The sequence below is a fragment of the Phoenix dactylifera genome, chromosome 3 (assembly GCF_009389715.1).
Source record: "Phoenix dactylifera cultivar Barhee BC4 chromosome 3, palm_55x_up_171113_PBpolish2nd_filt_p, whole genome shotgun sequence".
Lineage (NCBI taxonomy): Eukaryota > Viridiplantae > Streptophyta > Magnoliopsida > Arecales > Arecaceae > Phoenix > Phoenix dactylifera.
This window is the reverse complement of record NC_052394.1, coordinates 4,680,357-4,751,958: the sequence shown is the minus strand read 5'-3', so window position 1 is coordinate 4,751,958 and position 71,602 is coordinate 4,680,357. Positions and strand designations below refer to the sequence as shown.

Below are 71,602 nucleotides of genomic sequence, written 5' to 3'. Positions count from 1 at the left end.
AGTTTCTATGCAGTGATCATCAAATCAGTCCTTAATTAGGTGATTTTCCCTCATTTGGCACGATTATGGCATGGTTTTTAGGTGCGTGTCAAGGTTAGAGACGACACGAGTAAGTTTCAGAGCCGGCTCCTGAGGGGGAGTCGACTCGCGCATATTCTGGAGTCGACTCGAGGTCGAGTCGACTCGCGACTCAGGGGAGTCGACTCGCAGTCGGGATCCGACTTTTTAACCCTAGGTTTGTCGTTTCGCAAACACTTTTCCTCAAGCCGCCACTGTTCACAAAGCCCTAGAGCCGACTCCTAGGTCATCCCCGATCGTCTCCAAGCCCTTTTCCCATCGATTTTTCGCCGGACATTGAGTTTTCGTCCGTTCCTAGGTCATTTCCGGTCCGTCCCGAGCTTCCTCTGTCGGTCCTTCACCGTCCTCTAGGTATTTTTCTTCCCGTTTAGGTCAAGATGCCTCGTAAGACCGTCGTTAGGAAGAGGTCCCGTCCCGAGGCCGGTCCCGAGCGGCGCTCCAAGGCGCGGCACGATCCCGCGAGGGAACCACCTCCGGATCGTTCCCCGCCTAGGGTGGTTCTCGTTAGGCCGTTGGCCGGGAAGGCCGTCACCTCCGGGAGGTTTGTCGATTTCTACTATCTCTCCCGGGAGGGGTTCACCATAGGCGATAGGCTTAGAGCCCAGGGCCTAGAGTACTTCCTCACCTTGGACCTTCCCACCTATCCTGGCCTAGTTCAAGAGTTTTACAGTACCGTCCATCAGGGAGATGGAGGTATCGAGGGCACGGTAGTAGGTGTCCCGTTGCGTGTCACAGAGGACCTCATTGCCCATATCCTTCACCTTCCATTAGTAGGGGTGGCTCCCGCACACCCTGAGGATAGAGTTGCGGCCCTTACGGTCGTCTTAGGGCATCCACCTCAGTCCCCCCTAGATGAGGTATCTGCTAGCTCACTTCCTATTGAAGTGAGAATCCTTTTGAGCATTCTGTCCAGGTCCATCTTTCCTAAGACAGGGAGATTTGATTTTGTGAATGAGAGGGACTTAGCTATTATGTCTTATATCCTTCAGGACACCCCGATCAACTTCCCAAAGCTCATTTATAGGTATATGTGTGAGCCCCTAGATAGACCTAGGCTCTCACTTCCGTACGGGATGTTATTCACTCTTCTTTTTAGGCAGTACGAGATTCCCATTCCTGAGAGGGAACCCTCTCGTGCCTTGCGATGGACTGATCGCTTATGTACGGGGACTATGCACAGGATGGGGTTTCGGAAGAGAGAAGGGATCTGGGTTAGGAAGTCCACTCTCACTGCTCAGACCACCAGACCATCACCCAGTCCTGAGCCAGATTCAGACTACCCAGACCTTCCAGACCATCCAGACCTCCCATCCACTCCTCCTGCTCCTACCACCTCTGCCAGACCTTCCTCCTCAGTTCCACCATCTATGGAGGTCCGTATTGATACAGAGCAGCTCCGGGAGCTGCGGCAGGAGATCGTCCGAGATCTAAGGGATGAGCTGCTTCGGGAGCTCCGAGGTGCGGTGCCTGCCCCCACTCCTGCACCCGTATCTTCTCAGTTGGTCCCTTCCTTGACAGCCGTGACTGACATGACGGCTCATGTACGGAAAGAGATCTACAATGTCCGGAGTTTGGTCCAGGCCCAGTTCCACAGCATGAGTGAGGTCACGAGCTTCACTCGGATGCGAGAGGAGATAGGTCGTGACATGCACACCACCACCGAGGGGGCCGAGCGCTTGGCGAATGTACTCATCGACAAGCTGGACGCACTTCAGACATCGGTGACTGGGCTTCAGGCGTCGGTGACAGAGCTCTCCACTACACACAGCAGAGCCACCACGTCTATTATCACGCAGCTCGGACATGTGACAGATGCAGTCACCCTCCTCATGGAGCAGAGCCGATTGAGAGGAGGAGCACCATCCTCGAGAGGAGGTGCCACATCCTCCAGAGGAGGAGATGCATCCTCGAGAGGAGGAGCCACACCCTCCAGAGGAGGAGATGCATCCTCGAGAGGGGGAGCTTCATCCTCGAGGAGGACATAGATGTGTTTGAGTTGTGTTTTGTCTTGCTTTGCTTTACTTATTGTATTCTCACATGTATTCACATTCATATCAATACAATGAGTAGACATTTTATCTTCAATTATGTGCCATTTGATGATTGGTTGTGCCATTGATTGTGTATGATTACCTCCTTTTTGGTATGATGACAAAAAGGGGGAGAAATATGTATAAAATATGTAAAAAGGGGAGAAATATGAAAAAAAAATATGTAAAAGAAATCAATGAAAATAAATAAAAAGATAAACTCTTAATAACACACACAAATTTGTTCTAAGTGGATTCGGTACCTCGAGGCTCATTATCTCTCTTTTGGGGCTCCTAATGGAGTAATCTCCAGAATCTATTCAAGGGATATTCGGAGATTAGCTGAATCCTACTCAAGAACAAATTGACAGATTTTCCCTCTAAAAAGATAAAATTCAGTTCAAAAACTTCAAAGCATTAAAAGGAAATTCAGAGAATCAAAACATAGTTGAATGCATATGTTGAGGGGGAGAATCTGAATTTTAATCAAGCTAAATCATTAATGACATATAAGCCAAATAATTGATTGCATAATATGAAGGCTTATATAATTCCAAATGAAAGGGAGAGCTTTAACTCCGAAATTTAATGTTTCACTCCTTTCAAACTTGGATAAATTAAATTATCAGACATTTGAATTCATTTATGGATTTTACTTCATTGTTTTATGAGCAATTCATTTTACATATACTCAAAGTTTTGTCATCATCAAAAAGGGGGAGATTGTGGAGTGATTGATTAAAACCCCATTTGATTTTGATGAGCTCAAAGCATTTGAGTATATCTTGTGATTACTAATGAATTCAATTGAGTGTTTCAGTAAAAATCCTGTCCAAGTGTTTCTAGACTTGGTTCATAGTATTTTGGATAAGTTAAGAAGTCTGCATGAACCAATGTCTGAGACTCGAGTCGACTTCCGAGTATCACGAGTCGACTCCAAGCGTATCAAGTTCACTGGCACGAGCTCGAGTCGACTCCAGATCAGTACGAGTCGACTCCGACTGAGAACAGACAGAAGGACAGAAAGCTTCAACTCAGAGACTGTCAACGAGTCGACTCCCGAAGTGCGTGAGTCGACTCCAATGTTCAACGAGTCGACTCCAGGGTAGTAAGAGTCGACTCCAAGAGAAACACAAAGAAAAGTCAGAAAGCAGTTTTCGGACTCTGAGATTCGAGTCGACTCCCGCATTGCACGAGTCGACTCCGAGACTCCGCGACCATCAACAGACAGAAGACCAAGTTACTGCCTCTGAGATTCGAGTCGACTCACAGACAGCTCGAGTCGACTCCGAGACAAGCTTCACGTCAAAAGGCAGAAGACCAACTTTCGGAAACTGAGAGCCGAGTCGACTCCAAGGAAGTTCGAGTCGACTCCAAGACTGGATGAGTCAAAAGACAGAGAAACGGGAGTTCGGGCTCTGAGATTCGAGTCGACTCCTAGGACAGTCGAGTCGACTCGAGTGGACAAAATTCAAAATTGGATCCACGGACTTCAGTGGATGAGCCGACTCCAAAATTGCCAGGTCAGCTCCAGAAGTTGGCGAATCGACTCCAGGTCAAGACGAGTCGACTCCCAGTCAAGACGGCAACTTTAATTCAAATTTGGAACAGTTGCCGAGTCGACTCCGGAAAAGCGTGAGTCGACTCCTGCTACAGCCGAGTCGACTCCTGATCGCGCGAGTCGACTCCAACCCACCAACGGTCATATTGTCAGGCTGCGCAGAGTGTGCAGAACGGCCAGAAAAAGCAGAGTAACGGCTAGTTTCCGTGGGGGTTGGCTTAAATAGCCACAGAGGACTGTAGCAAGAGGGAGAACAGATATTCCACTCCAAGCATTCAAGTTTTCAAGCTCTCCAAGTGCTCTTAAACGAAAAAGGGAAAATCTGCATTTACTGCTCCAACAACTTCTTCCCAACAATCAAAGCTTCCTCCTCCTGCATTCAAGTCGACCACTCTTTCGAGAGGAGACCGGAGTTCCAGAAGCCATACCTCTTCACCAGCTTAAAAGCGTTTGTGGGCTTCTAACTCCTTTACGATTATATTGTTTTAAATCTGCTTTTTGAGAAGCTATTTTCTGTTTTCTTCTATCTCTTGTATTTACTTGATTCAATCGGGGGATTGAATCAAGAGGTTTAAGGTTGGTTGGTGAGCCAAGTTAAAACCAACATGTGTAAGGGTTTGATTGTGAGCCCGGGAAAACAATCGAGGTTGGTTCTAGTCGGTGAGCCTGGGAAAACCGACCGAGTTCGTTGTGAGCTCGTAAAACAACAAGTTTGGTTGTGAGCTTGCAAAACAACCGGCTGTAATCCAAGGGGGTTATAGTGAAATTCCCAAGTGAGACTTGGGGAGTGGACGTAGGAGCAAGGGTTAGCTCCGAACCACTATAAAACTTTGTGTTTGTAGTGCATTGTATCTCATCTTCTTCCCCGCACATTACTCACAGCACTAGGCCTTAATTAAATAACTTGCTATAGTTTTTAATTAATCATCCACAAAGTTTTAATTAGTCAAATTATTTTAAAAACCCAATTCACCCCCCCCCCCCTCTTGGGTTGTCTATCTGGGCAACAATAGTAGAGTTAGAGATGAGTTGATCAAACCTTGTTTTTTATCCTTTCTTGTCTAAACTGCGTCAATAAAGATTTTGGAGGGTTGCTCTCTGGTCACTTAAACTTAACCAAGGCAATTAATGAAGGAGAGTTGATTTTAAAGTATGTCTTGTCTATAGTTGCTCAGGCAAGTACTCTGGAACCCATTTGAAAGGTTCAGCGTCAATTTGAGTGTCGACTGCACACAGTTCTTCAGCTTCCTTTCTTAGTTGTAACCAACATATGTATTTATAAGAAATAAAAATGTATTTTAAAGCTCGGAACATTTCTAGTCGTTGTAATTATGCTGAATAGAATAAGCTATTGCATCAAAGCTACATAGAATAGTCTATATTAGACACAAAGCAAATTTTTTTTATCAAATCTTCTAATTCTTCAGCCATCCAACAATATGATACCACACATAATTATACTGATACACGCGAAATGGCACCTTAATGTGACATGGTAAGCATATGAGCCGATAACTGACCAACACAGGCATAAAACATGATAATATAGTTCCTTGTGCATAGCATGACAATGCATTTTTACAAAGAAGTAATAAGTCAAACATGAACACATATGAAACTACATTGTTGCAGAGAGAGAAAAAGTTAGACATTTAGTAGCATATAATGACTATGATGGAAGTGAAGAACATAGTATGACAGATTTAGCTATGCAATAAAAAAATTAATGCTTTGGAGATGGGCTGCCGGATAATTCTGTTTCAGCATCTCCCGTCCAGCATAACAGAGATCATCGTTAGCTTAAGATGCAAGCAAGAACCTGGGTGTGAAACAGCATGGACCAAAAGGATACCAGTATACCTCTGTGTCAGGGTCTTTCAGTTTGGTAATAATTTCCACGACAGCATGATGGCAGATTGTACAGGCATCATCATGCTTTGGTAGAGGAACCAATACTATCTTCTCACAGAGATTCACCTTTTCACAAAATTGCTCTGGGCGTATTGTAGCAATTTCCATGAAGAAAAGAGGTGCATAATAGTCTACTAATAAAACACACTGCCAGGAAATTAAGTTTAAGGGCACAATATTAGCATGAAGTCATTTCAAAAAAAACAAATAAAGAAAGGTTCTTATACTTGGACTACAAACTTATATTGGCCAAATGAGACAAGCTTACCTGCTTCTCAAAAGAATGAAGCCGAGAACATGCTTGGTGAAGGGTATTGACAATCTCAATTTGGGTCTCATTCTCGCCAAGATAATATATAGCCTGGGAAGTAAACTCTTCACATAGTGTGCACGATTCCTCTTTCCTTGCAATTGATTCAGACATTCTATTTTCACTTTGTGTCTTGTAATCCATTGGCATAACTGGAAACACAGAAAATCACCCAACGTTACAAGATATCATGTTAATGGATTTTTCAAATCAATGTTCTAAAAACCAAACTGGACTAGCCAGTCGAACCACTTGAACCATCAACTAGTTAGGCCCCCCAAAACCAGATTGCAGAGAAAAAAGGCTTCTATCATTAAAACAGAATAAATTTTGGTTATAATGGAGATTTGTTTAAACCTTTCCAAGTTTGCACAAATCAAGAGGTTTTGTAATAGATAAAACTCGGCTTGTTGGTTTACAATTAGGAGTACGGTTTGGTTTTTGACTAAACTGCTCTCCCATTTGCATGAGAATGATTCCTTCTTCCTCTACAACATTGATGGAGGATGGAGGTGGAAGATAGCCAACACCACCAACGGCACCAGACATCAAGCACGCTTCCCCTATCTGTGTGTGTCTTTACCCCTCCTCCAGCCCCTCCCCACCCACCACCTAGTCCCCCTCTCGGGCCTCCCCCCCCACCTCCCCTCCCTCCCTCCCTCCCTCCCTCCAACCTCCTGACTGATGCCCCTCTCCCCCAACTTTTGGCCCTCTCAATAGCTAGAGCTTGGGAGTAGCATCACTTTCCTCTCTCTCTTTCTCTCTACCTCTTTGCTGTCAATCCACTTGGCAACCGTGGCCCACTGGTAGCCACACCAGGCCTCCTCGTCCTCTCCCTATCCCTCCCTCCCTCTTTGCACTCTCACTCATTCCCTCTCAGTCTCTATTACTCTTTTCATCCCCTTCCCACCCCTCATTGCATGAGACTATAACATCTTTAGCTTTTTACTCGATAAGCATCATTTACTGTGAATAGGTTCCTAACTGATAGTTTTGGCATATTGGAGGAAAAACCGACTCAATTTAATAGATTTGTTAAAATTAATAAAGTTAGGATTCTTTCTTCAAAGACACTTCATTCATGGATCCATAAAGAGTACTAAAAAATGTTAACAAAATGCTAACAAATCTTGGATTTTTATTTTTAAATTTTCTACATTTTTAATTTAATTAATTTTTTACATAAATAATGCACAATACATATATTTATCATGTCATCATAATATCATGGTTTGATTCCGGTTAACCCACTGAATGAGAGTAATTTATGATACAGTCACTTTTCAGATTTGATGAACGATCCAAGTTCTAAAATATTGCTTTAAATAAATAAAATGATTCGTATCACAAGCCCATACGAGAATAGTTTGGACCTTGGGATGTGTGTGTGCATGCACCAATGCATGTGTGTACACTCTCCATCCTTGATTCGATCGGGGAGAAGGAAGGAATTTCTTCAACCCACTCAACTTGAATCTCTCATGAAAACTATGGAAAAGTGGAAAAAGATTGACAAAAGTAGGGTTTACATCCCCTTTTCTTTTATTGATGATTTGTAAACTAGGACTCATAACATCTATTTATAATAATAAGATCCACCTTTGCACAATTTGGATCGGATTCCTCTCCTAGTTCTAGTGATCCTCTCGAATCAATCCTTTAACGCATTAATGTAATGAGATGTTTTATTTGTTTGTTCCAACATGAAATCTAACTATAAAAATTATTTGATAAACAAATAGATGCTTTAGCATTAAAAGACTTGCTAATTCATATCTTACTATAGACCAAAATAGATGCTTGGCTAAAACCTACAAAAATACTCATTTCAATTTAGTTGACAAATTGTATAATATTGAAGCAAAACAAAGCAGTTCCAAAAGCAGTTTTACACAAAAAAACATAGGATCAATATTCCTTAATTTTATCAATTCGATATTCAAAATTCTATAATAGAATAAAAAAGCTAGATTTTATTATGCGTTATGCTTCGTACCTACTTCATCGATCCCTGATATTGCAAGAAAGATAAGAGAAACATTGCTCTAAATTAGAAAAAGAAGTAAATTTTAAAGTATTTGCATTATGAAATTCTTCGCATTCCAACTTCCAAGCCAAAGGTGCCTATTGAGCTGAGTCAACTAAATCAATTGGAGTATGAAACATATAGTTCGTATCTTATGTCCATATTTCCAGATTGTTTGGTGTCTTAATATCTTTATCTTTGCTGAATGCAGTTCACATAAGATTGAATACACAAGGCCATTTTGTCACTGACAAATAAAATGATTATCTTTCTTAAGCCAACCTCTTCCATATCTAATACAAGCCTTCAAATAAGCTTCAAAATATGACCTTCAACATTTTATGTTAACTAAGTTCCTCTAGCAAGATGTATTTACTAAATCCAGTTTATCTGAATGAATTGCCTAGAAAATAAAGGCATTGACCAGGCCTAAAAACTAATACAGAACCATTTTTTAATATTGTAAACTTTAATATGAAAAGTTCATTAGTCAAACTAATTACCTATACGTGTAATTGTTTACAATACATTTTTAAAGACAAAATTTTGATGAATAGAAAACTTGATACTCAGCAAACTACAATGTACAAAAATAAGTAGAACTTCAAGGCACGCACACACACAAAAGAAAACAAGTTGCTTTTGGCACATGCCAATTTCTAATATTTTGATTAGTACTGAAAATATGTGAGTTTACAAGGTACCTCGATTGTATAGATTGTGTTATTATATAAAACCTTTTGATAATATTCTTCAATCTAAGGACAAAGTCGCATAAACCATATGTCCATATAAAATATTTTCCATTACATAGTAGATATACACATTGATAAAAGACATTCTCCACACAAATAAAATTTGAATGACTAAAAGCAGAAAAAGGAAAAAGGAAGAACCAAAAAGTAGTTTCAGTTAACTCACACTAACAAAACTGAAGCTGAAAGAGCTACCTCAATTATGCATATTGTATCTTGTTCTAATATTATTCATTCTAATCAAGATATCATTAATCATATTAGTTTTCTCAATTACTTAAATACTTGAACCACCTTTAGAATTTAATGTTAGATCAAAGATAAAAATGCTGATGAAAGGGGATGCCATAAATATAATACGAATGAAAAAGCTGTTAAAGAAAGATTACTCAGACTTACCCATGATATCCAAGGTTACCAAATTTCTAGCATTTGCACAGGTACAGCTGATGACCAGCATAAGAAGAAGCATGAACCTCATTCTCAAACACATTATACCTGTCAAATAAACTAATTGATGAATGCCATATTTACATGCATCAGATTATTTAAAAAATATATATTCCTACACCTAACACATAATTCATGGATATCACTCATTGGATTAGTGAACACAATTATTACAACTTATTTTGCCTTTAGGTAAACATGATAAAGTGGTCCTATATGCATACTTTTACATAAAATTGCGACAAAAAATGTACATGATTTAATTATCAATAAAAAAGAAATCAGTTCTGGTCCACATGAATAAGTATTTTAGTCACCAGAACAAAAGGTTTCAAAACATTAAGATGACAATCAAACCAGATATGTGCAGTGAACTTACATAAATTTGAACAACGATAGTTCTCCAAAGAAATAAATAAACAAAACCAAGAGGAGAAGATTTAGTCGATTATTAGAATGGACAACTAGTAAAGAAGCACCAAGTTAAGTCAACTGACAGATACAACTAAATCCCTTTTCAGGTTCCTACTGCATGGCATCAAAACATCAGATGTCCTGGTGACATCGGAATCATATAAGAGCAAACTCCCCAGACAAAGTTTTCATTAATTAATTTATTCAACCACAAACTTTAAGTTCCTTTCAAATATTACAAAAGATAAATTATAATCAATTCTTTTGATTTCTTTATCCCTTTCTCTTGCATAGTCTTCATGTTGCAGAGACATAAACTTAACCAATAGATGGTGTTAACTATGTGTCCTTCAATTGCAATCATTTCCAAAGGAAACATTAAACTTTTTCATTGTTATGTGATCATCAATTGCAAAGACAGAATTATCCAGCAGTTGCATGAAAACTGTCTTTTAAGATCATCAGAATACACACAACATTACTCTGCCATTGACACCAAAAAACTTTTGACTATTCCAAGCACCAAAGATCCAATTATATGACTTTTCAACAGAATAACAACGAAGTTCAGGTGGAGAATGAATCTAGAAGAAAACCTTTTCAAAATTTAGCCGATTTTACAAGTCACAAAAGGTCCCTCTATGGGAGTTGTATCCTGTTATTCCTTGAATGATTCTTCGAATCGATTCCCCAAAAAAAACAAAGGCCGCAGAATCTCTACAAATTGATCCTTTGGCAGCAATTTATACTATAATTCCAAAAGGGAATCAGATCAAACCTAACCATGAAAAACAGATGCCTACAAATACACCCCACACTAACTTAAGCATTTTGGATTGAAAATTTGAAATTGACAGAAATATATTCCAAGATCTGAAATTTCGTTGTTCCTCAGCCAATGCCCCAATTTTTTAAGACTTACAAACAAAAAACAGGTATACTTTTATGAGCTTAAAACCTAACCATCCTCACTCCAGCTGATATTCTAACTTCCAAGAATTTGTTCCAAACAGCAACTCCTTAAATAAAATGTTGACATATGTCAGTACCACATAAGAGAGCATCTGTTATGGTGTCACCGTAATCTGAATGCAAATAGCTCGTATAAGGGATGGTAAACCAAATCATGCAGACCAAGAGATGTAGCCTTCGCACTCACCCAGAATGTGAGTCACTCTGACACTAAGATCTACCCGGCATGTTGAGAATCTATTACAAAAATCAACCGCCTAACTTGAATCCTTCTAACACAAAGGCGCAATTACCATCCTTGACTCACACACTGACAGTTTTAACACTATTTGAAGAAGAAATTAGCAAAGTTGTAGCATCTTTCTCACTTAGAATGCTTAAAAGCAAAACTAGAAGCATATCCAGTATCCCTTGTCAGCCTCATTCCTAGTAGACCACACAAGGTATTGCTAAAAGCTCAATCAGCAAAAAGCCAAAGACCTTGACCCCCAAAGACTTTCTGTTTCACACAGGTAGATCAAATGAACATCTATCACAACATTACAGTTTGATACTAATGGAAGAAACTATAGAAAGAAATGCTCCACAGCACCTTAAGCATAACCAATCCAAAACATCACCACAAGAATAAGAGGTGCCAAAGTTCCCCTGCAGACACTACCATGAGGTGATAGCTTCTCTAACTGCCAAGGAATTAAAACATTGAACAGATGAAACACAATAAGGACAAAACTTCACTTTCCCGTTCAAAACACCTATAATCTACATCCAATTTTAACGAATTTCGTACGACGGACAAAGGAAAACTTAGAGGGAAGGAAAAAGCTCTGCGTGCAGTTTAGAAGAATGTCATATCTAGAAAGCAACAATCCAGACGATGAGCCATCCAGTCAAATCAATTTCTTTGCCCAAGTAAACTGTGACTCAGTATCGTCCACCCATTATTTTCTCTTCAAACTTGATCTTCTAAACCCAAAGCATAAATAAAAAAATCAATATAAAAGCAAAATAATCATTTCCACACGTCTCTATACTTAAATCAAGATAACATCGTGATATCAACAACTTAAACTCCAACTCAATCTCGACACAGTCACCAATTTGTCAAGACAAGACAAGCACCTAACACCCGATCTACAACAAATCCAAGCTACAAATATAGAAAGCAACATCTACAAACCATGGAAAGAACAATAATATCGCACCAAGATTTCAGCCACCGGTCATTCTCTCTATGTAGGTCATTACCGATAAAAAAAAAAGAAGACATCAGATCATTAAAACTACCAGCCACAACAAAATATTTTCAAAGAAATTGAGATCTTGAAACCCTAATTTGCAGATTGAGATGGACGAAAGATCGAGAAATTTATGGATGAAGAGAAAGCGATATAGATGGGAACCTTGACGGGAGAGGGGGGGGCGGGGGCTTCGGTATCTCCTCCTCTCGAAAGCCTCCGACGGGAGGGAAAGGGTTGACTTCTTATGATAGGGAGAGAGAGGGAGTGGAGAAAGCAGAGACGAGAGGCGGCTGCCGTCGCCATGGGGTAAAGATTGAATAAATTCCTCTACTTTCGCTGTCGTTAACCGGAACCCACGAGGAAGCGTGACGTTACTGGCTCTTAGTTAAATAGAAATTATTTAAAAAAAATAACATAAAAACAAGCCTTTTAACGTCGACAGCAGGGTTCGAACCTGCGCGGGCGAAGCCCAACAGATTTCAAGTCTGTCTCCTTAACCACTCGGACATATCGACATTTACTCTCAGCTTTATAGCATAATATATATGTAATAGTTTTAGGCCCTTCAACCACCCTTATCATTCATTCATGGTCCTAATGGAGAGAGATGAAAAGCTTTCCTACCCACTGATTGGCAAGTGTTTTTTTATGCTATCAGTTTAAATGTCTATATGTATCATCATGATCGCACTTCTTGTTTTCACAAATACAAATTTTGTATTTTAAAACATAATGTACTAAAAATGCAATGCAATATAATGTAATGCTGCATCAAAAATAATGTAATATAATACAATATATATATTCGTTTATACTTCAAGCCGATAACTAATTGATGATAGTCTTCGAATCTCCCTCAACAATAATATTGGAAGCAATGAAAACCATAGTTGCATAAACATGACCCTTCCAAATTCTCCTCACCTCCACTAGGGGGACAATGACATCATAAATTTGACATTACTCTATGGCTATGAGGGCAAATCTCTGACTTCGGATCATAAAGCCAACTCCATCTTTTGCGCCACTATCCAGAATGCTTTCATCAATATTGATCTTGAGAAAATTAGAAAATGAGAGCTCTCAGATAAAATATATCATCCTATAAGACACAAAGAGACGTACTGAAAGACTCAATTTCTCGGGTTGTCTCGATCAAGTGAGCAGTTTTGGCTTGGATGTATTGACCAGATGCTGGGGGCTTGAGTTTTCAGAAGAGCAGTAAAGGAACCCAGATCCTTATTTTCAAAAATACATGCATTCTTAAATAACCAAAAATGGTAAACGATGTAATAAGAGATAATCACTCCACAAGACTCGATGATTTTGATGCTTCTTCTTAAAGGACTCCAAAAGGGTGATCATGGACTGCTGGGGTGCTCAAGGCAATTTGCCACACTCTGCAGGCGTGTCCTCACAGTGCAATGCAGCGGGCACCATTGGCATGCCCCATCCCTGAATATAAATCCTTGGATATGAAGAGGAGGCTTTTGGTTCAGAGTTTTGCCCGTTAGCTTTCGCCTTGGTCTGTTTCTCCTTCTTTTTTCATATGAAATGAAAGGGGTTTCAATCTCTGGACAAATACAAGATGACAATGATGATCTCAGGTTATGTTATAATTATCCAAAAAAACTGCCGCTGAAACATAACGGGTCATGATGGAGTTGGGCCCATGGGCCTAACAGTCCACTGACCCGTTATAAAATATCAACGGCGCTTGCGGGAGATCATGGCAAGGCTGCCATGGTTGTAATTTTTCTTCGTTTTGGTAACTAGGAATGAGACGTAACGGTAAAGCCACTGTTTTATTATAGATTTTTTAGGTATATACTCTTCCAATTTTTAAATATTAGAATTTGCATGAATACTTTTCTAAAATTGATATTTTTATCTATATCCTTATCAAACACTTGTTTTTGCTTTGTATATATATTCTTCTTTTTTTTTTGCGTATCTACCTCTGCCATCTAACGTTGTTGTTAAGAAGTTAGTAGTTTAAATTTGAAATGATAAAAATATCCTAAGTGAGTAAACAAGCAAAAAGAAATGTTTATAAAGGTATACATGTAAATAGTAATTTTGGAGAGTATTCATGTAATATTATATATTTAGAAGGATATACACACAAAAAAAATCTTCAGATTTTTGCATAAATATCCTTCTAAATATTAAAATTTGTCATGAATACCCTCCAAATTGATATTTACGTGCATGCCTTCATAAAACACTATTTTTGTATGAATACTTTTGACATTGCGATTCAGCTAATGTGATTAGCTAAAATTATATTTATTTAAACTAAAAATTAAATAAAATTATGAAAGTATCTTTTTATTTCTGAAGCAGATGACAGGTTAGCGGGTCTAACTGAAAACTATTATTTCTACCTCCTTTGAAAATTTTTTGCTTCCGTAACTTCCCTCTCCACCATAGATAGCCCTTCATTATATCTTTTTTACATAAAGATGGTCATGTCCTGCTTTTAGCTTTATGAATTATTTAAAGAAAAGTTTTGTAAGAGATGTGCAATATTTATCTTTTAGTGTATGAGATTTGCAATGTTCATCTTTTAGAGTTGGAAAATTTCTTATATATAAATTGGTGGTTGATTTATAATTACTGCAACAAGATGGGCCCTACATACTACATTTTTTCTTCTTTTAAAAAATTGAAGCTCCAAAAAAAATAGTTTAAGGTACACAACGTAAAGAGTAGCTTTCTAGCACATGGCCGCGGAGGTTGTTAATAAGTCTGAAGGGTTTAAAGTCTTTCAATAATTTTAATTGGAGATGATTGATGTTGTCTTTCTACTCATGAGTATAGCAGTAGCAGGAAAACTCGATCATTGCAATCTATCGTGTGTTTTTAAGAGATTCTAATCATTTTTTATATTCTAATGCATGCCCTCATATATGCATCTATAACAATAAATATTATAAACTATATTTCAATGAAATAAAATATAGTGATTGTTATAAATGAAGAAGAATAAAGTAGAATAATCTTATGATTAGTGAAATAACTTTTATGACTCTTTTTGTTATCTAATTGTCGAATCGATCTTTTCCTTTAGCAATTTTTTTATGAAAACATTGAGGAGCAGGCATTAGACAAATCTGAGTGTTCAAACATGTTGAAATAGAAAAAAATAAAACTAGAGTTTTTTTGAATGTAAATCTTCCTAAATATGTGAAATTTTATGAATACCCTTACAAAGTATTATTTGCATATATACTCTTATAAATGTTTCGTTTTTGCATATCTACACATTAAGGATATTTTAGTTATTTTTAATTTTAAACTGCTAATTTCTTGATGGTGTTAGACGGTGTGGGCATAAATGCAAGAAAAAAGAAAAATGCAGGGTATATACACAAAATAAGTACTTATAAGGGTATATATGTAAATATTAATTTACGAGAATATTCATGTATTTTTTAATATTTAGGAGGATATGTATGTAATTTTTTAATTATTTATTTATGTAAATATTATTTTTTCAAAAGAAAAGCTAAATCTCAATGACAGTTTGAAAAATAAATTTTATTGCGAGGCTAAATTATGATCGACTCAAATAACAGTGCCGTTTTATTGCAAAACCTTTTCTATAGTAATAGCAAGTATTCTATGCCAAAACATAGTCAAATCCTCTGCTAGATGAGGGAATAGGAAGTGCTATTTTTTTACGGCCATCAATAACCGATATGGAATACGTTGAGACAAAGGCGAGATTGCAGATTGTCATCCATAAACTTGTTAAAAAAAAAATATGATACTAATCATTTCACACGAATGTAAAAGAATTATTTATACTCAATACTTCCAAAGGCACATGACAATCTTAGAACATAGAACCTCCTCGTACTGGAAGAAACATGGAACCACTGTATACTACCCTGTCTGCCATCCACGAGCACAATATATGCATTATTTTTTAACCTACTTTCCAAGCATTAGAACTCTCTCTTTCGCTCTCTCTCTCTCTCTCTCACACACACACACACTCCCTCTCTATGGTCACAACAAGAGTAATGAGCGTAAAATGATCTTCTTTGTTGTGCTTCCAGTCTTCATACTCTAATACATCTAACAAGTCTACCAAGGATCAGCCTTCTCTATTGAACAAAAAAGAGAAAATAACTTTTATTGCTATGTTGCAAGCAGAAGCTTTCCACATTAATTGCATTGTCGGATCTCAAAATCTTCAAATTTATACCACACTGAATTTTGATCATCTTATGAAATAACCGGAAAATCAAAGGAACTTCATTCGACGATTTCATAAGATAGATCCAAGTCACTCTAGAATAGTAATCAATGAAGGAGACAAAATACTTATAAGGAAAGGAATCGGAATTGACCGATAGCCAATGCTAACAATAGAAGAGAAATTTAATCTCATGATTTATATGCAGCAGGTTTTCTTGCCTGCTAGTTATTTTTCAATTTCCCTTAACATTATAGCACCAACAAGATGAATATATAAGTTTTCTTACATCCTTGGGCTATCCTATTTCTTGTTAGAAGAAGACTCTTTGAGTAATCAAGAATTTTTATCGTATGTAAAGTTGGGCTCAACTTCTCTTTATAAGATCTTACATCAAAATCTGATTTGTAAAGGAGAATGTTTGTAGATTCTGTCACAGTTTGCAGCCTATCTCTCCATCCATGTTTTGGAACAACTCTTTATGCATAATACACCTTCTTTTTATCCTTGTTTAGTGATGTTAGTGGGCTGGGCCAACTGGGCCAAAGTTGATAGCACATACATTTGGCTAACGGCTGCTAACGAGCTCTCTTGGCCTCCAAACTTCCTGTAGTTGTCAATTAACCTTCTACACTGCCTTAGAGGCCACTCCAAGTGCCTCTAAATCGGCCTATCCTTTGTGGCGAAGTATATAATTTCTTGCTCTGTGCCTATATTTTGTTCATGAGATGTTCTGATTTCCTTTGTGCTTGCATAGTTTAATATCTGAGTCAACCAAATCATGCGCAGGCACCGCAATCTTTTATTAATCTCATGAAAGGTAACTTTCAAATTTCAGTCTTTGATCGGCAGAAGCCATGAATCATGGCTTCAAAGAGGATCCCTTAAGATGATTGCATCGCAACAAAGTCTACCTTCATTGCATGTTGACTACAATGTCCGTTACTTATCGTGTCAAACTCTTCGCAAAATTAATTGTATTCTATATATTGATTTTTTTTTTTTCTGTCTAGATGAGATTACATCACCTTTAGCAAAGACTTAAGATGATAATTCAGACCCAAATTAGGGATTCTGATGAAGCTCTTGTTAATTTAAAGTGCTGCCGTCCAAAGATTAGATGGACCGATTCTATGTGATATCTTATTGGATTTTTCAGTCAGCAGATGAGGGAATGACATCAAAGCTGATGTCTTTCAGAAGTTGCATTGGCCTTCAGTTCTCCTAGCGGCTCAAGCTTGCCCTACCATTTTAGAACCTCAGTTGATGACATCAAAGTTCTGACTATGGCTTTTCTAAAATCCACGATTTAGCCCTTGGAACATTGATATAATGTATCGAGATGCAAATCCGTTCCAAAAGCGAAAAGAATAAAAAATGTACTACGACACAAATGGTCCTATCTATATCCAAATTGAGATTGAATTGCTGATGCTTAAAACCTTTTCAGCATTTGGTTTTGTTGGTAAATGAAATAAAATACGTGACCATTTGCATGATGACTCTGTAACAAATCATATTCTAAACATTTTTTGCCTAAAAGTAATGAGTCTAAATGTCTGTTTTTATTGACTTCAATTGTTGGATTACTTAAATAAAACCACCAAGCAACAGGGTTACATGCAGCTCACATTGCATGTAAGTAGCTTAACATGGGCGGATATGTTGGTTTAATAAACCCCAACTTCAAAAATAATAAATTAAAACATAAAAAAACACGATGCATGAATGCAAATATCTGCCATTCTCAGCTTATTGTACAAGGGTTTTGTCTATTGGACATGGGTCCATTTAAGAGAGAGGCGTGCGGCTCTTTTGGCATAGAGATCTACTATTTCTCAAATGGTGATACAAGCAACTAAAGTTCACATATGATTTTTAATACCCTTTGATGCCAAGTTTGCCAAAAAAACATCATGATGTTGTCATTTATGACAAAGCAATATCATCATCATCATATTAAAATATCTTGTGATGCTATGACAATATTGTCACGTACAATAATGGATCTCTTGTAGTTTTTTTTTTGTTGCTAAATTTGACGAAAGGTAAAGAGATTAGTGGTGAAGCTAGTCAAAGAGATGTAACTATCATCAAGATGATATAGAGTCTCAATCAGACCGTGATACTTCCAATATTATTCAAAAAGAAAAAAGAAAAAAAAAAGTGGATAGAGCTTAGTGGTCATACCTCTTTGTTTAGTAACCAAAAGTTAATATTTTTATTTTTGGATTATGTATTTTAAATGATTATAGCGTGATTAGATCTCCATCCCTCCTCTCAAAGAAGACGGTTTTCTCAGGAGGTTGGTAACATCTTCAAGCATGGTAAATATATTTATTAAAACAAGATAAGATAATTAGTCATTACTAATTTGAACATATTCTATCGTAAATATTGATGAATGAGGATTCTTAATACATACTCCTAATTCAACATCTACAAATTTTTAACATATATTCCCCAACTGCTCTATTAAACTAATTTGGTGGGCTAATCTCATTGACCCTGGACTTTAAATCAGAAGATGCACAAATAAATCCACCACTTTCATCTTTAGCCTTTAAAAAGGTATCGTAATCCATGATACATAAAAAATTCTCTGTTTCACTTTCACACTATATAATAACCTACCACTTGAAATCTGTAGGCTTCAACAAACTAGACTTCGGACTCTTTTGATATGGTGAGAAGACTTGAATTATATTTATTGTGCCCTCGGGACTTGAAAAAAACTTCTGGCACCGAATCAAAATTTATTTATTTATGTAGCTGTGACAATTAATAAGGTATACTTCGTTATGGCCTATTCCATGAGAAAGAAAAAAGAAGAATAATTTGTTACGGCCTAGATCTGCTATCTCCTTGTAAAGGGAATAGAAGAGGGGCTGGAAGCCCGCACACACATGGCCCCAGGCCAAGTTCACGTGCTCCAACTCCTTCAGCGCCCGGGAACCCGCATTAAGAGGCTCGAACTTCCCCCCATCGACCCAACCATAGCCCGGTCAACCTGGTGTATGCCCACCGTTCACGGCCCGGCAATTTCCAGTGTCTAAGCTGTGTAATATAAAACTTCTCTCTCCCCCTCTCTTTCAAAAATTATAATGTACATTATGCACACCTATCGTGATATACCATACCAATCATCTCGTCTCGTTTCTATTGATCTCAATTCAAGACACCACTGCAACGTGCTGTGTGTGGTGTAGGATGTAATTTTTTTTTTCTCTCTCTCTCTCTCATATGAGGTAATTATTTGAATGATCCCAGAATCTCTAACCTTATAAACAATGTTGAAGTTACTGCTTTATTTTTTGGATGCCTCAGTAATTTTAAATTTGGATGGTTTGAATCTTAGCTATCTCTGTACTTGATCATTAGGTGTCACATGTAACGTACCTGACACGAAGTCCTGTTCTCTCCTCAATCAGTAATGTTCATTTATAAGCCAGGCCATTCGTATATTTAATGGCAGAAGAGGCGGAACCAAAACTTTTTCCGAGTTTTTCCGAGTTTTTCGGCTAGAATTATTAGAGTGTCAAGAATGGAAACGCACCCACTTTGGTTAGCGAATTTAACACGATTGTCGGTGGAAAGGCATTTGCACAAAATCGGGCCATGGGGTAGCCATCTATTCTAAGCTGGTTTGGAGTGCAAGGCTCTCCATGTTTGCCATTTTGGACGTCACATTTAGATCCAAAGCGGGACGCCAAACAGCGAAACTGGGACATGTTCTCCAAGTTGAGGTCCACATGAAATCAATCAAATCATTATAGGCTAAGGTGGTTGTCCTGAACAGATGTGATGCCCTGCTTTCCAAGCCTTAAATAAGCTTCAAATCCGTGCTCTTTATTCATGAACCCAGCGTGATGCATGGCCCAACTTAAGTAAAGGTACGTGATTTAAAACCTAGCACTAGGACTCAGTACGATCATATTCTTTTCAGTTTTCTAAGATGGGGGTTACTTATTGTATGAGAAGCAGCGTGACTTCTACAATTTGGACATTCTTAAAAACCAAAAGACCATTTGAACCGTATTGAGGTCAAGATGAGGTCGGGCTCCGGCCTACGCATCCAGCGTTATGGAAAAATTTTCCACCCTCCGACCTCACCATTGATGAGGTCAAGTGAGGTCACGCTCCGACCCGCGCGTCCAGCGCTACAGAGGGATCTCTCGCCCTCCAACCTCACCATTAATGAGGTCAAGGAAGGTCGGCCTCTGGCCCGCACGTCCAGCGGAATCTGCCGCCCTCCGACCTCGTCCCCACCGGTCTCAGACAGCGGAGGCGACTGCTCCTCCTCAGAGATATTGTCCGCTTTGAAGGAGGTTTCATAGTTTCTTCCCGACGCACGGTTTTGCCCCATAAAAGACGTCTCTGAAGAGAAAGTGGTTGCCCTATATCATTTAAGAAACATGCTTCTCCGCTATCTAGTCGATATGGGATTAAGTCCGAGCTCTAAGCATTTGGGCCAACAATCTTTCCTCAACTTCTCTCCACCTACAGCTTGTGTTTATCACTCCACATCCCAGCGAGTGCGATGCCAACCCTTAAAACACCTTGAAGGCTCCTTCCATAATGATAAGAGCAACAACCAAATCAATCACAGCGACCCCCTTTCTCCATCCCCCCGTCCCATTAGGGCTCGTTTGGTTCGCGGAAAGTATTTTTCCTCATAGGAATATGATTCCTGGGAATCAGATTCCTAGAAAGAGGATACCTAGGAAAGTACTTTTGGCATGTTTGGTTAACCATGGGAAAGTGACAAATTTCCAAAGTGCTTATGTTTGGTTGACCATCCACTTTCCTAGGAAAGTTATGTATAATTCCTATTATGCCCTTAATAAAAATTAGGTTTTTAATGCCTCTTTAATGCTTCTTTAATGCTGAAGGGTCTTTTGGGGAAAAAATAAAAAAGGAGTGATTCCCACCTCATGGGAAAGTAACTTTCCCATGTTTCTCATGGGAAAGACTTTCCCATGAAATGTGGGAATCATATTCCCATGGGAATACAACTTTCCCATCTCTCTCCTTTGAAAACTCCAACCAAACAAGAGGCATTTCATTACTTTCCCGTTGACCACACTTTCCCCCCTCCTTTTCCTGCGAACCAAACGAGCCCTTAATTCCATCCAATACCACCCTCTAAAATTCCACATCCATCCCCCGGCCTGCTGGGCCCACCACCTAGACGGCTCGACACCTTTGATAATCCGGACCCGCCATCCGGTGAACAGGGATTGTATCTTTAATGTAAAAAAAGAATTTATTTTTCTTCGTATGACTCCATCATTGGATCGTACCTATGCATAATATAACCTAATGACCAATGTTGCAAAATAAGATCAATCATCCTCTCTCTCACATGAAAGACACAACCCGTACCCCGACTCGATCTTCTTAACCTCAGCCATGCATCATATTGCATGATGTTGATAGGCTTGAATTTAGTTCGTGAGTCAATTACCATCCTAACTAAACCAAGGATAGGCTCCAGCACAGCTCATTAAGAAATCTTTGCCCCTTTGCTCACGTCATTATCTTATAAGGTTGGGATAAAATTTTAACCCAGGGGTGCGTCTTTTCACCATTCGTAAAGTCAGAAGCCAATCCTTCGATCGTGTGCTGAGTCCATAACTGTATTTCACGGCTAAGGGTCCATGACCTTTCTTTATAGCTTATTAATTCCAGAAACACAAACCAAAAGCCCTGTAACAAATCCAGCTAGCATTCATTTGCCTGATGTGCTAGCTCCCTCCAAGGCTTCAAGTCCACACCTCCTCCTGCTCCTGCTCCCCCTCCTCCTCCTCCTCCTCCTCCTCCTCTCCTCTCTCTCTCTCTCTCTTTCTGAGACAAAGATGCTCTCCAAAAGCTCAGATATCGCGCAGGAGTCCCTTCAAATAAGGCAGGATGACAAGTTCTACACCAGGCTCCTCTCCAAGGAGAGCTCTCCGGCTAACTCTTCCCTCAGGGTCTACTATGGGGTGGCCACTGGGTCTGTGCCTTTCTTGTGGGAGTCACGACCTGGGACACCAAAGAACACCATCCCCACCACCGCCCTCCCTCCCCTCACCCCTCCACCATCATACTACTCCAGCCCCAAGATCAAGAGCTCCAAGAAGTCCTCCAAGTCCAACCTCATTCATACCATCCTCCCCAGGCTCACTCTGAGCAAGACCCATGCACCGCCTTCGCCGTCTGTCTCGCTGTCATCCTCGTCGGTGTCATCCTCCTCCTCCTTGTTCTCTCCAGTAGGCTCCACAGGGACTCACCAGCGTCGGCGGTCCTCAAGCACGAGGTTTTCCTTCTCCTCCCAGGGCGATGACGAGGAGTCCGACGATGGGTCCCCAACCTCCACTTTGTGCTTCAGGATGCGGCATGGGGGCAAGCTCAGGGGGTGCCACTCAGTCGCCAACATGAAAAAAGCATTGCTGTCCATCGTCGGTCATGGATCCAGCCAAGGTACACCCGCCTAGAGGCCTAAATCAATACTTTGAGGTCTGGTTGGAAGTGTAACATTTGTGGTAGTGTTTCTCATCTACCAAAGAAGAGCAAAAACGAAAATTGAGAATGTAATAGCTAGATATCAAATCTTGTCTATGCTAAGAATAACGTGGCTCAGTTTGTATCAGCATAGCTCATGCTCTCCCTTCCTTATTCTTTCTTCTTCTTGATCTTCTTGCTTCTTTTTTCATTTTAATATTTTTTTTTATCATTTATAAGTCGAGATGCTGAAAATAGAGTTTTGTTTGATGGTTGTGCAAAGATGGTTCCTTGTGTGACGTGACATGGGTAGCATGAGAAGAAAGCAGAGATAGTTGTGTCCTACCCCCTTGTCAGTGATAAGCACTGAGTTGTGTTAGTGTAACCAACTATTAATAGAGTTATTATATACCATTCTCGAAGCCCGTTATAGCTAGGCTTTTATATACGTCCTGTACGTACTATTGCAAATAAAAATTCAGTTGCAATTCGATATACAGAGACCTTCTTCGATCTTCTCCTCTTGTTTTAACAAGGTATCAGAGTTGAGCTTGGATCTGTTGGTGGATTGATGTGGGATGTGGTAAGTGTTCTTATTATTATTGTTCAGTTCACATATATTATTATTGGGCTTGTGCATAAGCTGGCTCATATATCAACATCAAGTGAGGAAAGATGGGTTTCAGCTTCCTTCTCAGCAGTTGATTTGATTTGAAGGGCATTGGAATCTCTCTCTCGTGAGGAAGGAGAATAGGGAGCAGGGCTAGAAAAAGAAAGAGAGCTGTCTTGCAGTAATTAAGTTACAATGAATCGAGGACTAACTCATTTAATGAGGCTGACCTCCTCCTGTTTCATTTTTTTAAGTGTAAATTGATGGGTTATTCTGTTCAGTAAAAAGTGACTAAATTTCTATCAAGAAGAAAAGAGGCTCACTTTTTTTTTCTTTTCTTTATCCTGACCAAAAATCCGCAGGATTTCTACTACACAATAAACAAAGTGAAACACTTTCGATGGCATCCTTGCCGAATTTGGCAATATTAAAAGAAGGATAATTTGATAAGAGTATAGGTTTAATTAGAGCGAGAAGGGTATAATTTTCTTTCTTCTAAATGAAGATTGAATTTTTTTCGACTTAACTTATATAATTTTAGTATAGGCAGAAATTTGGTTAGCATTAGTACATTCAAATTCATGCACTATTTTGTGTGAAGTGATATTTAGCTCTCTAGTAAATGATTTTTCGTATTTTGCGAATCGAAAAAGTTGGATGACTTGTTTGGAGGGGTTGGGTAAAGGGATTCACAATTGTGTAAAATTTGTGCTCTTTCTGTATTGCTAAGTAAGAACTCCGGCGATTTTTTTTTTTTTTTTTTTGAGAAAAAGGGAGGCCCTGCCACCCAAATTTATTAATGATAATTATTTACAAGAGCAGAGAAAAGTAAGTTGGGAATGATGTACAATGAGGGTAGTCAGCTTCAGAAGGTGTTTATCTCAGGAGTTGGATTTCTGTAGCAAAATTGAAAGGTGACAGAATTAAAAGGCTTTTTCTGTAGTACAGTATATAGCACGTCCAATAAATTATTTTGTCTTGTTTGTTGGTAATCCTTATCAAATGAAATGGGTATATTGAAGAAGATAACAGAAGGGTGCTAAATAGTCAGATGGTATGTTTTTTGGTGGCGAATCAAAAGACTTGTCAGTGCTTCTTCCTTTGAAAGACGGCAGGAGAGTTTCGTGGGAGCTTTACCTTCGGTTTGTGGTCCATCAGTACATCAACAGTAAATTTTTTATTAAAAAAAATCGAAGGAAGCAACGTCTTCTAGAAAGGAACATATACTCTTGAAAGATGTTAACTGCATCTCTCTAATTAGTGGACTGTTTCATTGTTCATGAAAGCTTGATACAATCTAAGTGCAAGTAAGACCTTCAGAAATTAACCGTAAACACACTCAAATTCACTCAGTTGAAGTGGAACTTTCCACCATCTTCTTTTCCTCTCAACTAGAAGAAAGAATCAACCAGGAAATGTCACTTCATTTTAGTGAACTTTCTTATTAGCACTGCCTAAAATCTCACACATTGCATGGACACTATCTTTCTCTCCCAGAAAAGTCATCAAGAAATCTCTTATAGACCTCTAAGCTGTCTTGGGTTCAAGTCATAAATTAACTTGAAATCATTCATGCAGCAGTTCTTTTAAGCTTCACCCAGGGATCCTGTGGATATTAAATAGGCAAAAAAGAATCATCAAATTCGACAAGCTTGGGGTTAAGGTTCATTGATTGGGGCAGCCTGGATCAGAGGGCCAACCCACCGACTTCTTTGGCAGACATGGAGCTACTGAAGGGAGTTGGTAGGAAGGCTACCCACCATTTAATTCACCACCATATATCTTAAAGACCAGATGGCTAGCAAAAAGGGTTAAAAAAAAAGACGACCTGACCAATTAGTTAGAGAGGACCTGTAGCCACTGCAATCAGACAAACTTAATTAATATTTAGGACAAATATAAAGATACAAGATAGATATTAGAAAGAGAAATGCAAATGATTCAATCTTCTTCCTAATTGATGATGCTAGCAAGCCCACATGGAAGGCCAACATCAGCCACAATATGTATACTGTTTTGAAATCCAACCAAGAGAAATAATCTCAGTTCTGCAGCAGATAGGGTGTCATGTGTCATCTGAAGGGAAGTGATCAGAACAACAAGGATACTTTTTTTTTTAAAAAAAAGCCCTGTAGTATTGTAGTTGGCCGTTGGGTAGACTATACATGTTGGTGTAGCTCTATCATCAATTGGTATATTAAATGTAGGCCCACAGGTTAACTAGGGGTGTAAGTGGTGTATTGATCGATGTAGGTCCAAGAGAGGGAGTATTTTTATCCTTCCATTGATGGTGATTTTGGATCCCATCAAGTATAAGTTTTGGACAGTATCATCTGAAGGACACAAGTTCGATTTAGTATGATTTCAGGGCAGATATCTGGTGGAAGGCATAATCTCTCCTTTTTGAAAATTTCTCTCTTCTATTTAGTTAATTTTCAAGATTCCCCATCTAATGATCTAAATCATAAAAATGATACTGTGACACGGTTTATTCTCCAGCTAGGACCACAGGATCGCGGTCACGAGCAAATGTTTTAAGGTTGAAAAGCCAATTAAAATAATTAAAATCTTTGCCACAGGTATCAGATCGGAGATAAAGGTTGAAATCTAGGATCAACTCAGCTTAGATAATGGTGTAGAAAGCAGACTCAGCAGGAACAACATGTATGAGAATACATAAGCACCCAGGAGAAAAAAAAAAAAAAAACAGACTCACAAATATGGGGATGATTCTATGTTTACATATAGAAGCAATCATAATCCAAACTATACAAAGTAGAAATGATTTGATATGATATTCTCAAAACTGAAAGGTATCTCACTGTGACATTCGAACAGCACAAGGATCTAGAGCACAATGCCAGGTAGCTTTTCCAAGGGCTTACTCAAGGTGAAATTTTAAGATTATAGTTAAATTCCAACAGTATTCTTGTGTAGAAATTCTTGCAATGGACGGTATAATACACTCACCTATGTACTTACCTTGCTATGCCTCCTTTTAGGTATGATTTATTAAATAATCATCTCCTGCTTCAATTGTCACATTCTATAAGGAAGGCAGCTCACAAATGTGTATCACATGTACCTATAATTTCCCACTTAATCATGCAACTACTATCCCTGAAATAAAACAATAAACATAAAAGTGTCACTGAAATACTTGCACCACCCTATGTCATCTCATACTTCAACATAGACATGTGATCTACATTCAGTATTTGATAATAAGCCCAAATAAACCACACTTACCAAAGGGTACACATTCCCAAGACACCAAATTGCCTTGATCCTTTTTATCTTTATGGCTGCAGATGTGGACAACTTTCGACACCTGGAAAGAGATATCCCCTATTTTTGATACTAGAATTGTCCGCCGACCAAGATAAGCTTTAGCATGGAGGATTTGTTTGGGAGCACCCTCCTTGCTTTTAGCTTTACACATAGCATTGGTTACAGTGAAGTGTAACAAGTTGAAAAAGTTTGAAATAATTAAATTTAGTCACAATAATGACATAACTTCCACACAAAAAATGAGTAAATTTAAGTAAAATGAGAGAAAATTTATTGTATGAAACAATATTTGTAAGAAATGCCTTTTTTGATTTTTCTGCCCCATATGCTGACTCATCCTTCGCTTCTAGGTTGCTACGTCATTTTCATGATCTAATATTTACCCAAACAAACTCCTAAGCTGACCAACAAGGTTGAAATCTTGAGCATGTTTCTATGATACATTCATGAGGCTTTCCAGTTTCTAAGATTCCTGGAGCATACATTTCCATTTTTCTTTCACTTTCTTCTTCTTCTTCTTCTTTGTTTAAGTGGGCTACAGAGTGGGTGACCAGAAGAAAAATACGCCAATTGGGTAATCTTCCCCACTTTTGACTCTAAGAAGCTCCCCCTGGGTAATCATGGTTTGTTTCTTTGTTGAAGGACCACCACAATGTCCTATTCGTTTCGCTCTGATCTTTGTTTTTGGGGGGGTGCTCCATCTTTGCTGTCGGTGGTTACATCCTATGTTTCTTCTCTATTTCTATCTCATTGTTCAACTCAGTTTATGTCACAAATACTGCATCTAATATTTGATGTCCCTATGCCATTAGGCATTAGCTTTGAGGAGCTGGCTTAAGTCTAGTCTTGTCCGTTGGCATCAACATTCCAACCTTGGAAGTTAATACTTGACGATATCTCGGACATTCACCTCTCCACTTGGCAATGACGTCCTGAGGGAACTTCACCGTGATAATTGCATTACATCTAATGCCTATTCCCTTTATTTTTTTTCATATCATCTAAATGTTTGAGATTCCAATAATCATATCAGTTATTCCTGATATGCTATAAATTTATTAATCAGATTTTCTTCTTGGGAGCAAATTGAGTGTTGTTTCTTGGTGAAACTAGCAACCATCTAGTTCTTTGATTGAAATTACCGCACACAAAAATGGAATATGGATAGTTTTGCCTATGGAATAGTCATTCCACAATTTATCCTGCATTTATTTGGCTACAGTTTCTGGAATAACTCTATGTTGAGAGTGTTTTTGTCATAAAAGAAGTCATAAATGAGGGCTTTATACTAGGAATAACTTATGACAACATGGAATAGTTATGCTCAGCACAAACAACTACAACCGGGATAACTATTTTTTGCTTATGCCTGCCTTCTAAAAGCTGTTTGGCAGGCAGAAAGGCGTAGAACTTGAACCAAACATGGCCGTAGGGTTTTGCTGCAGACAACCTGGATATAGCTCAAGCCTATCCAGGAAATGTAGAATTTGGTCATTTAATCATGTTATTTATTTTCATCTCCCAGGGAACCCACTCTTTGAGTTTTTTCCTAGAATAAAATGAATACTTCCACGACTTCTACCTCTTTTATAGTTACCTAGGGAAAGCAGAATTTTGTCCACCAGAATTATTCTCCTTTACAAGAGTCGGTAAAGAGTGATCATTTCTTTCTTTCTTTGCTTTCAAAGTATATCCTCTAAAAAAGTGAATCAACTAATAAATTTCACAAATTTACCAGATAACTTGTCCAACAGAATGAAAGCAGAAAAGACATGTAATTTTAACCATGACAAAAATATGTAGAAAATCTGGGAATTTTGAGTTTTCAGAAGATATATATGCATTTCACTTTGAGCGATGATATAAAGTCTGTACATAAATAAGCAAAAGCAGCAAAGACTTGAAAGAAACAATTTTGTAAACTTATCAACCAAAAGGAACAACTTGGATTAATCACATTTAGCACATATACCCATGAACGTCCATTAACATTCTAGAATTGTAAACATGCTGAGATTATATTAACACTGATAAGCTAGTGACTGGCATAAATCAAGCGCTGCCAGACTTCATGCACAGCTTTACAAGGAAGCATGAGATGATCTAGCTTAGCAGCATGTCTGAACCTTGCTAAGGTACCAAGCAAAAGCTGTCATCTGCTAATTAATAAACAAACATACTATAATTCTTAAACAATTTCAATAATACAGTATATTTACAAAAAATTAGTTCACCAGCTGGAACTCCCCCGACATGATAAATTGATAATGACCTAATTTGTTTTAAAATATCTATATAACTGATTATCCTAAAGCTGGCCCCAAATAGTTTGGAAAATGCTTGATGATTATGGTGTGTGCAATTGATTGTCCAAGAATCAATTAGAATTCCAGAAGATATTAAAAAAAAAATCAACTCAGCAAGTACATGCTCAGATCACTGAACACTGCCCATGCTCTTCCACATCCATACAAAACTGGGTGAGGAACTGGGGAGCTTCTCGTAGCAGCATACTCAAGGCCAAGGAGCCCTATAAGCATGTCACAGCAACACCCATGTGCTCAAATGCCTATGCCACCTTGGTGTGGACAATCAAATTACCAGCTCGGGTGACTCTGTTTTGGTAGAAGGTGACCTGGTCTCGCTTGCATACTGTCTCACTCTTATCATTCGAGGCATGAACATCTGTGATCTTTCTGAGGAGCAGGATGCTGGTGGGGTTTGACTTCGATAATAAAGAAGCCTTCAGCTCCCTTCACGGAACAGATCTAGCTCCGCTTTCAAATGTCATGCTGCCAATAAGGATCTGTGTTATTGGGTACATCCTTTGGCTAGCATGCAATGAGCATATCTTCAATGGATCACACCGCTTCCCTCCACTCCAATAGGCTGAGTTTCAATGCAGCAAGCCCTCCTTGATCTCCATGGAGTATGAGAATACCAAGGCAATCTGCAGCTCTCTATTACCTCCTTATTGAACAGGGTATGTCTTGGGAGTCCCCACCCCCTGGCACTCTCAAGGTCAATTTCAACAGGTCCATCAAGGAGGGAGGTAGACCCCCTGTGGTGCTGGATACATTATCCACGATCACATGGGAGCCACTGTAGCAGCCGGTGGCATCTTCCAACAGAACAGAAATGTAGCCATAATGGAACTGTGTGTTGCATGGGAAGGTGTCTACTGCACAGTCAATTCACATATGGCTTGAGGGCCAGTCTACCTCTACTATTCAATGGAGCAACCACTTGCCATCTCCAACATCTACAAATCATCCCTTGTTGCTGGATATTTTGCTCATCACTCAGGACCTCGAATCATTCCACATCTCACACACCTACCGCATGGGCAATCGAACGGCTGATTGGACTGCTAACTATGTAGCTGATCATGGTAACTTTTCTTTCTCTTGTACAAAGCTTCCTCTAGCTCTTTGGAAACTAGCTCTAACTGATGCTCTGGGATGTATTTTCACAAGGACCATGTAAGTTTTCCTGGAAAGAAAAAAGGTGAGGAAAATAATCCAGGTTGATGGCTGCTTGAGGAAAAGGGCAAAACTACGATGATCATAACCAAATTAACTTAATCCTATCAATCAGGATTGAACTTCTACATCCTTATTCAACATTGCAGAGAGGATCCAGAATTAGTGCAAGTAATGGTCTAAACAAAATAGCATAGCACCAAAAGAATTGTATCCTTAATTGCTATCTACAAGACCAGCTTCCCTTCTGATGATAATCGTCTACGTTTGACTGCAGGCTCAGAACAAACATTCTCAATGTCAAAGTATGACAAGATTTATATTGATTAATTTACATGGATTTCAGATTAGGGAAACCATAAAAGCGTAGTTGTCCATCACTAGACCTGGCTGATACGTGAAACCTGATCTCGCCCTGAGTTTCATAAAGATGGTGTAATTTTTTATTACAAATATCATATATATCAAAACAAATTCAAAGGAAACTTCTAGTTAGCATTACTTGAAACATACCCTAGTAATCCAAATGGGAATGCAACTGGATAAATGCAGGATCATGGATGCAATAATGTGCACATTAATATTTATATGAACGTTTACCGGATACACAACTTTCTACAAGTTCAGTTTTGACTAAAAATAGTTTTAATAACTGATGTTAAGCTATAGCCGGTTTGCTTCATGCTAAATACAAATTCCTTCAAGCCAAAACTCCAGCATTTAGCCAAATGCGTGTGATGATGAGCCACCCTTGCCACTCATGTACGACTTTATCACATCTAGATCTCCCATCTAAGCGAAATAGTTCAAAGAATAAAGACATATAATGTCACTTGGATCCTCTATCATATGTGATAACTACATGTACCGGAATGAATCAGTATCAGAGACAACTAATATTTATGAAGGAAAACATGAATAAATTCAAAAAATATTAATTGAACTTGATATCAATATTGGTGGCATGTGGTGACCCAAATGGGATCACCAAGGTGATCTTGAATCATTAAAGATCCTTATCCTAGAGTAATTTGACCCCCGCTAATATAAGATCACCGCATTTGGTATGCTACGTTCCAGTGATTAAATATTTTCAGATATCCATGAGTAACCTATTTAGTATTTTATAGAAATTCAAGATCACTGACCGTATCATACCAAAACTATCCCTAATATATTCCATAAAAAATATATTTATTAATCATATAAACTAAATTATAATAAAATATTAATATATTTAATATATTTTATAGATATATATTATTAATCCTATAAAGATATATTAATTGTTATAATAGAATTAATATTTTATTTATACTTAAATATATTATTTTAATACTAATATTTATTTTGATTAGGAATATAAGCAAGATAGAAGTCATATATTACATAATTTTACAATATAAATATAAAGTGCAATAATATATTTCAACTATAATTTAAGATTATCATCAAATAATAATATGACAATAATATAATTAATAACATATTATAATATAATATATATCATAAATTTAAGATATAATATCAATATAACATAACATATTGATATAATATATTAATGGTATATTGATATACAAATTTTTCTTGCTAGATTGAGGCCCATTTTTGTCTTCAAATTTCAGCTCAAGATCACTGCTATGAGGTAATCTTGGATACCTGAGCATCCCATTAGTGGGTTGGGTAGTAATTTGAGGAGCGAGGATGATTTAGGATCACTGTCACGTAGGATCATCGTGGTGCAACCAAACGTGGTAATCTCATCATCTCCACCCACATCACCCTTAACATTAGGATGGTCACCCCATACCAAATGCCTCCTAAATCCCTAGCTATAAGATACAAATGCATCACTATTTGCCACTTTCTTCAGATGAAACAAGCATGCATGCATGCATGCATAAAGACATAATTATGCATACAAATGTTTGAAAACATGAGTAGAATAACACTCCAAATAGAGTTAGCACTTGATATCTCTTTTTCATGCTTGGTCAAGGCAGAATAACTGAAAGTTAGTGCTTTTAGTAGCATTTTGAATCTGGATTAAAAGGAGATTAACTTACCTCATTTCTTACTTTTTTGGCAAACAATCAGAACGAAAGGAAGGGAGAAAACCTCTAAATATCCAACAAACTTACAAAGAACATGCTTAGTCCAGGCAGAAGAACTGAAAGTTAGCACTATTAGTAGCATCTTGAAACTTGATGACTCTTTTCCTACTTTTTTTGGGCAAACAATCACAATGAAAGGAACAGAGGAGAAGAAGAAGAAAGGAAGGGAGAATGCCTCTAAATATCCAACAAACTTAAAAAGAGCATGCTTGGTCAAGGAAGGACACCTGAAATTTAGCACTGTTAGTAGCATCTTGAATCTTGATTAAATCGAGATTAGCTGTCTCTTTTCCTACTTTTTGGCAAAAAATCACAATCAAATTGGGGGGAAGAGGGGGGGGGGGGGGGGGGGGGGGGGGGGGGGGGGGGGGGGTGGAAGGGGTTAGATCAGGTATTAGACGGAAGTATTGCAGTAAGACCAACATAATGGAAAAGTACCTCATTTTAACTAATGCTGTCCTAGGGAAAAAATTTGGAAATGGACAAGATGATTTATCAGTTTTGACCATCTTGGTTGAGACAGATAATGCACTATGGGGAATAAGGTCATGCCTAATTGTTGCGTGAGGCTCCGGCCAAAGCGTCCGTCCCCGCAACAGATTGGCGCTAGAGGAAGGGACGCGCCCCTTGCTGCAGACTACCCCCTAGGACTGGGAGGCGCCACAGGAACCTTCCCGCTAGGGGGGCTATGTTGGGGGGGGGGGGGGTGCACCCGAATTTAGTCCCACATCGGCTAGTAGCGGAAAGGTTCTGTGCCTTAAATGGGGGGTGGAAATCTTTTCCTCTCGAGGGCCCTTTTGTGGGACAAAACCGTGAGGGCACCAGTCTCCCCCCGTCTGCGCTGGACGCGCGGGCCGGAGCGCCCAAAGCGGACAATACCTCGGGAGGAACGCAGTCCTCTTTCTCTGCTAGCTTAATGTGGGCTAACTGTTGCGTGAGGCTCCGGCCAAAGCGTCCGTTAGCCCACATTAAGCTAGCAGAGAAAGAGGACTGCGTTCCTCCCGAGGTATTGTCCGCTTTGGGCGCTCCGGCCCGCGCGTCCAGCGCAGACGGGGGGAGACTGGTGCCCTCACGGTTTTGTCCCACAAAAGGGCCCTCGAGAGGAAAGGATTTCCACCCCCCATTTAAGGCACAGAACCTTTCCGCTACTAGCCGATGTGGGACTAAATTCGGGTGCACCCCCCCCACAACATAGCCCCCCTAGCGGGAAGGTTCCTGTGGCGCCTCCCAGTCCTAGGGGGTAGTCTGCAGCAAGGGGCGCGTCCCTTCCTCTAGCGCCAATCTGTTGCGGGGACGGACGCTTTGGCCGGAGCCTCACGCAACAGTTAGCCCACATTAAGCTAGCAGAGAAAGAGGACTGCGTTCCTCCCGAGGTATTGTCCGCTTTGGGCGCTCCGGCCCGCGCGTCCAGCGCAGACGGGGGGAGACTGGTGCCCTCACGGTTTTGTCCCACAAAAGGGCCCTCGAGAGGAAAGGATTTCCACCCCCCATTTAAGGCACAGAACCTTTCCGCTACTAGCCGATGTGGGACTAAATTCGGGTGCACCCCCCCCCCCCCCCCCCCCCCCCCACAACACTAATGATGTCCATGACCTCGAACAACAAAACCAATGGATTCCAGATTCTAGACAATAAGCAATCAGTTATGATGAAGAAATATGATCAGTACATGATTTAACAAGGTGACTGTTTATGAGGCAACCATAGTTATGCACTTATCTGTGGAGAGGCTTTGAGACAATTACAATGAAGTTGCTGTTATTGTTGTTTTCCTTCTTGTTCATTCTCTTCTTCTTCTACCTTTTTAAGTGATAGCATAAAAATGATTATACATGTGTTCCAATGCTCATAAGGACCTTATCCTTACAATATGTCTGATATTTGGAAGGGAAGATCAATGTCTAAGGTAGAACTAAATGATGGGGTCTCTAACATAGAAGAACTAAAAGGAATGTATTGAAATTTTTCTGAAAACCATGTCCATTTTTAATCCTGAAGGTAAAATTTTATAAGACTGTAACTAGAATATGATCAAGAGAGTGTTGGCAGGGGGAGCGTGGATTTAATGCAGTTCTTTTGAGACAAGCCCAAGCTCGTTAGAGACCTTATTAATATGATAAAGCAATAGATTACCATGAATTCATTCTATTACCTCACCAACCTTCCTCTCAAAAAGGTAAAGACCAAACCAAATCAGAGACTACATTAGAAACAAACACTTGATACACTAAAACAACCTACTTTATCATATAAAACTGAACTCATCCACTGCTGTCGTTTTTGCTCCAATATCAAAAATTTTCGATAAGTTAAAGACAAAACCAGAAAAACCCAACATAGAGTAACAAGAGCCAAAAAGAGGCTCCTAGAACACTACCAGCTTAATAAAATCTCATGACTACTTCACCAACTAGCCACACACCATTGGAAAGAACAAATTGGCGCAAAAAACGGAAGGGGAGAGAGAGAGAGAGAGGCCAACCTATGGCAAAATAGCAGATAATTATGGCACAATTCACCCTTCTAACCATCTCAGAGAACATGGACATGTAGCTGCCACTACCCCTTTCTCCCTAGATCCCAGAAGAAGAAGTAAAAGAAGGAGAAGAAGAAGAGGAAGGAGTAGAAGAAGAAGAAGCGACCACCAAAGACTAGAATCGAGGGAAAAATCGAAAAGAAAGAACATAATCTTCCCCATTCACTCAAAGTTCCAGGAAAAAACACAGCATACACAGATATTCACCCAAAAACTAAAATTTAAATTCCTTCAAGCTTAAAACGAGAATAAGTGATTATGTTACTATGTTTTCAAGTACAAAATATTGCATGGCCACAGAAACCTTGGAATAAGAACAAAAAACCAAGTTTTTTCCCAAAATCCCAATTCCAATCATCAGTTGCCATGGAACAAACAATAGAAAAGTAAAGATCCAGATCATAGCAACAGATATGGTAAAGATAAAGAACCGAATCTTTGCATGATTGACTGCTTCACAGCTCCCGAATAGATCAGATTCTTTGCATGACTGACGTACCAGGTGCAGAGTTCGTGGCACCAGAGCCGATAGGCCGCCGGCGGGGAGGCGCCCTACCACAGCCGGCTCCGTCACCGATCATCAGTTGCGAACCATTCGGATCCACGAAGGAGGCCCCCATTTCCTCCTTCCGCGCTATTCTATGGGGAACGGCAATTAGGGTTTAAGAGCTCGGCGACGGACCACGGGATCGAGTCCACGGAGTGGCGTGAAGGGCTGAAATAATAAATAAATAGTTCAGGAATTTGGATGTCAGGGGGTTATTATGAAAAATCCCTTGTTGGTGTGTTCGCAGAAACCCCGCAACATGTTCAAGATTAACATTCCAAATATTACTTATAACTACCAGACTAAGTTGTAATTACCAGAAAATGTTTTATATTAAGTTTCCAGTAAATCCGGCACACACAGCCGGAACTAGTTCCAATGATAACATTACCGTTGCAACTTTCTTGTAAACCCCCATAGTAAGTAATTATTATAGATTAACACCTAATAAAAGTCAAGATTTTACTTTTTGTATAAAAAGAATATGTAATTTTTTTTAAAAAATAAAATGTAAGGTTTCGTGCTTATTATCCCCTTTCCAGCTTCATCAAATCCTGTATTAAATATCACCTATTGGTATATGAATAAACATACACATCATACAAATATTGTGTAGTGCACTTAAATGCATTGGTTTGAAAATCAGAATCTTATAATATCTATAATTAGACTATTTCAAAAATGCTTTGCAGTCAATGAACAAAGTTTCCTTCAAGGTCTTTTATCTTTTTTACGAAAAAAGAAGGCCCTTTAATCTTCTTAGTGACGACCAGCTTAAATAGAAGAAACGTATATCATAGAGTTATGCTTTATAACAAACTTATTTTCAAAAATTGTAGCTGATAGTTTTTTTTTTTTTTTTTTTGGAGGGGGGGGGGGGGGGGGGGGGGGACTAAGATAATTTTTAATTTTTAATTTTTTATATAATATTGATATAAAATGAATGAGACACCTAAATAAACCATGAAATTCAAATTATCGAATACAACTTAGAAATTATATAACTGTAGGAACTAAGATGAGAATAAAGATTGAAACCAAATGAAGGACCTCAAATAGAGATGGATGAGGCGGCAAGAAGCATGCGTATTATATTTTTTTTTAGTTTGTGCAGATCCATTATATGCTTTGTCCTTATTGCCAATGTTAATTTTTTCATCAAATGATGAGTTCAAAACCATCCATGTACTCTTCCGCTCAAATTAGTGTTGTAGCATCACATACATCAATTATACTATAGCATAAATAAATATAATAAAAATACAGTCATAAATATGTTATTGGTTGATGACTCCAAATGCTTGATCACTTTGATGGCATTATAATCATTTCTTTCTTCGAACATGTTGCATGTAGCCGTATAATTTTGTTGTAACCTGATGTCAAACATGGGATAAACATGATGCTTTCATGAAGCACATGATCATGAATAGCATGTAGCGACGTGACTTGTCCATTTAAATTTAAGTAGCATTTAACATATGCGTCTAGCATAAAAATGGGTCTAATTAAATTAAATAGATTAAGCAGAACTTAAACAAATTAAATAATTTTTAAATAAATTAAGCAGATTCTAAATAGGTTAAATAGGCCGAGATACAATATAGTCTTATTATTAACTGGGTCAAACTGGTAAAGACTCTAATCATGAACGTACCTTGCTCATTTAATAAATATTTTGATCCAATCAATTTGTTTTTTACGAGTTGAATCCAGATTGGATTAGAGTTAGGTCATAAATTATTGCGCTTACGGTTGTAATTTTGTAAAATATTTTTATAACATGATGACTGCGAATAAATACATGTGGCTGGTGCTTGCACGACAGTCCAAGTGGAAGAGCTAGCTCTTTTAAATGAAATTTCTGATGGATGGAAAAATCCAACCAAGAATCATAAACGACTCATTCCCTACTCCAAATAAACTTTTGAAGGGAAAGGTTGCTCAACTCCCCTCCTCACCCAGCATCTTTTCAAGTCTTTAATTAATACCATTAACTGGAAGCATATATAGTACACAAATGAATTCTAGGAGCGGTTGAAGCTCTAAACTCACCATAATGGTTATAAATTTAAAGTGAAAGAAACTCATCAAGCGGGCACAGGGTTGAGCAGTGGACCTTCATCAATCAATATACCACTCAAAAAAACAGTATACATGGTCCACCCAAGGACCGACTAAAATATTGCATATCTGCCTGGGCAGGTCTTTAACATGCGCGGTAAATGCTTCAGGCCAGTTCGATTATTTCGGAGGGCGATTCAGTCACGGTTATCGGATGGATTCAAAGGAAACTGAGGGGTGAGAGCATGGACCACTCTCCTGATCTGGGATATAGGAATGATGATGAGGGATGGGGTGGCCTTCCAGGCTAAGCATGTATTCAGAGAAGCTAACGGAGTGGCCGATTGGGTGGCTGCCTACGCGGCCCACCACTCAGGGTACACCCTTTGGTCAGAGGAGGAGGAGCTGCTACAGGGACTCCGCGAGCTTATATTTTTTGATTTTATTGGGTGTATTCGTACACGCATTGTATAAAGAACCCGCCAAAGTAAATAAAAAATAAAAATACTACATACCTTTTATCAAAAACTATAGACTCCATCAAAGCTTTTTGACCATCCAAGGACCTAACATATGTGAAACTTGAATTATTTTACACATCAAGTAATCCCTCATCTGATCATGATCTATGCATTGTTTCTCTTTGTTCTTCTTGCAGCCTTCTTAGGAGGGGAGGTGGAGTCCCCATTCATTGCTTTACACCCCTTATCCTAGATGAATGTCTGTTGGGTGCTTGAAGTTGAAAACAGCCCATGGGCTCCTTGGGCTGAAGGCCAGGGCTTGCATCCACATGAAGGAAGGATTGCATGGTTCTACAGTTTAGGGTTTTGTGATGGGGGTGGCTGCTAGGGTTCTACGTGGAGATGGCCTCAAGAGTATCGGTTGGGTTGGGGAAACGAGGTGAGATTTAAGAGCTTAAATTGGGTCCGAGCGCTTTTGTAGGCATAGAATGCGGGTCAAACAAGAATAGCCGTGCCATTTTCTTACAAGATACGCATCAATAGCTATTTTTTAAACAAAAGAAACCACCCCCTGCGACCAAGTTAGGCTCATCTTGCTTTGCCATCACTTTCTTCGTATTATTATATATTTATCACCCACCTTGTAAGACGATGGAAACGAAGTGTACAATAAACTCCTTGGCAAGCCCAACGAGAACCTCGGCTCAGCTCAGCTTAGCTCAGCTTGGACGAGAACCATTTCTCAAGTCCATGCGTGGTTCTTGTGAGGATAATATAATTGGAAGTAGGCATCGGAAATGCTCTGCCTTGCAAGATACTTTACAATATACAGTACGATAATATTATCTGAGAACTTGTTAAATTATCAAACCAGTGTGCTTAGAATCTCAGTTCAAACCTGCTGGTCTCTTTTAGGAACATACCACCTAACTAAAATCTAATTCAAACTTCAGACCCTGACCGTAATTAAAATCCTATACGTAAGCGATCTATTTCATGCCGGACCAACTTCAAACCTATATATGTGCCTAGTGTTGGGGTAGGTTGTTTAATGCCATAGAGGACCTTGTTGTGGCCTCCGTTTCAACACCATGGGCACTACTCTCAAGGAAAAAAAACAGCAAGACCGGATTAAGCAACTGGAGTTAAGATCTTCTTAGAGTTAAAAGAGAAACAAAAATATACTGTTCGAGTAATTTATGTTTGGTAGCTAGACTGAATACCTGTTTTCGTGCGGAAAGAAAAGAACAATGTCTATTGATGGACTGAAGAAAAGCTGCAATTTTTGTCCTTGCATTGGAGATTTGATGGATGGATACGAATTCTGACATCAGCTCTAAGAGGCAGAAATGCTGTTAGAAGATACACAGCATGGAGCATATCTAGTGGCCAGTCAATTGAGAAGTAAAGCCATGATTCTTAATTTCTAACATTAACAGTTCACAGCTCTAAATGTTACAATCACTATCAGTGACAGCACACTTAGAAACAGCCGACTCAACTGCCTAAAAAGTGTAACCATGAACTTGGTTCCATTGATGCATATGTAAATGCCTTTCTTTTTGATGGAAAGGTCTGCATGCATTATATTGACTATGTTTACTAGATGTCAGATGATTTTAGCATTTCATAGGTAGATCAAAATTATCTTTGCTATTCATATCTGTTACTGATAAAGTTGGTTTATTTATCCAAAGTAAAAAGCTGATTTAAGTATCATGAACATTGAGCTACTCATTTACATTTAGTCATGTTTAATCAGTTACTAGGCATTTTCTTATGATCAGCCAGGCAAGTTCTTCCAAAGGAAAAAAGAAAAAGAACAGAAAAAAACAATGCAAGCTCCCAATCAAAATTCACTCTGATATAGACATCAAGCTTGCCCATAAATTAAGCAGCATTGAAAAAGAAAGATGATTTTGTTGGGTAATGGTTTCTGTTTAACATAGCACGCTAAGCAACAATTTAAATTGCACTCAGTGTGATATATTCGATGTTCTTTAAAATGGTTAGCACTTGATAGAAAACATCTTAGGTTTAAGTGCTGCCCCACGTAATTTGATGTCCCATTAGTCATTCTTTTTTTTTTTTTTGAACGGATAAGCCACTGTCATGATGGTCCCATAATGACAGCGTCCAACTATGATCTGACAACCACTCAACTATCTAATTTGCTCTCGTATCATTTTACACATCATGAGAATTTTGTTTCGTGCTGTGTATTCCTTGCATGATTAAGATATCAATGCTCTATTCTTTGATATAGACATCAAACTACCACCACTTTAACTTAGCTTGGCCATAAACATCTGATATTTGAATTAGTTTGCATCAATTAACTATGTCTGATTTGTTACTAAGTACTTAAGGAAAATTTCTCTATCCACATTCTGGTGACAAGCAAGGGTGGGTTTTAAAGTTGGCTAAATGGAAAGATCCAAACAAGAGGCAAAGAGATCTTTTAGGGCTCCCTATTGAAGATCCCTGACAAGCCAAACCCTTGGTTTGATATCTTAGAAAAGTCAACATCTGGAGGGATTCCACGTGAGCAACCGGTGCTAGAGCTGGCATTCTCTGCCAAAAGAAAAAAAAAATGGAACTCTAACACCCCTTCTCTCTCTCTCTCTCTCTCTCTCTCTCTCTCTCTAAACCATCAATTATTCTCTGTCTCTCTCCCTTTTCTGCAATCTTCATCAACTATAGGGGATCCATTACTGAACAATAACAGCCAAATACATACCATTATTTCGTTATTTCTTCATATCTTTCTATCTTTTTCTTTCTTCGAAGCTTCCTCTTTTGTGGCCCTGTGATGGTAGCCTAGGCCCACTTTCCCCTAAATATACCTTGCCTTTCAAGTACTCCTTTCTTTCTTCATATTCCATCTCTCTCTCTCTCTCTCTCTCTCTCTCTCTCCATTGTCAAGGAGCATGCCTGAATGTCCACAGCAAGGTAAGGAGCAGAGAGAAAGAATCTTCTCCAGAAATAAGAAGAGTCCAAACCCTAAGTCTATGATCTACTTTACGGGTATTTTTTCCTCCTATTTCTTGAGCTTGGAAACCGCAGACTCGACCTTGATCAATCTTTCTCAAACAAACACCACAGACCCCATCCCTATAGCTTTACTATCTAGAAGGGAGACCAGAAAATCTAACCAGTATCAAATTTTGTTTATGGGTGTCATAAGATAGACCAAAACCCTAACCCTAATTCCCTTTTCCCATGACATCCTCTAACTTTTGTTTTCCCTTTCTTGGTTGCACCACAGGGAGAGGGCTGATGAAGTAGGCAAGAATATCAAGAGAGAACCCGATGTTCCCGATCGCATGGCACGCCGTCACCTGCTAGGTCCGGTGGGAAACTTAAACACCATCACTCCATGCGCCGCTTGCAAGCTCTTGAGGCGGCGATGCGCCCAAGAATGCCCTTTCTCTCCTTATTTCTCCCCTCATGAGCCCCAAAAGTTTGCTTCAGTTCATAAAGTCTTTGGTGCAAGCAACGTCTCCAAGATGCTAATGGTAAGAATCGCCTACTCTCCCTCGCATCCATTAAATTCCTTGGTATTTATCTTGCTGGTTCTTATAATTAGGAGGTTCCCGAGAGCCAGCGGGCCGACGCGGCCAACAGCCTTGTCTATGAAGCGAATGTGAGGCTGAGGGACCCTGTCTATGGGTGCATGGGGGCGATCTCGGCGTTACAACAGCAGGTTCAGGCCTTGGAGGCTGAGCTCGCAGCGGTGAGAGCTGAGATATTGAAGTACAAGTACAGGTCTGCTGGTGCTACCGTCCTCCCCACATCTCATGCTGCTGCCCTTCTAGCCTCCTCCGGGGAGGTCTCATTTGGTGCATCGCTGCCGCCCATCACAACTCCAACAGCCCCTCCTGCAGCTCCTGCTTCGTCTTCCTCCTCTATGTACACCGCTGCATCGAGCTCCACCGACTATAGCTCCACCACAAACGAAAATGTCCCATACTTCGGCTAAAGACTTCGATTTTATTTAGTCACGAACCATCCGGAATAAACGAAGAAGGAAATATTGGTTGGCTCGAGGACTGCCTTTTGGATCTCAGACTTGGTTGATGGTTGGAAGCTCATGCTCATCTCCTAGAACTTGTTAAACTATGCCTCTGATTATCTCCCATGCCGCAGCTTTCTTCCAGTGTTTCTCTTTCTTTTTCTTTTTCTCTTTTCCCCCACTAGAATGAGATCTTTCCATCTCTCATGGTTCATGGACATAATTTTGGAGTCTTTGCATCTTATTCCACATCTGAGCCATTGTTAGTAAATTATAGTTAGGCCTTGAGATAACTTTCTTCATGAAAAAGGAAAATCCATAATTTTTAGGCCATATAAAATATTTTGTGCCTGCAGTTGATTTCAGTATTTTCCCTAAATTACTGAAGCACAATTCTAATCTTCTGTAAATGAAAAATAGAGGCGGGCCGGTGGTCTCCTTGCACGCGCGTGCGATCTAGTTGACTGAACTGGGTCTGGGTTTCCTCACATGTTTGTCCGTGCCCCCGAGACCTCAAACTTCTCAGCATTAAAGGAGAGGGGACAGAAGGTACGACTGATTTGATTCTCCCAACGTAGGCCAGAAGCTTCTCAGGATTCGGGCATGGGTTCGTCATCCCCTTGGGGATTTGCGCGCAATGCCAACCCTTGAGAAATTGAGTGGCAAAGAGAAGGGCTAGACAAACCTACCACCCTCAAACTTTGCTATGATAGAGTCCATCTTTCTCCGATTGTTTTCGCATTACAATACTAGTTCTGCTTGATACCGTTGTAACATCTTTCTAGAAATCGAGAAAAAATTATCTCGTATCTAAATCTTGTTTAGAACTGTTCATGCATTCTGTAACGTGGCGAACATAGATATTTTCTACGTGTGGAGGAAGCGTGTAGAAATTGCTACCATAGCACGAAATTTGCAGGTCCCTTTTTCCCTTTTTAGAGCCATCTCATGCTGCAGTACATGGTTGCATGCAATAAAACAAGTGATGCACCAGGTGACACCAAACATAGGTGGAAGCAAATATAGTGGGTATACGTCGTCTTGCATCACATTGTATATTTTCTTTAAAAAAAAGAAAGAAATGGTCTTTGTTTTATTGGTTGGTCCAAGAACTTGTCAGCTAGTTGTATTACTAAAGCTAGATAGTTTCTTAGCGTGTGGAGTTCTACTTTGATCTCTATGGGGATGGTGAAGGAGAAGACGTCGGACGCATTATAATTTTTTTTTTCTTTTGATAAGGAGCTGCATGGCTTTGCTCTCATCCATTTTGGTTTATATGCTGTTTAATTATACATGAGAAGGAGCTCGCAGTAGCTCCCATGAATGTGATAGGATTAGGTCTTCCATTGTGGTTGCTTGAAATGGTTTTGCATCATAGCTTGTCATTAATTACTCAACTCCAAATACTTAATGGTGTAATAAAATGAATGGTCTAGCATGAAAAACAATATAATAATAGTCCATCCGCTTCTCCAATATCTCGAGATGTGACAAGGCAAATCTGGAAATACTTCTAAATATCATAGATACTTGTTGAGATTATAGCGCGCAGATCTCTATGTTCACCTTATCAGAGTTAGAGAATATTATAGAAGAACGTTTGAAGAGCATCATGTTTATGTTTTCACTTGCGTTTTTCCTTTCTCAAATGCCAGATTAAGGAATGCAATGCTAAGGTGAAGCCAGCCTCTTGCCTATCAAGAAAACAAAAGGACCCCTTCAAAGGGAATTTTTCAGAGATATTCACTTTATTACTTTATTTATAGCAAAAGTGTTTTTTTTTTATTGCACGAATGATCTATTTTGGATTTTTCTAGACCACTATGTGGCTACCAGCAAATGAATGCTCACGTTTACCCTACAAATATTTGCTTGCTAGTAATGGATGCACACATTTATATGTTGGTATACAAATAAAAAAATAAAAATCTTATAGTTACCATGACAGCAAGAGTTTTAATGGTAAAGTACAACAAAAAATTGAGTTGGGCACAAAGAAAATGGAGTGTGTTTTTTCTCTTCTCCCCTTGGTGAGGATATTTATCACCAAATAAATTTAAATCCAGGACATCTCTCAGGTACTGCGAGGGATGTCAACCATTGTTATAATATTCTCCGAAAGATTCCTGAATTACTCTCAGTTTTTTCTTTGAATTATTCCCCAAAAATAAATATTGATCTAGAACCATTCCATTATTCTCGAATCGCATACAAATTCTATGATTTATTCACAAATTATTCTCGACTAATGTAAAAAATTTTTACGTGTCACAGATTATTATATTATTGCTATAGACAATCTTTTTCCCATTATTAATTTGTACTTTTGTCTCTTCTATACTTAGTTTTAAGTAAATAAGTTTATAAATATTTTAAAATACTTTTTAAAAATTTTGTTCTTTTTTCTAATTTCTTGTTGTCTATTTTTTAAAAAAAAATTGGATAAACTTTTAATTATTTCAATTTTCTGAATTATTATATCTAGCTGAATTGTTCCCAAACCTATAATTTGTGACTATGATAGCAGCCGTAAGCTCCTGGTTGGTGGATGGTTTTGATATTTGTGACCTCAACAGAAATTATTTAAAACCAAACGCTCATCAAAGTTCTGCCAACCTGACAGTGTCACAAGTTGGATTATTGGTTATGTTATAATTAATTGGTTCTTTGTTGAATGAAGTTGATGAGCTTCATTTCACGTCTCGTCTACTCATTCGATAACCCTCCCAGGACATGGCCGCTCACAGACTGGAGGCTGGCGTTATTTAATAAAACTTCTTCGTGCAGCATTTTTGTACAGCTTTGATTAGAACTTTGGACGTAACATGCACAAGTTTAATGTCCGCACGTAGGGTTTCAAACAAATCCGGGAGTCCGTCGATTCTAAGGGAAGACGAATTGATCCTTCAAATACACTACAAGGGTCTATTTATAATCTTAGTGGGTGCATATTTTATTTTCGAAGGGGTATGTATGTAAGAGCTTAGGTGAAGCATAAAGTGATGTGGAAAGAAAAAATGATCTGTTCTTTTTCTATCTTCTAGTTGGCTACAGTGAAGTGTCAATGTGCAAGCTGGATGGAGCTCATCAGCATGATTTGTGAGGAGTAGCTACACCTACATATAAGCACTTTTTTTTTTTAATGAAACATCTAAGCACATATTTGGTGCACAGCATATTCACATCATCAATACTACAAAACATAAGCATGTGTATTTTTATGCAGTTTGCGTCCATTAATCCGCGATCTCCAAATGTAACAAATTAAATGCAATGAATGATGTACAGAGTTATGGTATATTTATAAGCCGATTGGAACACTACAGTCGACATTATTTCTTTTTTTTTTTTTTTTTTTGTTTTGAGAGGTGAAGCAACATGATTTCTTAATCATAGATGCGTCATAGTTTTGCGGTTCAAAAATGTCCTTCCACGATTTGGGTGGCCATGCCGCTTTTTTTTTTCTTTTTTGTTGGGGTCAAAACGGCATCTCATTTTTAATAAATTAAATTTGAGTACATTCTAGCACATGTCGACACACGTACAGAGAACAGGAAGAATGAAGAAAAATAAAATAGAGAGGAGAAAAAAAAATAAAATTACGTCCTATAGAGGAAAAAAATAACATGGTTTCGACAGACTTCCATGCTTTCTCTCTCTCTCTCTCTCGGCTAATTTGTTGAATATGTAGAATATCTGCTAGCTAGCTCACATATATATATGGGGTACAATTTTTTCACATCAACAATTTTTACATGTATGAGTGATGTTAATTAATATGTTGTGTCAATGTATGACATGTACCAAATCTTGAAATAGGACCAACTTGATAAGTTGATCTAGAAAAATCTTTAGTCTTGGTGTGGGCCACTTTGGCAACTATAGGTAGGATTGGATAAGGTTTGGGAACAAGATCCGCCACGTTAAGAAGTCGAATCACGAGCCAAACTTTTAGAGACCATAATTTGATCATATAATGTTCGATTGAGATGTTTTTTTTTTATTATTTCGTAACTGTTTTAAATCTATGACGCAATGTCCCATCTTTTAGGGGCGATGCCCCCTAGCGTTCAAATCTAAATTCTATCATTTGGGCTTTGAAACATGTCGATTAAATCGGTTTTTTTTTAGGTGAGACTTTGATCGAACGTATCTTCCAATTGAAGAAGAATTAGATAGAGTGATAAAAAGTAGAGTTGATTTAAAAGTTAAAATGTACATCCTGAAGAATTTTGGCTTTTTAAAATTTATTTCTATTAGTCAATACTATTTTAGAAAAGAGTTCGATTAGAACTAGAAAGAAAATTTTGATTTGAATTGTGCAAGAATGGATCTTGTCATTATAAATAGAGGTTGTGTACCTCGGTTTTAGATTATCATGAAGAAAAAGGGATTTAAACCTTACTTTTGTAATTCTTCTATATTTTTCTAATATTTTTTTTGAAAAATTTGAGTTGAACCAGTTGAAAAAAAAAAAATTCTCTCCACAGCCGGATCATAAGCTATTTATAAAAATCGAACCCATTGGTTACCTTGTTAAAATCCCTTTATGCCCAAGATATTGCATCACTTCCCTCATTTAACGATAGTAACATCTCCATTATATATTTTTTAATTATATTTCACAACTCAATTACATAATTATCCCACTAACCAACTTGAGAGAATTAGGCATCCTTGAAGAATTCCTATGCCATTGTTGAATTGGACATATACAAGGGGGATAAGTTAAGGAGACTTGGAGGAAAATTGAAGACGGACAACCCTAGACTGTTATCAACATAGGATGGTGATTTTTTTTTTTTTTTTTGCTAAAAAAAAAGGGAGCAGGGGGGAGGAAGGGACAAGCCCAACCCCGCGTAGCAGCCCCCACTGGGCCCCCCACCCCGCCAGGAGAATGTTCGATGCGGGCAAACCGGGTCGTGTGTTGGGCACGCCGACCTATTTTACTTATACCCTCCCCACCCGTGAGCCGGCTTGGTTACCCGACCCGACCCTCCGTGTGAGTACGTCACACCTGGCACCACCCAGGCTATCAGCCGACCAGTAGCACTTCCAGACCCCGTGTCCAGGCGTGGAGCATTCGGTCCCCAAATTTAATCGACGCCCGCGCGTTTCGAACCTGGAACCACTTGGTTGGAAGTAAACGCCCCGTTCCAACTGAGCTACCACCTTGGTGGTATAGGATGGTGATTGACTAGGTTCCCTAGTGCTGCAACATTCATGTGTTTTTATTAAAGAAGATTTGTTTTGAGAGAAGATTAGGCGAGCCTAATCAATTTAATTAAATAAATGAAGGAATAACTAATGGAGAATTTGCAGTTACGTGGATTTATGGCCAAAGTGCTAGTTGACTATAAGAATCAGATACTTCTTCATTTTTTTCTTTCTTTTTTAATTTCTTTTCTGTTGTGGAAGAAAAGTATATTAACCATATGGTTTCATATGCTTGAAGAATTATATCATAAGATTCATGTATCAAAACACTTGAATTTGCATCAATTCATGCTCCACCTAATACCAAACCCAACCTCAAGCGGATTCCAACTTTTGAATTGAATGAACTATAATGGCTAAAGTAACAAACAACTGTAACATTTAATACTTGTGGAAGAAATAAATAAGAGAGCAATATCATCGGAATAAGAAATTTCTAAAGGTTACTCGGTTAAATTCATCATCCAGTTCATTTTACCTTTTCTCAGCAAACAAGTGGTCCACCCTGATTATCTTTAGCAAGCCCGCGGCCCAATTGGGTAAAACGAATAAAGGACTAATGGGCCACGACCAATCCGCCCAGTCTATAAGTGGACTTCAAAACGTACCCAAATATTCATCCACGTCTTTCTTCTAAGTGATAAGGGGCGAATGTTTCCACCTAGGGGTGCAATTGATCCGAGCCGAGTCAGCCAAGTAGCTTGACTCAATTTAAAATACTTGGGCTCAAAACTCAGCTCAAGATTGATCGAGCCTTGATGTTCAAGCCTGAACTCGATCCGGTAAAAAAAAGAAGAAGCAAAACTCGAGATCTATTCGATTTAACTTGAATAACAATTAAGTTGGACTCGAATTTGAATTCAACCTTAATCATAATTTTAAAAAAAATAATTAAAATAAAATATAACATAATATTATATTTTAAAAAATTTAATTAATATTATGTATTAATAATATAATAATACATATATGTGTATATGTATATGTACACACATACATATGCATATATACATACATACTTATGTATGTATGTATTTTGCTAGCCAAAGTATTTTGCTACTTAAACTCAAAAAACTGCCCAAGCTAGTCAGAACTTCCACCTAGTCAGTATGGCTCAAGACATCAGACTCATTCAACCGGCCTAATCATGTTTTTTTTATATATGTCATCATATTACCAATAATGAGATGCATTTTCTTTTGGGCCAATACTTGACTGGTCTGCAACAGATAATATCAACTAAAAAAAGGGTAGTTCGGCATTTGGGGAAGAAAGTAGAGCTAGAAGACACCTTTAAATCAAAGAAACAAATAGGCAAAATAAAACAATTACTTTAGTTAATGTCCATCACATAGCAACCCAGAAAAAAAAAAGGCAAAACAAGAACGGAAACCACATCTGGAAACAGGGAAGGAGACTCTCAGGATAACATGTAGACACACTTCACCACTACCGTGTCCTCGGATTGTATCCTAGTCAAAAACCATGACGTTTATTACTGTTACGTAGAAAAGCCCATGCTCTCCCCTTAATTAATCTTCCTGCAGTTCTTCCTGATCTCGCCTTGGGACCCTGTGAGAGGGCTGATGTCTCCCATCTTGATCATCGCTGCGACGAAGTCAGAGCTGAACTTGCTCGGATTGGTGCTATAAGTGCTGACCAGAGAGTCTGTGGAGCCTTTGTTGAATAGTTGTTGGTCAGAGTGGAGCAAGCCTTTCTGGTTGACAAGGTTCTTGAAGTAATCGTTGTCGAAGCTGGTTGGAGTCTGGAGATCTAGAGGTGCCAAGTTGTTGTCCCCATTGCCGGAGGTGCTCGGGCAATTCGACCGCCGTGTTTTATCGAATGAACCGTCGATGTTGGTGTCGTTGTATATGCGAGCCCTGAAGGATGTGCACCTTGCTTGCCCAATCGTATGCGCACCTATTTAAGATAACTAATTCAGAACAATAATACAAAGGAAATACATATTATTTTTTTTTTTGAAACTTCAAATTTTAATCCAAAATTATTGGATATAATTGTTTAGTTCTCGATCTTCCTGAGCTTTCAACAAAAAAAAAAACGAAAAATTATGAAACAATTATGAAAAAATTAAGAAAGAAAGAGATTTCTTAATAAAAGCCGAATGGTCTAACTCCCTTCTAGTAAAAAAAAAAAAAACAATTTTGAAAAAAAATTTTATAGCTATTCCAGAAAGAGTAGAAATAAATTTTATGATTACTTTTTTTCTCTCTTTCTAGCATAATTTCTTACAACTTGAACGCCAGAGTGCAAAAGTAATAGTTGAAGAAAATGGTTGATTTATGTCTCAATCAGCTGTCCACCAGCTCTTTTGACATTGAGTCACAATGCAATTTTTTTTTCTTTTTTTTATGCGATGAAATATGGAACTGCAGCAAAATAAGACTGTTTCTGGGGCAGAGGAAGTAACAGAGGGCCACCCAATCACAAGCACAACCTTCGTCAAAGAATACGATGTAAGAAGTGGACAAGGGGAAAAAGAGAAAACGCAAAGGACAAGACAAGAAACTCCATGCATGCTACGTGGCTGCAGTTGTGTATCTATGTGGACTTTGTCGAGGGCCATACCAGAGAGCGCAACCATTTCGTTTGCGGAGAGACCCTGAGCCGAGAACTTAGAGATGAGATTGCTGAGGCTTGAGGTTGGAGGGGGGATGTTATTGTTGGCCCCAGAGAGGCTTGCTGTCCTTGCGTCCCTTCTCCCCAGCTTCACATTCCAATTAGGCCCACCAAGCTGCACACCATCCATCATATACAATTAGAAATATAAGCTAGAATCAACCATTCCAAGAAGCAGAGCATGGCAAGGTTGCGCCGAAGGCATCCAAGCTTACTCACAAGGACCACAGAGTCCCTTGCAGAGATCGCCAAGATGTCGGCACACGATACGACCCCTGGGCATGCCTTCTCTACCGCAGCCTTTATCTTGTCGATGACATCGAAGCCCCTGGCGGAGTTCCGGTTCGGGTTTGCGGTCTTCTCACCGGTGAAGCTCGAGGTGTCATCTAGGAGCAATGACCCATCGCACCCCTATAACAAGCATGCACGGTTGTTATTCGTGAATGCAAAGAGTGCAGCTTAATTACAAGCTAAATTGAGTTAGAGATCATTCAAGTACATTGACAAAGCAGTCATGGAAGAAGAGGCGAAGGATCGAGGCACCCATCCGCTTCTCGCTTGAGATAGCGGATTGGATGACCGGCTGCACTGTGGAGAAGAGATTTGGGCAGGTCTTTGAGTAAAAGTTGGTAGAGAGCTGGGCTGAGGAGCTCCCCAGGAAAAGGAGCACAAGGGCTAGTGCCAAAGAAGCCATGGTGGTGGAAGAAGCCATATCTCTGATGGTCAAGTATGTATGATGGAAGGAGACTATGTTTAATTGGCTTGTGGAGAGCATACTGGATATTGGGACATATATATAGCCATATAGGAGGGGAAGGGAGGGTTGGTTGGCTGGTGTCGAGGTTCATGGCACTATCTAGGAGCCTAATTGTGAAACTTCTGGCTACATGGGATCAAGGGGAGAAAAGGGGCATTCACATTGATATGTTTGAAAGTGCATAAATGGTCTATTTCTGAAATAAATAAATAAAACGCGGTTTGCTTGCTGTGAGGATAAAGGTTTGTCAAAAGACGGTGGCCCCTTTGTTCCTCCATTGAAGAACAAGTGTGAATCCTTTTTTCTCTGATGGAATTGTCAAAGGATCTTGAGGCCAACCTACCTAGATGATATAATTGGTTTATAGCTGGCTGTCGAAGTTTCGAATCCTCAAAGTAACCTAGAGTTAGGCTAATTTTAGCCATTTGGTGTGGATTGTATCAACTTGGGTCGTGGAATTAAGGAAGGGTAGATTTATTCAGGAACTACCATGTGTTGAGGTCTAATTAGTAGATATTTTGAGAGCTACAAGTCATGTGAATTAGGCCAAAGTATCTCACACTTTGTCAATCTGAGGACAGAGTGGCTACCTTGTTTTCTTTTTTTTTTTTTTTTTTGTAGATATGTGATGGTGATTCTCCTTCTGATATATGAACTCGAAAAGAACCAGAGTTCTGTTTGGCTTGCATCAAATGTATTTTGGATCTTGGTGTCAAATGAGTACTCTTTTTTTTTCACTCTTTCAAAGGAAGAGAGAAATATCCACCTGCGCTATCGTCATTTAAGGTGCTGTTAATTGGATAAACCATCGAAGACTGAGTCAAGACCTCTGGCTGCTATAAGCATATGGCATAGAGATGTGACCACCAGGGAAAGCCTCAGTTCAGTATTTAATTGTCCTCCATGACCTCATAGGATTGCGAAAGAGTTTTTTTTTTTTTTTGAGGAGTAAGAGTCAAATAATTCAAGAATAATGAGGTTGGCATTATAAATGGCTCACTCAAGCTCATTGGACTAGAAAACAAGGCAGCACCTCAAGTCAGAGGCACAGGGTAAGACTTGCTTATTTTTTCGAAAACGGCTTCCTCTTTTTTTTTGGGAGAAATGAGGGGGGAAAATGGCTTGCTTATGAACAAGCTGAGCATGTATGACCCTCAATTTGTAATGATAAACAGTAGCTAGGCCGAGGTCAACATGGCTGAAGACAGATGAGCTCGAGCAGCGAAACTTATGTGGTTGATCTGCGCCTGGTTGATCCAAACCTCCACATCTATGGCTTGTATGCACTCCTATGCGTGTTAGAACCAAAAAGTGGTCAAGAGTCAATTAGTAGTGCATGGTTAGGTATGCAGGTTGGTTTTATTTGGTACTTGCATTAGGCTCAAAGTCTTTGCACTCGATATTATTAGTTGCCATTTCCTGAAAGACTGAAACCTTGTGTCATTGAATCGTTCCTTGGTCGTTTCGGCGGCCATGTAAAGCCTTAAATTCTGAGAAACCTAATCCACCAAAATGTCAAGTGGCAACCACGGGCCAGAGTGAAACATTTCGACGTAAGCCAAGGTATGGATGGGGACATGGCAATAGGACGGTTTATGTCTCGACAAGGTTAGGTAACTTCTTAACATTTAATATCAAGCAAGTCATGAAAGATTTTGCAAATCTAGAACAGCAAAAAAAGTGAGGACTCAACCAGGGACAATCATTAATGTAAAGATTAATTAGTATGCATCTGCCGACCGTTCCAATCAGATTCGAACTTCTAATATTATTGACTTGTAGATTACAAGCCACATGGCCTGCTAAGTTCTTCCCAAGATGTGGATCCCTCAAATCTCCTAATGTTGGCATAGCCTATGTTTTTGTTTTAGTCTACCTTTCACAAACAATTTTGTTTCGGAATCTAATTATTACAATCCTTTCTCTTATAATCTATGAGACTCTTGTAGGAAGGGCTTGGCTACACACTAACTTGTATCATGTAGAATAGGTATGTTGCCTTTCCAATACACAATATACATTGACATGGAGGTTCAAAAATGGGTTATGAGATCAGAGATCAATTTTGAAGGGCTAAAGGCCAACCCGAGTTGGGTTGGGTCTTTGTCATCTGATCAGAATTGGTCTACGGGGCCTCCAATTCTTTGGAATCTGAGCTCTGAGAATGGAAAATCCTAGTTGGGTCAATGCGAGCCATTGTTTCTAAGCCAACCCCAACAACCGAAATGAAAGAGACGTTTTTTTTTTTTCAAACATCTCACATCTCTTTCTAAAAAGACAAAAAGCTCATATACGCGGGTGCCAACTAGTCCATTTAGTTAAATCATTGGGCTGTGGTATTCAATAATCCGGGTTTGAATCTCGCATCCATCAAGAAACATATATTAGAGGAACCTTGTATGGTTTGCTTAAGGGATGGGGGTCATATCTTTTGTGCGAGATAAGGATTCGCATAAATCCACTATTGAACCGTGCAATAGGTGCTTCGAGATCTATGCAAGCGAATAAATGAAGAGGATCTAAGTGCTTTAAGATTTAGGATGCAATCTAATGATTAACATCATGAAGGTTGTCTTAAGTACAAGTACTCCACCTTTTGCTTAAGGTTGTCTCTCGCAAGAAGATAACACCCAAGTACTTTTTTGTTTAATTATTTTTACTCTACTTTTGGCTTTTACTATGAGAAAACGCACATTCAAATAACCACCATTATCTATTAGAAGAAAATTAGAAATGTCCCCCTTCAGCCATACAAGTACTATCTTTATGTTGTCATCTCCTTTTGAAAAATGACCACATCCCCTCAAAGCGCATTACAGCCGTACAGCACAATGGGGTAGTTCAAGCTCTATTAAGAACAGGAATGACATTTTCTTTCAGTTTTTGAGTTATTCATGCCACATAAGGATGTTATCATACTTTAAAAGAAAACGAAGAAAATAAAAAACAATCACCATACTAAATGGATGATTAGGGTTATTGCTTACTAGCATTTTTTTCATAAGAACATAAAGTAATCACCTTTTAGATATATTTTACATTGGATCATTGAGTGGGTAAATGAATTTATTTGGAGTTTAAGAGAGATCCGTTTTTCTTTTTTTTTTTTTTTGGGGGGGGGGGGGGGGGGGGGGTTGCTATCGTAGCACTCCCCTTGAAAGACTTGCTTCCACGCCATGGGGCCAACTGGATTGGCCGGAGTAGCTAGCACGTAGAAAATTCGAAGCCACACCTCAAAATATCTGCAATAAAATTCATTTCATTCACTCTTGGAAATAATTTCATAAAAAACTTTTCTCCATTTCTCCTCAAACATTTTGATAAAATTAATAGCAAAAACTTGTCAAGATAAAATCATTATCTTTATCACAAAGTAAACACATGGCACGTCAATTAGGTGTAGTTGTTATTTGGCCACCATCTCAACCATATTATTTGATTCCAACCATTGTTTCATGAAAAAAGACACTCTTCCCATGACTAAGATCAAGAGTCACATCCTTCTAGTTTATTTTAGTCTATACCTACCGTAACGAAATTACAAGACCTAATGCCATGAGCAGACCAGTCCACTAGAGGAAGCCTTAGTTGAGAGCTCCAATTATCTGATTGAGAAGAAGTCTGTCTTCAAAAACACATCATTTCATGCAGATTATCTCATGCTATGTCCATTGTTATTGCAAATAAAGTGGGGTCGACCATATCCTCATCCACCAAACATACTTATTGTGAGTTGTAGAAAGACTATTCGGTCAAAATCTACTCCACTAAAGCCATCATTTTAGGTACAGCTCAGGTTCTAGAGAAAGAGGAAGGATGGATAAAAATCTATCATGTCCAAGTCTCTGGTTGCATGTTGCGTGTCAATTGAGAGTGGGAATGGCTGCGCTTCAAAAGCCATGCTGCCCTTAATGTACGTTCTTTTCAACCTTAGATTTCGTAAACACAAGAGCTTAAAGGGCCGCCCCCTGTTAACGTACTGCTTCTCTTTAAAATATTATAGGGCTATACTTTAGTTTATAGTCTAAATTGTCGGCTGCTACTGCTAAAATTGACTTCTATTTGGTCAAATTTGTTCATGGCATGCACGAAAAGCTTGTGAGTTTTTTCTTTTGAGGAAAGAAGAGCTTGCAGCTTGGCTCTAGATTTTCTCCAATTCACGTTGTTCAATAATCCAGTATTCCTGCATTGATTAGTTGTGGGTGATTGAATAGGTTAGGACATATAAACCATGGGTCCCATCATCTCTGTATCTGCCTGCCACTCAACACGGAGTTACTACGCATGGATGATGATGGGTTAAGTGGACTGGAAACCCCAGTTCATCACAAAACATAGAAGCATCCAAATTCTATCTTGATTATGAAATCATGCAGTTTCATGTAAACATGCAAGAGATGGATCTGGGCTAATACTAACAATTGATGTACATTTGGCACTGGTAAAACTATTAATTAAAGGATTAGACAAAGAAGTAGATGCCGTGGTTGGTGGATAAGCCCACAGCCCACATTATAATTGCGCTTAGTGTTGGGTTTTATTCGTGCCTCTCTCATTGCCCCATAAAATTAATACCTATATTTAGATGGGGCTCGGGCTTCCCATCGTCAATTTGGCTCCGTCACACCATCATGAGCTGAACTCAGGTGTGGAGTCAGCAACGCTGTGGCTCGAAAACTAGAATTTTACACTACATGAAGCTCAACAACCTACATAGCCAACCTCATTGTGACATAAGTCATGTACATAGATAACCGAATCTAGAAAATTGCTTGACAAGTGACAAGTCTCACACAAATTGTGAGAAAGTGCTACGCCTAATAGGCCTGCTAACCTATTACTATTTATTACGACTAACACATCGCATCAGTCGTTAATTGGACGCCACATTCTTGGGTCTTGACGGGTTTATCAAAGAGAAGTGGCGTAGTGTTGTGGCCTTCACAAATTTTCTCGAACAATGTTACATATATACGTAGATGTAATCTTGCAACCGCGTGTGAGCATGCGTACGTGCAAGCGGGCGCGTGCAACAAGGCTTGTATTCTTTTAACGGAGGGAGTGCCACCAATAGTTTCCTGGAATGATGGATTTGAGTACTTGACAACTTCGCTAACAAACTTAACAATGGTAGCGGAGCACCAGCCAATTAATGGTGGGCACCTTGACAGAGGGGGAGAGAGGAAATTATACAGAAGGTCGTAGTCCCACATATCCATCTTATACAGCCATTAGAAGCTTAAAAGTAATTACTGTCACACTCGCAACCCTAGAGAACTTGGGGGAGCATCCATAAGCTTCCCTTCCATCTCGACGCACAGCACCTTCCCCTCCATCGCCTCCAACGTCTCCCTCTTGTAGTTGTACTTGCTCGAAACCCAGATGAAGACCGCGAGATTGATCGCCGAGATAGCCATCAAGAATCCATAGTAGTAGTCCAAGTGGGAGTCGTTCAAGTTGTTCCCAATCCAGCTCTTCCCTCCACCTCTCCTCGTCAACTTATCAACCACGGTAACCAGTAGGCTATTCAGAAAGTTCCCGACGCCGATCCCGCTGGTGAAGAACGTCGTCCCCAAGCTCTGCATGGCCTCGGGGGACTGATCGTAGAAGAATTCGAGCAATCCGATGGCGTTGAACACGTCGCCGATCCCTAGCAAGATGTACTGAGGGAGTAGCCAGAAGATGCTCATGGGCACGATGTCTTTGGGGCCGTTGACATGGTATGATCCGATGACATGCATTCTTTCGAGCTCCACCAAGGAGGCAACCGTTATGGCGAGAACTTGGAAGCCCAACCCGATGCCGAGCCGCTGCAGGAGGGTGATGCCTCGGGGGTTCCCGGTGCGGTGCCGCATGAAGGGGACGAAGTAGCGGTCGTATATGGGCACCGAGAGGAGCATGGAAATGGTGACGAAGCTTCCGAGAGATGCGGCGGGGATCTGGAAGCCATGGCCGAGGCTTCGATCCAGGGTGGTGCCTTGCTTGACGAAGAGAGTGTTGACCTGGGCCCAGATGGTGCTGGGGATGAGGGTGGCGAGCCAGATGATGCTCATGCCGAGCACCAGCTTGGTCTCCTCCACTTGGGTCACCGTGCAGGGTCGGGGCCTTTCTTTCAGTGCTGCCTTGTCTAGAAACCTAACAAAAAAGATCACAAATTATTTAATAAAGATTAAGTGAACAGTTTTCAATAAATTAATATGATTCTGTGGTCATAGGCATGGCCCAAGTCCAGGCCCAATAAATTAGGCTTTTGTAAAGCTTGAGACAGCCGGAGCCTCGAGAGTGTGAATTGGGTTCTATACTACAGCACTCGTACTCTTTGATCTCATATCGAGGTCTGACAAAATTTTTTGACAAAGTGGTTCGATAATCAGCCTTACATGCAATTTGCCTGACACTTAGACAGCCTGGGCTTAGCTTTTTTATTTCCTCTTGGTTGTTATTTTAAAAATTCAAGACTATCAAGCAATATTCTCTATAAACATCAGGTTCTTCCTTTTTTTTTTTTTTATGTGTGCATTTTTACGAGAGAGGATTTTCATTAAAATATTCATTTTGTAGTCAGCACTTTTTTATAATAAAAACCGATGGAAAGTGCCTTAAGAATCAATCCTATTTAAAAATTTTAAATTTTGACTGGACTCCACTCAAGTTTCAAATAGTTAAATCTAGCCGCTGCTCATGGCTTCGTACCCCCACTAGTCCCCCACTAGTCGGCCATTAACGAGCACGTTGTTGTTCCCTAATAAATGTAATGTTATATAGCGCCACCAACTTACCAGTGCAACACTTGGCCGACGTGGCATAGTATTGGCTCGATTGAGGTCCGCGTTGGACCACTCATGCGGCACCACGTCAGACAAGCTGGTGAAGTTATCGGTGCTTCATAACATTTCACCTTTTTTTTTCCTTAGAGGTTCAGAAAAAAAGTGATAGCTCTCCGCTGCCTACCGCAAAATCCTGTACAACTGTGAATATATACCTTTTTACACCATTCATCTCAGAGATAGCCGGCTCGTATTTATTTCAAAAATATATTTGTTCACTTTTCAGCATGATATACGGTGTATCATAAAATTTTTTTAAAAAAATGCTGCTATCCAAGATGGTACGAAAGTGCAAAAGTCACACTCATAGTTCTTTATACCTCATAAATCAAAGTCAACCATCGGTGATATATCTGTTGTGTTTAGCACATCCATTTTTTTTTTTTTGGATATCACAAACACAGAACAGTCTTAATTGTAAAAACCAGCACCTGACACGTAAACCATGGTGTAGTCATTTGGGCAGCAACTGGGTAAAGTTTCCTAAGGTTTTCTACGTGACAAAGTTAGTACATTGACGACAGCTCCTACGTGACAAAGTTAGTACATTGACAAAGTTCCAGCATACCTATCAATACCACTCTCCGTGGGTAAGTATGAAAAGCGTACCTGAAAGCTGAAGTGTGATGCAGTCGGCGCTTTCCGGTGATCATATAATGCTGCGTCTCGAGCTCGTAGAGCTCCGCTGGGTCATTGGGTAGGATAAGCCTTCGATTAGCGAAAGCAGCCGCACAAACTTTTGCTATCTCCTTCGCGGGGCTCTCAGTCTTCCTGACCTTATGCCTATAATTCGGCGTGCCCAGGTAAAAGATGATGAGGGACACCATGAGGCCTGCGGTTGGGATGCCGTAGCCGAGACCCCACCCAAGGTTTTCCTGGATGTAAACGAGGCCAAGGGTGGCCATGAGTCCCCCCGTGAAGCTACTGAACATCCACCAGTTGAAGAAGGACACCTTTAGCTTCCTCTCGTGGGGGTCGAAGTCGTCGAACTGGTCGGCGCCGAACGTCGATATGTTGGGCTTGGTCCCCCCAGCTCCAATGGCCATGACATAGAGAGACGCATAGAAGAAGGCAATCTGGGATGGCGTTGCCTTGTTGCAGATCCCACTGGTGCAAGTTGGCCTGAAAGGCTTGAGGGAAACTGCCACGGTCAAGAGGACCATGCCCTGCGGGAACAGAAGGAAGAGGGGGTGAAAGTGTTGTTGCTAAAGATGGCCCACAGACCATTAAGATAAAGCAGCACTATATGGGTCAATAGAGACATGGACTCCCCACCAAATTATCTCGCCACTACTGTCGGGGATTCCATAACTTTTGGAGCCTGGTGCCACTTGAAAAAAAGGAAAAAGAATAAATCCAAAAACGAAATTCATGAGATGCTACTTCCGAGCCTTAATTTTTTGCTACAACGTTAAAAATTTCTGGTCATGGGTCTTGTTAATTCTATGTCATTAATTGGAAAAAAGGCCCATCATGCTTAACTGATGACAAGGCAACTGAGGCCGTAGCCGTGTTCGATCGGCTGGTTTTCACTATCACCAACTAGTTGGATGATGGAACGAAGGCAACCTGAGAATGGAACAATTAATAGTATTGGGTCCATCAGTCCCTTAATTCTCTTTCAAAATTTAATCAAAAGATCGTAAATTTGTGAACCAGAACTAACTCATGAAGTTTCCATCTCCAATCATGCATCATCATCTCCATCCTACCCAAGGCCCGTCCCCGACCAGAAAAATAATAATAATAATAATAATAATAATAATAATAATAATAATAATAATAAATCACTCCTCGTGATCACAATCCAACCTTCAGCAGTTGATGGTAATGAAACATACAAATTAAGTTCTTAGTGCACCACGCTTATTTCCTTGATTTGAATTCTGGTTAATTGCAATTATGACTTACCAAGACATAGATGAGAGACGAAATAGTGAAGGTCCAGAATCGGCCAAAGTAGGTATCGGCGATGTAGGCTCCGAGGATCGGAGTGATCCAAACGGAACCGGACCAGTTGTTAGCGCTCCTCACCGACGAGACCGTGTCCTCGTGTAGTTGAGTTGTCAAATAGACCACCAGATTTGAGGCTACGCCGTAGAAGGCCATCCTTTCAAACGCTTCATAGCCTGCTTGATCATTTCAACAAACAAAGTAGGTTCAATAAAGGTATTTTGGGGAAAAAGTTGCAGTAGTATCCTTGTAGCCACATAGATCCAAATCTAAAGAAGCACGACAAGGATCCATACCATTCAACACTATCCACTTAAGTAAACTCCCATGATCTCTCTCCTTACCAAACATATATGAAGGATATGGGTAGACAGAGATAAATTTTCAACTAAGATATATACATATTTCATGGAATCCAAGTGCAAGTGGCACGGTTGTATTTTCATTAATTTACTCATAAAGGAGACACGTTCCAGACAAATAATTGCAATAAAGAAAGAAACCATGATAGGATTATATTAAAAAAAATTGCTGTGATTCTAAATAACATAAGGAATACATGCAGATGGGTGCAGTTAGATATACCTACTAGGAAGGCACAAGCCCTCCACCTCCCGGTTCGAGAAGCAAGAACCGGTCTCCCACGGAGATCAACAGAGCCATCCTGTGTGTAGCCCTTGTTCTCCATTGGAGGCCGGGAGGACTCGAGACTTGGTGATGAGAAAGAGAGATGCGAGGCCGTGTCTAGGAGTTGGATGAGGGATAGCTAGGTGATATCCTTTGAGCTTCTTCTTCTTCTTCTTCAGAAGAAGAAGAAGATAGGCCACTCAAGATGGAAGCTACCTACAACTAGTGCTTTGGAGCTTGTCACTTAAATAAGCTATAGGCGTGCAACAAATCGATTGAGTTGTACGCGTTCTCTCCATTTTTTTCCTTCATTTAATTTCTTTGCTTTTTACTCACCCTTATTTTCTAAATATGCACTCCTTTAGCACTGCAGATGGTGTAGAAAGCAACAAGAAGGTATACAAGGGAACTCTTGGATAAGTGCTGTTTTGACTGCTGTTCTGGCTCTGTTTTTGACTCTTTTCGTGGTTCCCAATGACCCCTAAACCAATTGGTATAGGAGAAATAATCTAGTCCAAGCATTCGCCTTCTCACGTGCACGGGCTATGCCTTCTAGAGTCACGATCACTCGCGGGCACGTGCGGAAGAAGGTAACGTACATTAGAGCACTTACTCTCCGCGCAATCTTGGCCCGGAAATCCAAAGATTTTATTTACAAAAAAGAAAAAAAGGCCAAGATTTTTGTCGGTTTGGCGACTGCAGTTGAAAAGGATATAAAATTGCTGATAAAAATCCCACTCCAAAAAGAATCACGCTATCGGTTTGGCGTTTTCTTTAGCTTTACCGTAGATGTGATTGATAGCGTGTCAGGATAATTCTATTGGAACTGTGAAATTGGAAATAGAATTTTTCATATTATAGTGTATTAAAGGAGGCAAGGCCATGGAATATATGTTAAAAGAAAAAAAAATGAGAATGCTGAAATTTATGGTATTTAATTGGGGAACTTGCTCAGCGGTCCATTTATTGACCGAACTTTAACATTAAATCCCTGTTGACCGGTTGTTTAACAACCGGTCCATATATATTTTAACATTACTTTATGGGACAAAAATGCCCCCGCCTCTCCCATTCCCATCGAAGAAGGAGAAGAAAAAGGCAGCCGCCGGCCACGGCCCACCCCCTCCCGCGCCTGCCGCCGCGCCCGCCACCCGCCCCCTTCCGCACCCGCTGCCCCCTTCCGCGCCGCCGGAAATACCTCCGCCCCCACGGTGGGGAGGTGCCAAAGAAGAGGAGCCGCTGCCCCCCCGGTGGCCCCATCCTGCGGCCGCCACCGTCCGACCCCCTTCCGTAGCTGCCGGCCTCGCGAGAGGAGAAGGGAGAAGGAAGAAGAAAGAAGGAGAAGGGAAGAAGAGAAGAAAAAAAAAGAAAAAGAAAAGAAAAAAAAGAAAATGAAAGAAAAAGAAGAAAAGAAAATAAATTCCTAGACAAGTTAACTGTGTTCACAGACAACTTAACTGTGTTCACAGACCTGGAGTCGACCCCTTAACAGCACGAGTCGACCCCTGCTCACCTGGAGTCGACTCTCAGGCTTTCCTAGACAAGTTAACTGTGTTCACAAACAAGTTAAATGTGTTCCTAGATAACTTAACTATGTACCTAGACAACTGTGTTCCTAGACAAGTTAACTGTGTTCCCAAATAACTGAACTGTGTTCCTAGACAACTATGTTCCTAGACAAGTTAACTGTGTTCCTAGACAAGTTAACTTTGTTCCCAAACAACTTAACTGTGTTCCTAAACAAGTTAACTGTGTTCACAGACAACTTAACTGTGTTCCTAGACAAATTAACTGTGTTCCTAGACAAGTTAACTGTGTTCCTAGACAAGTTAACTGTGTTCCCAAACAACTTAACTGTGTTCCAAAACAACTGTGTTCCCAAACAATTTAACTGTGTTCCTAAACAACTGTGTTCCTAGACAAGTTAACTGTGTTCCTAGACAACTTAACTGTGTTTTCAGACAAGTTAACTGTGTTCCCAAACAACTTAATTGTGTTCCTAGACAACTGTGTTCCTAGACAAGTTAACTGTGTTCCTAGACAAGTTAACTGTGTTCCTAAACAACTGTGTTCCTAGACAAGTTAACTGTGTTCCTAGACAACTTAACTGTGTTCCCAGACAAGTTAACTGTGTTCCTAGACAACTTAACTGTGTTCCCAAACAACTTAACTGTGTTCCCAAACAATTTAACCGTGTTCCTAAACAACTGTGTTCCTAGACAAGTTAACTGTGTTCCTAGACAACTTAACTGTGTTCCCAGACAAGTTAACTGTGTTCCTAGACAACTTAACTGTGTTCCTAGACAAGTTAACTGTGTTCCCAAACAACTTAACTGTGTTCCCAGACAAGTTAACTGTGTTCCTAGACAACTTAACTGTGTTTACAGACAAGTTAACTGTGTTCCCAAACAACTTAACTGTGTTCCTAGACAAATTAACTGTGTTCCTAGACAAGTTAACTGTGTTCCCAAACAACTTAACTGTATTCTTAGATAACTGTGTTCCTAAACAACTTAACTGTGTTCACAGACAACTTAACTGTGTTCCTAGACAACTGTGTTCCTAGACAAGTTAACTTTGTTCCTAGACAAGTTAACTGTGTTTCCAAACAATTTAACTGTGTTCCTAAACATCTGTGTTCCTAGACAAGTTAACTGTGTTCCTAGACAACTTAACTGTGTTCCCAGACAAGTTAACTGTGTTTCTAGATAACTTAACTGTGTTCCAGACAAGTTAACTGTGTTCCCAAACAACTTAACTATGTTCCTAGACAAATTAACTGTGTTCCTAAACAAGTTAAATGTGTTCCCAAACAACTTAACTGCATTCTTAGATAACTATATTCCTAAACAACTTAACTGTATTCACAGACAACTTAACTGTGTTCCTAGACAAGTTAACTGTGTTCCTAGACAAGTTAACTGTGTTCCCAGACAAGTTAACTGTGTTCCTAGACAAGTTAACTGTGTTCCTAGACAACTTAACTGTGTTCCCAGACAAGTTAACTGTGTTCCTAGACAAGTTAACTGTGTTCCCAAACAACTTAACTGTATTCTTAGATAACTGTGTTCCTAAACAACTTAACTGTGTTCACAGACAACTTAACTGTGTTCCTAGACAACTGTGTTCCTAGACAAGTTAACTGTGTTCCTAGACAAGTTAACTGTGTTCCCAGATAAGTTAACTGTGTTCCTAAAAAACTGTGTTCCTAGACAAGTTAACTGTGTTCCTAGACAACTTAACTGTGTTCCCAGACAAGTTAACTATGTTCCTAGACAAGTTAACTGTGTTCCCAAACAACTTAACTGTATTCTTAGATAACTGTGTTCCTAAACAACTTAACTGTGTTCCTAGACAACTGTGTTCCTAGACAAGTTAACTGTGTTCCTAGACAAGTTAACTGTGTTCCCAAACAATTTAATTATGTTCCTAAACAACTGTGTCCCTAGACAAGTTAACTGTGTTCCTAGACAACTTAACTGTGTTCCCAGACAACTTAACTGTGTTCCCAGACAAGTTAACTGTGTTCCCAGACAAGTTAACTGTGTTCCTAGACAACTGTGTTCCTAGACAAATTAACTGTGTTCCTAGACAAGTTAACTGTGTTCCCAAACAACTTAACTGTATTCTTAGATACCTGTGTTCCTAAACAACTTAACTGTGTTCACAGATAACTTAACTGTGTTCCTAGACAACTGTGTTCCTAGACAAGTTAACTGTGTTCCTAGACAAGTTAACTGTGTTCCCAAACAATTTAACTGTATTCCTAAACAACTGTGTTCCTAGACAAGTTAACTGTGTTCCTAGACAAATTAACTGTGTTCCTAGACAAGTTAACTGTGTTCCCAGACAAGTTAACTGTGTTTCCAAACAACTTAACTGTGTTCCTAAACAACTGTGTTCCTAGACAACTTAACTGTGTTCACAGACAACTTAACTGTGTTCACAGACCTGGGGTCGACCCCTGCTCACCTGGAGTCGACTCTCTCAGGCTTTCCAGAGAGCTGTTTTTCTGCCTGATTTCAGGGGTCGACTCCAGCTCTTTAGGGGTCGACCCCAGCTCTTCAGGGGTCGACCCCAGCATAAGTCTACAATAATTTTCTAATAACACTTAACTGTGTGCACAGTCGAAATAACTGTGTTCTGGGGTAGAATAAGTGTGTTCCGGGATGATTTAAATATGTTTCAAGCTTATTTAACCGTGTGTCATGTTAGATTAAGTGTGTTCCAAACTTATTTAATTGTTCCAAGCTTATTTAACTTTATTTTTATTTTTTTTATTTTTTTTTCTTCTCTTCTTCCCTTCTTCTTCTTTCTTCTTTTTTCTCCTTCCGCGAGCTGGCGGCACACAGTTAAGTTGTCTGCGAACACAGTTAACAGGACTGTGCACACAGTTAAGTGTTCTTAAAAAATTGTTGTAGAAGTGAGCGAGTTGACCCAAGATTCTCACGAGTCGACCCCAGCAGAGCAGGAGTCGACCCCAATTCAAACTTTTTCTTTTCTTTTTCTTTTTTTTCTTCTCTTCTTCCCTTCTTCTTCTTTCTTCTCTTCCCGCGAGGCCGGCGGCGCCGAAAAGGGGTTGGGCCACGACGGACGCTGGAGGAGGGCGGGCCGTGGCCGGCGACAGCCGCAGGACGCGGGACGGCGCCCTTCTTCCTCTTCTTTGGCACCTTCCCACCATGGGGGCAGGGGCGGAGGCATTCCCGGCGGCGCGGCTGCGGGAGGGGGCTCGGGAGGAGGCGAGCCGGGCCGGCGGCGGCCGCGGGAGGGGGCAGGCCGCGGTCGGCAGCAGCCGCGGCTGGGAGATTACAGTTTGGAAAGTCTCTGAAATTCTTCTTCTTCGGAAGGATGGGAGATCATGAGGGAAGGGGCATTTTCGGTATCTTATTTCAAAATAAAAGGGGCTCAGAGACCGGGAATTACAGTTTGGAAAGTTTCTGGACCGGTTGTTTTAGATTTAATTAACAAGGACTTTTTGTTGCAGTAGAGTCTTTAGAGGGATGGGAAAGTCAATTACCCTATTTAATTTGAGTAAACTCCAACTAGCTTTATTTCAGCCGGTGGCCATCCCTTTTGTCTTGAGACTACATCAATTACCAAAAATAAAATAAAATAAATCATCCAAAGATGGTGGATAAGCTATGAAACTAGCCTACATAGCTTATATAATTTACATGGAAGAGGTCCTGGATTTTAATTGTCATATTGAAAGTTGTCTCTTAAATGTTTAAATATGCAATTCCAATTTGCAACTGGTGATACTTTCCCTGTCATTTTTTTCTTAAACAAAGGCACCGGTACCTATATGCTTATTTATTTTGAACTTACATCTTGGATGGCAACTACGCGAGGGATAGTATAATCCTTTTGGCAAAACATTTATACTTAGAATTTTGAGGTTTATGGATAAATGATCTTTGCCATTCCTTCTACTTCTCTTTGCATAATTTCTTTCTTATTAAATTTATATTGAATAAATATCCTTGCTTTCGTGAATGTAACCCCATCTCCTTTACTTCTCTACTCATTTGTCGACCCTAATCCTGCCATGTTACACACTCCCATCATTGTAGCCGAGTTAAACCAAACATGTGGTTGGGATGGCGTGTCCGACCTTGCGTGCTCACCGACACCAATTGTGCTAGGTAAGTTGAGAGCGGATTAAGCATATGCAACGTCGCTCACCAATCCCTTGGTTACATGAATGCCACTAGTTTTTTTTTTTTGGTTAAAAACGGCATTTCATATAGCTTTTATATGGGTATAGCCTGCCAAGTCAAAAAAATAATAAAATGATACAATAAAAAATGCCACTAGTTTTGTCAATTGTTAAGTACATATATTCTGCTGGCCTAACAAACACCATTCAAGGTTGTCTTGAAGTTGGTGGGCCCTATACTAGCCACTGAGAGTACAAATTCCATAGATCATAAATGTTCCATAAAGATCATATTGATTAAACTGGTATGTGCCTATGCTATTTTCAAACATTGAATAGATAATATTTATGGTTAAATGATAACTTTGTTCATTACTAGCTAATAGCTAATCGAGCCAACTTGCATTTGATTAAGTTACGTGCTTCTAAAATATCAACCGAATTAGATTTTCTAGTGTTCGACCAGAGGGGAAAGATTGCGATCGTGATGAATAGCATGATCCTGCATAGGAGATGCTCAAGATCACTCCAAACAAAGAACAAACTCGAAAACTTTTGCAAGAAGAAACTAAGACAATAGAGAGAATAACTTTGAAGAGATAAAAAATTCTATTAATAAATATTTTGCAAAATTCATAACTTCTAGCAACTCCAAATCTCTCAAAGACGAGACGCTGTAACTCTTCACACACTGGAACAGAACGAGGCCTCTGCACATTCCATCGTTCTTATAAAAATGCCCAAAACTACAAGGACAAAGCACACGCTTTATAACTAAGAAAAGGACGCCATACCCCTCCCCAACAAGGTGCTAATCTTCACTATCTTCTCTAGGCTCTCCGCACGGGCCACCATTCCTTTATTTAAGAGGTAAGCGTGAGAGACTCCAACTTCTTATTAATAGAACAAAGTATACTCTCCATTAGTAAAAAAACAATGTTTTGTTTCACCTAATCTGACTCGACTAGGATGCTTGACATCGAAGGACTACCATTTCATTATAGGAACCATACTCCAACGGTCGCTAAAAACGAAACTTATATTCTGGCTAGAACAATATTATAATAATTATTTGGAACAACTTGGAACAATAATTGAAAATATAATCCTAAAGCTAGGGCTCACAATGATTCTCAACAGATGATTAATTAGGTACCGTGACCAACAAGAAAAGGAACGTGTCGCTCTCAAGCGATGTCCCTTGCCCATGGTTGATGGCATGAGTCCGCAAGGATGGAGAGCCATAATTTCCGAGGGTCCAAATTTATGACAAGCTATAGAAGTTTTCTTACAAAAAATAAATAATTGAAAAGGATACATTATTATTAATGGAAGGAATAGCTAAACAGCTGGGGAACGGGCTCCAGAATATTAGAGAACACATACAAGGATATAAAAAGTAGCCCTGGATTGGAAACAAAATTTCCACCTTCTTGTTAAAACAAAGAAAGAAGCCTAATGGATTGCATGTATTAGAATCAGTTGATTTTATTCTATTTGCTTAGGAGTAGTCTATGATCTACTCAGGTAGAAGAAAGATTTTTCTCAATCCGTTCAACTTGAATTTTTTTAAAAAAATTTAAAAAAGATAGAAAAATTACGAAAGTAGAGTTTAAATCTTCTTTTTTTTTTTATCGATGATTTAAATCGAGATACACAATCTTTATTTGTATCGCTGAGGTCCATCCTTGTAATGGATTACATGTGCAACAAGGACACTGCGTGTATTGGAATCAGTTGATTTTATTCTTTTTGCTTAGGAATAGTTTTTGATCTATTCGGGTAGAAGAAAAATTTTTATCAATCCTTTCAACTTGAATCTTTCTAAAAAAAATTTAAAAAAATGGAAGAATTATGAAAGAATGGTTTAAATCTCTTTTTCTTCCATCGATGATCTAAAATCGAGGTACACAATTTTTATTTGTATAAGTGAGGTCCGTTCTTGTACAATTCGAATTGATTCCTCTACCTAGTTCTTAAAGATTTTATTTCTTTCATTTCCTAAAATAGGCAAGACCGGTAAAAATAAACTCAAAAAAGCTAAAATTCTTTATAAGGTAGAGCTCAACTTTTATATCAATTACTTTCTGTTGCTCCGTCTCATTCTTATCGGATTGAAAGATATGCCCAACCAAAATCTTACTTGAAAAAAAAAACTTTCGATTTGACTGATTCATTTCAGGACTCAAATGATGGAATTTGAGTATAATTGACAGGCCTCTAAAGGGTGTCATATCATGTCGTAGATCTCTAAAAATTATCTTTTTTTAAAAAAAAAAAAGTCGATCGGACATTGTATGGCTAAGTTATGACTGCAGAAGTTTGTCTTGCGACTCAGCTTTCAAAACGACAGATCTTACTTCTAGACCCTGTCTGGCAATATCTATAGTGATCAAAGTAGTCTGTATCGAATATGAAGATCCTCTTACATCAATCTTAGTGTCTACATACATCCAATGTTTCTGTACATGACTGCCCGATGCTATTTTAATACATGTTTTTTCTTGGAAAAAACCATTTTAATATGTGTTTTGAGTCTTTTGAAATTCAACTATGTAGATTGTGCGATGGAGGCTTTGCAATTTAAGCAGGGACAATGGTATTATCCCTCTTGTGAGGGCAACCTGGTCACCCGGCCGTGGTTGATTTCCACCGTCTTGCTAAAAACTAGAGAGCATCCTCGTTATCAGACGAGCTAGCGCATGTTTAATTACCATGGAGCTGAAGTTGATTTTTTTTTTTTTTTTTTTTTTGAAAGTGCGACATTACATGGTCGATCCAGTTGACCTATCTGAATGCACTTATATATCGACAGCAGCAACATTAGGTCTACAGCCCACTTTGCCTCATGTGATATCAACTTGCCACTTTATAGGATATCTAGCTTGTTCAGCCATCTAATTACTTCCAACATTTTCAGTGCTTCATATTTTTTACACATCCACCGACATCATCATTATTGGATATCTTATCCAACAATATCCAATCTTTTTCCTCCAATACTCTTCGCAAGTCACAGCTGAAAAATATTTGGGACAATGGCTTAACTGATGTTGAGAATGGCATGCGGCCATGATATACTTTGATCCATATTGCTAATCCAAGGTGGCGAAGACATTGCCCCCCTCGTGAGGGCGATGTGGCCAAAGTGTGCAAGATTATGTTTTATTCCGGAGCGGAGTGAGACCGACCTGTGGAGTAATCAGGAGATCAAGGCGTGCATGACCCCCTTTCTCTCGTTGCACCCTAAAAATGGTGTGGGCGGCGCGGCTGGTGGCGATCAGCGACAACTGACAAGTGCTGTGGCTGTAGCGGCTTACCCGGCCCAAGTGGATGTAGATGTGGGCCCACAATTCTATTTATTGGGCCGGCCAATGGTTGCCAACTTGCCGTACCAAGGTGTGGGCTTGTTGCCGACCGGTTGGCAACTTGGCATGGAGCATGCGCACGTGCGTGCTGAAGCATGGTCAACGCTCGCCATATTGCATCGAGGGGATGCACAGGTGCAGGTCAACTCTGTCACATTTGCGTGTCATCGACATGGAGAACATATGCTTCTTTTTTTAAAAAAATTAATTTATTTTTTTAATTGAGATGGAGCTCGTGCGTTCTATGGCACTCTTATGTGTGCTCCCTATATGTATGCTTCTATATGTGCATGGTAAGTTGTGATGGTAACGCTCAACCATATTGGTTCCATGTTATGGGATTCTATGGTTGATCTATGGATGCATCTATAGTAGAATGGTGTAATATAGAAACAGCTGGATCGAGCAGGGAAAGTATTTCAAACTTTTATTTCGACATGGCATCTCTGGCATAAGAAAATGATCCTTATCTCAATGCCTTTAATCTTTCGTACTTATTTGTCGATCAATATAGAGCTAGAATTCTCTTATTGTTAAGATAGAGCTTGTGTGCTTAATGGCACCTCTATGTATGTGTATATGGGTGCATGCTTGCATGTGGGTGCTGTCATGTAAAGTACTAAGTTGATGTCAAAGCTGAATTATAACATCTTTGGCATACACTTATGTCTCATGTGCTAACCGAGTCATGCTTGCATGTGGGTTGTGTTTATAAAGCCTTAAATTGTTGTTTTTTTGGGGGGCGTACAAATAAAGCCTTAAATTGTTGTTGTGAACTTCTAGCAAGCAGCAAAGAAATGTGGCAGGAGAACTTTAAATTGTTGTTGGAATTTCACTAGCAAGTAGAGAGGGGTGATCAGCCAAATCGAGTTAGGAAGCTACTCTTGAATTTTGTTTCAACATTGGATCTTTGGGAGGAATAGATAATCCTTATCTCTTTGGGACCAATCTAAACATGGTACATCGACTTAGACTCTTGTACTCATTTTGTTCCATGATGTATAGTTCAGCTCCTTTTGTGCTATTGCATGCCATTAAACAAAGGATTGGTGATGGCAAGTCATAGGCAGTGATGAGAGAGGAACCATGCACAAGATATTAGCATAATTTTGGGGACTACGTATGAATCTCTATCGACCAATAATATTTTTCTTTATTAGCGTGATCCTATATCAGCTTATATATGTTATTTTTCTTTGCTAGCATTGTTGCTGGAAATTGGACCCGGGGGTGGCCGCGAACCGAGGAGGAGGAGCTCCGGCGAACACTGGCGGGTGGCGGTCCGTCGGCGGGCGGCGTCCTCCGGGAGACCTGCAAGAAGCCGGTGGCCGGGCTCCCCGGCGCCGGCCCTCCGATGCTTAAGTCAGAGGGGGGCTTAATTTTGGAGAAGGAGATGTAGTTCGTATGTAGCAGTCCAAGCCAGAAAATTAGAGTTAGGAGCCGTCCCCCCTCGGGAGGAAGAAGCCTCCCTTTTTATAGGGAGGGTGGCAGGGTTACCTGTGATGTGACTGGGCGAATTAATGGGTTACCGTCACGATTGGATGTGGGCGTGTGAAGTAATGAGTTGCCGTGGATGGCCCGTTCCCATCATGGGAGGAGATGGCGCGTAGCCAGAGCTTGCTTGTGGCGCGCAGTGCAGTACATTCTTGGGAATGGTGAGGCGTTGACAGTCGTAGCAGGGTATGGTTCCTGATTGATATGTCGTGGCGTGGCTAGCAAGCAAAGCATGGTGCGGTGAGGCTGCTGCAGGGCATGGCCGCAGCATACAGATGACGAGGTCGGCCTTCTGAGGTCAGCTCGACCTTCTGTGCTCGGCCTTCTGAGCTCGGCAGCCTTCTGAGCTCGGCCTCGGCAGCCTTCTGAGCTCGGCCTCGGCAGCCTTCTGAGCTCGGCAGCCTTCTGTGCTCGGCAGCCTTCTGAGCTCGGCCTCGTCAGCCTTCTGAGCTCGGCAGCCTTCTGTGCTCGGCAGCCTTCTGAGCTCGGCCTCGTCAGCCTTCTGAGCTCGGCAGCCTGCTGTGCTCGGCAGCCTTCCGAGCTCGGCTCGCTGTCGGATTTGGGTGCTTTAATTGTATTTGTGGGGTGGTCCATTTTTCCCCCCAACACTACCCCCGACTTCCGAGTTCGAGCTGCTTTTTGGCTCGGGCGAAGGAAGTAGTCCAGTCGTTGATCATCCTGTAATATAGCCAAATATGTATAGAGATGTACGTGCCAAGTAGGATGTACCTCTAATGCAGTTGGAGTTAAGTGCTCCAGGTTGACTCAGCGGCCTTCTTTGGCTTGTGGTCGACTCAGCAGCGCCCCCACTCAGATCGGGGCGACGTTGGAGGTGTAGATATCCGGAGACGACGGACCTTGTCCGTTGGCGACCGTGCGCCTCCACTCAGATCGGGGCGACGTTGGAGATGTAGATATCCGGAGACGATGGACCTTGTCCGTTGGCGACCGTGCGCCCCCACTCAGATCAGGGCGACGTTGGAGATGTAGATATCCGGAGACGACGGACCTCGTCCGTTGGCGACCGTGCGCCCCCACTCAGATCGGGGCGACGTTGGAGATGTAGATATCCGGAGACGACGGACCTCGTCCGTTGGCGACCGTGCGCCCCCACTCAGATCGGGGCGACGTTGGAGATGTAGATATCCGGAGACGATGGACCTTGTCCGTTGGCGACCGTGCGCCCCCACTCAGATCAGGGCGACGTTGGAGATGTAGATATTCGGAGGTCAGCTTTGGCCTTCTCCGACCTGGGAATATATTAAATATTGAAATTATTTAAAGCCGAAGTGACGTCTCGTACCTTTTGTAGGCATTTTGACGATTCCCGAGCTTCGAAGTCCCTCAGGACTTAGCTCAGCACCGGCGGAGAGTCGTTGGAGACCCTTAGGAGGTAGGCGTTGAGTTTTGGGCTGCGGCACTGCCCCCCAAGGCCACAGAGTCGTTGATATGTAGTATATAGGAGCTATATTGAGCGTCTTCTTCTCCATGTTAAGCTCGGC

The 71,602-nt window shown here is 39.8% G+C and overlaps 5 protein-coding genes, 1 long non-coding RNA gene and 1 other non-coding gene across 8 annotated transcripts in view; 2 read left to right on the top strand and 5 right to left on the bottom strand.

Moving 5' to 3' along the window:
• The window catches only part of LOC103702109 (proactivator polypeptide-like 1), a 22,684-nt gene extending 10,552 nt beyond the window's left edge, over positions 1–12,132 (bottom strand). The window contains exons 1-4 of the mRNA XM_026802622.2: positions 11,911–12,132; positions 9,071–9,169; positions 5,849–6,042; positions 5,530–5,727 (exon numbers count right to left, since the gene is read on the bottom strand). Of these exons, the coding sequence (XP_026658423.2) occupies positions 5,530–5,727; positions 5,849–6,042; positions 9,071–9,164 (486 nt within the window). The 5' untranslated portion in view covers positions 9,165–9,169; positions 11,911–12,132. The remainder of the gene's footprint in view (positions 1–5,529; positions 5,728–5,848; positions 6,043–9,070; positions 9,170–11,910) is intronic.
• Positions 12,133–12,181: 49 nt separating this feature from the next.
• On the bottom strand, positions 12,182–12,263 carry TRNAS-UGA. The gene has a single exon. It is a non-coding gene; the product is annotated as a tRNA-Ser (tRNA).
• Positions 12,264–21,640: 9,377 nt separating this feature from the next.
• On the top strand, positions 21,641–22,615 carry LOC103702108. Its single transcript, XM_026802624.2, has one exon. The coding sequence runs from the start codon at positions 21,814–21,816 to the stop codon at positions 22,429–22,431; it is 618 nt and encodes a 205-aa protein (XP_026658425.1). The 5' UTR covers positions 21,641–21,813; the 3' UTR covers positions 22,432–22,615.
• A 3,250-nt stretch (positions 22,616–25,865) lies between these two features.
• On the bottom strand, positions 25,866–35,253 carry LOC103702107. The gene is made up of 3 exons (XR_603256.3): positions 34,971–35,253; positions 26,298–29,831; positions 25,866–26,168 (listed from the first exon to the last, which is right to left on the bottom strand). It is a non-coding gene; the product is annotated as an uncharacterized LOC103702107 (long non-coding RNA).
• Positions 35,254–40,196: 4,943 nt separating this feature from the next.
• Positions 40,197–41,781, top strand: LOC103702106 (LOB domain-containing protein 15). Of its 2 annotated transcripts, none has more exons than XM_008784403.3 (3): positions 40,197–40,495; positions 40,812–41,061; positions 41,133–41,781. In XM_008784403.3, the coding sequence occupies exons 1-3, from the start codon at positions 40,482–40,484 to the stop codon at positions 41,523–41,525; spliced, it is 657 nt and encodes a 218-aa protein (XP_008782625.1). In that variant the 5' UTR covers positions 40,197–40,481; the 3' UTR covers positions 41,526–41,781. The 2 variants fall into 2 exon arrangements, with proteins under 2 accessions (XP_008782625.1, XP_038980277.1); XM_039124349.1 differs by having other exon boundaries at positions 40,197–40,570.
• A 6,298-nt stretch (positions 41,782–48,079) lies between these two features.
• On the bottom strand, positions 48,080–50,193 carry LOC103702105 (peroxidase 4-like). Its single transcript, XM_008784402.4, has 4 exons — positions 49,915–50,193; positions 49,635–49,826; positions 49,365–49,530; positions 48,080–48,695 (listed from the first exon to the last, which is right to left on the bottom strand). The coding sequence occupies exons 1-4, from the start codon at positions 50,188–50,190 to the stop codon at positions 48,304–48,306; spliced, it is 1,026 nt and encodes a 341-aa protein (XP_008782624.3). The 5' UTR covers positions 50,191–50,193; the 3' UTR covers positions 48,080–48,303.
• Positions 50,194–55,216: 5,023 nt separating this feature from the next.
• On the bottom strand, positions 55,217–59,898 carry LOC103702104 (protein NRT1/ PTR FAMILY 5.1). Its single transcript, XM_008784401.4, has 4 exons — positions 59,538–59,898; positions 58,911–59,128; positions 57,609–58,165; positions 55,217–56,307 (listed from the first exon to the last, which is right to left on the bottom strand). Exons 1-4 carry the CDS (start codon positions 59,638–59,640, stop codon positions 55,428–55,430), a joined length of 1,758 nt encoding a protein of 585 aa, XP_008782623.1. The 5' UTR covers positions 59,641–59,898; the 3' UTR covers positions 55,217–55,427.
• Between the last annotated feature and the right edge of the window lie 11,704 nt (positions 59,899–71,602).

Coding starts and splice junctions, on each gene's coding strand:
- LOC103702105 (XM_008784402.4), bottom strand. CDS start 50,190: ATGCTCTCCACAAGCCAATTAAACATAGTCTCCTTCCATCATACATAC. Junction 49,531..49,634: donor CAAGGGACTCTGTGGTCCTT/GTGAGTAAGCTT, acceptor GATGGTGTGCAG/CTTGGTGGGCCTAATTGGAA. Junction 48,696..49,364: donor CGAAATGGTTGCGCTCTCTG/GTATGGCCCTCG, acceptor TATCTTAAATAG/GTGCGCATACGATTGGGCAA.
- LOC103702106 (XM_008784403.3), top strand. Junction 41,062..41,132: donor ACGTCTCCAAGATGCTAATG/GTAAGAATCGCC, acceptor TCTTATAATTAG/GAGGTTCCCGAGAGCCAGCG.
- LOC103702104 (XM_008784401.4), bottom strand. CDS start 59,640: ATGGAGAACAAGGGCTACACACAGGATGGCTCTGTTGATCTCCGTGGG. Junction 59,129..59,537: donor GGCTTGTGCCTTCCTAGTAG/GTATATCTAACT, acceptor ATGATCAAGCAG/GCTATGAAGCGTTTGAAAGG. Junction 58,166..58,910: donor CGTCTCTCATCTATGTCTTG/GTAAGTCATAAT, acceptor CTGTTCCCGCAG/GGCATGGTCCTCTTGACCGT.
- LOC103702108 (XM_026802624.2), top strand. CDS start 21,814: ATGCTCTCCAAAAGCTCAGATATCGCGCAGGAGTCCCTTCAAATAAGG.